Source organism: Lactuca sativa, chromosome 5 (assembly GCF_002870075.4).
Source record: "Lactuca sativa cultivar Salinas chromosome 5, Lsat_Salinas_v11, whole genome shotgun sequence".
Classification (NCBI taxonomy): domain Eukaryota; kingdom Viridiplantae; phylum Streptophyta; class Magnoliopsida; order Asterales; family Asteraceae; genus Lactuca; species Lactuca sativa.
In genome coordinates this window covers 344,911,404-344,983,492 of record NC_056627.2, presented here as the reverse complement: position 1 = coordinate 344,983,492, position 72,089 = coordinate 344,911,404, and positions in this window count along the sequence as shown.

Here is a 72,089-nt window from a genome sequence, read left to right as displayed (position 1 = left end):
AATATAATCTACAATTAACAATCTACATAATTTTCAGGGTCCGAACCCTGGTTTTGCATACAAATTTACCCGGGGCCACCTTCGGGTCTTACATACAATGTCAAGGGCCACCCATTGGTCTTCCAATAATACATAAGCCAACAGGCAGACATTGGTGCCTTCGACCCATAGTACAGTGATGAGACTCAACTCAGTCCAAGATAACCGAACACTCGAGTCGCTGCTACCAAAATCGTCGCACTAACATCATCAAATAACATTCCATCAACAATTGATTCTCGACCCAATCAAAAATTTTAGTCCGATGAACAAACCTTTCAGGGTAAAAGTCCATTTTTACCCCTTTCCTTACTTTGCCAAAATCCCTAGCCCAATCCAAGCATCATAAGCCCAAATCCCTTAAATGGCACCACAAGGCCCAATAAGGCCCGCTATCTAAATTAGGCCTAAAACCCATCATGGGCCTAATCCAAGAAGGCTCAATATCCTAAAAAGCCCAAAATATCCATTTGTCAAATCTAGTCAAACTTTTGGTCAATGGTCAGTGGTCAAACGGTCAACAAATCAAAAAGGCCCAGACAAACTGCGTACGCCCTACGTACTCAGTTGGTACGCCCAGCATACATCGAGTTGACCTAGTACGCCCCGCGTACGTACACTGCTCACAATCCACTTAGAAAATGTCTTAATCCCTTAAGCCAAAGCGTCCAATACTCAGAACTTGTTCCAAATCATGCCTTAATCCATAAAGTTGTTGGCTTTGAACTTTTGCATATATCAATGGGTGTAACATCCCGAATTCTAGGTATAATATTTATACATTTATTTTGAGTTGTTTGAGCAACATGACGAGTTGGATGCTCCAACTCGTCGAGTAGAGGCGAATTGACCACGTGGGTTTTATGACCAACTCGACGAGTCGGAGAGACTAACTCGGTGAGTTGGCACTGTGAGAGGAAACCCTAATTCTTCGGGGTTGGTTCCTATTTAAAGGACCTTAAGCCCTCATTTCTGCCTCACCAACCACCTTACTCCCCTCTGTGAAACCCTAATCGCCTATATTGAGCTAAGAGAGAGAGAGAGAGAGAGAGAGCTAATCTTTGAGCATTTAGCGCACTTTTTGAAGAGAATAGTGGAGTATCAAAGCAAGGATCGAGAAGATACTGTTGGATCTAGTGTTAATTTGTCTTGAGCTTCTGTTGAAAGTAAAAAGTCCCCACCTTGCTCATTAGTTTGGTTAGATCTCATTTTATGGAGTTTTAGGGCTTACTCCATCTTTACTTGAGGCTTTGAGTGTGTTGAGCTTATCAAGTGATTGAGACTTCATATTTGGACCTTGTGAGGTCCCTAGAGCCCAAAGGTCCTAGCTTTATCCAGCTAATAGAAGAGCTTTCATGATTAAGACCCTAAATGGAACTTGTTTTGGCATTTCAAGCCCTAAGTTCCATGCATGGACGTAAAGCTTGCAGCTTTACGTGGTATATCAGCCTTGGGAGGCTAGATTTAGAGTTTAGGGTTGTAAATCTGCATTAAAACGTCTGAAAGAGAAAACAGACTTAAGGGACTCGCCGAGTTGATGAGCCAACTCGACGAGTCGGCTAGGGTTTTCGCGACTTTTCTGAAGGAACAAGGGGACTCGATGAGTCACATAGATGCACTCGACGAGTCGGGTCAGCATGGACTGTTGACTTGAGTGTTGACTTCAGTTAACTTTAAGGTTTGGTCAAGACAGGGTGTACGAAGACCATGGAGGGGTAGAATGGTCTTTTACCCATTCCAAGAGTTAGAGAGAGAGAGAATATCCTTTGGTTATTTAGAGTTGTGAATGGAATGTTAATTAGAGATAATTATCATATGTGTTAGGCAGAGGCTAGACCGGTGATTCGTTTACGAGGTTTATTTGCTTGCTTACGAGGTGAGTCTTCTCACTATACTTACCTAAAATGGTAATCTTTGAGTGACCGGAGGGTCTTAGGTGCTTATATTGAGTATTGTGATATCCTGCATTATGTCTTTGTGATTTATGTTGTGTATTATTCTGAGCTTATTGAGTTAGGACCGGAGGGTCCACCCGAGTTGTGGGACCGGAGGGTTCCACTGAGACACATTGACCGGAGGGTCTTATTTAATTATGGCCATGAGAGGCTAATGCGATGTGTGTGGTATTTTGGGGAACTCACTAAGCTTCGTGCTTACCGTGTTATGTGTTATGTGTTATGTGTTTCAGGTACTTAGGATCACGGGAAGGCACCGGCTTGATTGTACACACGAGGCGGAGTTATGTTTTGAGGATCTTGGATTTTGTTTAAACAATTATTTAACATGTGTTTTTAATACATTGTCATTTTGGGATTTGTGAACTATGTTTATCAGAATTATGTGGTTTTTAAAAATGAAAAACTTGTATGAAAATTTATGATGTTACAAGTTGGTATTAGAGCCTTGGTTTGAGGGATTCGGATATACCTTCGGGTGTGTCTGGACTCAAACTGAGGATTTGAGAAAAAATTTCAAAAGAAATTATTTTTCTAAACAGGAGTAAGAGTTTTAAGAGAAAAACAAGTTGGAGCAGTGTGTACAATCAGTCAGGGCTCGAACAGTGATTTCCCAAAATACCCTTACTTATTTATGTTATGAGATATTTATGAGATGTTAAGGATGCATGCTAGAGGATAGGCTAGGTATTTCAAATTTAGGGCTAGAGTTACCTTATTTCTGATGCCTTATCCTAGGAGTTGTTGCTATCTGTTGTTTGCCTTATCCTAGGAGTTGTTGCTATCTGTTGTTTGCCTTGAGTATTGTTGAGTAGGAGTATCTAGCAGGAATCACTTAGAAAGAGTTATGAGTCAAGTGATAATCTTGGGGAGGTACCTAGATGAGCATGTGAGGGATCTACTGAGAGAGTAGTCTGTTATTCATGAGAGATAGAGTATGCGTGAATTGGGATCCTAGGAAGAGGACTTGGGGTGACTACAGGTTGGTGTGGAAGGTAGTGTTGGGCCCGTACTACTGAAAGCACCGAATCTGTATGCAACCCAAGTAAGAATCCTTAGGGTACTAAGGAGCATGTAGGGGCGGGAAATCGAGTGTGAGTATGCTCGAGCGAGTCTCTAATGATTTTTGTGTTGTGTTTCAGAGACATCATGGTGGGTACGCAGCACATCCCCGAGGGCGGTAGTGCCAGTGACGAGGAGATCCGTCGAATCGTTCATGATGAGGTGGCCACAGCTATTCGAGAGGCGATACCGGAGATGTTTGATTGTGACATTTGATGAGCGTTATGCAGTTGTTACTGAGGCTGCTGCTGCTGTAGACACCGCAGCCGTAGCCGTTGCTAGGCCATAGGGTGGTGACTCGTTATTGTTCTGGGAGTTTAGTAACACGAAACCACCAGAGTTTGATGGGACACAAGATCTGATTGCTGCTGTGAGATGGATCTCCAATATCGAGGGGTGTTTTTACACGTGTTCATTCCCCGGGCACTTGATAGTTCGGTTTGCGCTGAAGCAGCTTCGCTTGGGAGAGAATGACTGGTGGAAGTTTGTGACAGCTAGGTTTACTCATACAAACCATGTTGCAGTGACGTGGGAGACGTTCACACAGTTGTTCTGAGATAAGTATGTTCCCCAGGTGGAGAGGGAATGGTTGGCCCAAGAGTTTCTGTCTCTCAAGCAGAAGAAAGAAATCGTGACTGAGATTTTGAGGATGTTCCATGAGAGGGCGTTGTATTGCCCTGAGCACATGTCTAATGAGCAGGCACATGTGAGTTGTTATCTGAGTATACTGAGGAGGGATATACGGGAGTTTGTGGCGAACTTGTCTTACCGGACATTGGCTGAGCTTCAGACGAATGCCGGGAGGAGGGAGATTGAGCTTGAGTTTCAGACCAGAGAGGAGGAGGAGTCCCGAGGTAGAGACAGGAGACCGATACAGTCGCAGATGGCAATGAAGCGGGCAAATCCCGCTGATGCGAGAGCTGGGGGCCTAAAGGGCCGCACTTGTGGCAAGTGCGGCAAGTGTCATGAGGGATCATGTTGGGTAGGGATTTGCTACAAATGTGGCAAAGAGGAGCACATGGCGAAGGATTTCCCCAAGGGGTTTGCAGTTTGCTTTCATTGCAACAAGATCGACCATCAGAAGGCCGAGTGCCCTCAGCTCATTCTGGGATCATCACAGGGTTCCACTCATGTTGCTTTGCGTGCTACTGATAGTCGGTCGGTGAAGGCCGAGGCTCCGAGGGCTCCAGAGAGAGTTTTTCAGCTAACAGCGGAGGAGGTCCGCGCCACACCTAATGTCGAGGCTGGTACATATTTCCTTATTTATATTATTTTGAGATTTGTTGTGCTTATTATGTGCTGTATATAGGTACTTTTCTTGTGAGTTATGTACCTACTTTGGTGTTATTTGACTCGGGTGCGAGTCAATCCTTCGTGTCTTTAGCTTTTAGTCATCACATTAGTATTTGACATGAGGCGTTGAGTCGACCTCTGAGGGTTTCAATAGCCGATGAGCATGTGGTTTTTGCTACTGATGTATTTCGAGGATGTGTACTAGAGATTTTTGGTGTTGAGTTCCCGATAGACCTGGTACCGATCGCGATGGGTGATGTTTGTGTCATAGTGGGAATGGATTGGTTGAGTCGATTTGGAGTTGTGATCGACTGTGAGCGTCAGATGGTGACCATACGGTACCCTAGTGGGGGAGTGCTTACAGTGTATGGCGGGGGTACCAGATCTGGATCAGCCTTCTGCTCTGCTACTATGGCGACACAGGGTCTACAACAGGGCTGTATAGGCCTTTTGGCGTACGTTATGGATACGCGGGTTGCTACAGAAAGGTCAAGTTCTATCTCTGAGGTTCCGATAATGTGCGAGTTTCCAGATGTTTTTCACGAGGAGTTGTCGGGTGTGCCTCCCGAGAGGCAGGCGGAGTTACGGATTAATTTGGTTCCGGGTGCGGCGCCTATTACCAATGCACCTTATTGCCATGCGCCTCCAAATATGCATAAGTTATCCTCACAACTCTAGGAGCTGCTGGGGAAGGGTTTCATCAGACCGAGTAGCTCGCCATGGGGACCACCTATCCATTTTCTTAAGAAGAAGGATGGTTCACACCGGATGTGCATCGATTACCGGGAGTTGAACAAGCTAATGGTCAAGAACCGTTATCCGCTACCGAGGATCGACGATTTATTCTATCAGTTGCAGGGAGCATGTTGGTTCTCCAAGATTGATTTGAGATCTGGATATCATCAGATGAGAGTTTGCGAGGAGGATATCAAGAAGACGGCCTTCAGAACTCCTTATGGGCATTACGAGTTTGTGGTGATGCCTTTCGGGTTCTCCAACGCACCAACAGCGTTCATGGATCTCATGAACAGGGTGTGTAGGCCCATGTTGGATTGATCGGTGATCGTGTTCATCGACGATATTCTGGTGTACTCGAGGTCCAGAGAGCAGCACGAGGAGCATCTGCGAGAGATTCTTGGAGTATTGAGGGTTGAGAGGCTTTATGCCAAATTCTCCAAGTGTGATTTCTGGTTATGAGAGGTCCAGTTCCTGGGATATCTCGTTAATCAGAATGGGATATTGGTCGATCCGGCCAAGATTGAGGCAGTTATGAGATGGGAGGTGCCAAGATCCCCGTCCGAGATTAGGAGTTTTCTGGGTTTGGCCGGCTGCTATCAGAGATTTATCAGATATTTCTCGAAGATTGTTGTTCCTCTTACCAGATTGACCTCGAAGGGTGTTACTTTTTCCTGGGGGCCCGGGCAGCAGGCCTCATTTGATACTCTCCGCCAGAGATTATGCGAAGCTCCAGTGTTATCCCTTTCCGAGGGAGTGGAGGACTTTGTATTTTACTGTGATGCATTTATATCAAGGTTGGGTGCGGTGTTGATGCAGAGGGGGCATATGATATCATATGCATCGAGGTAATTGAAGCCTCATGAGATGAGGTATCCCACCCACGATTTGGAGCTGGGGGCGGTGGTGTTCGCCCTCAAGATCAGGCGCCACTATCTGTATGGAGTTTGGTGCACCATATACACGGACCATAAGAGTCTGAAGTACCTCATGGATCAGCCCAACCTAAATATGAGACATATGAGGTGGTTGGATGTAGTGAAAGACTACGACTGCGAGATCTTATATCACCCAAACAACGCTAATATGGTAGCCGATGCCTTGAGCCGTAGAGCAAAGAGTGCTCCAATTCGAGACGTGTGTATGAGGATGACAGTGATAACTTCGGTACAAGATACCATCCGAGAAGCTCAGGTGGAGGATGTGAGGCCAGAGAACCTCAAGAGGGAGCGAGTGATCGGACAGGTTTCCGAGTTTGAGACGGATAGTCGGGGGCTTATGACTTTCCGTGGGCGGATTTTGGTGCCTATACAGGTGTAGCTGAGCGCATACTGATGGGGGAGGCACATAGATCAATATTCTCGATCCATCCGGGAATCACTAAGATGTATTTGGATATGAAGAGAGATTATTGGCGGCCCTGTATGAAGAGGGATGTGGCATGGGTAGTCGAGAGGTGCTTGACCTGTCTTCGGGTTAAGGCAGAGCACCAGCGTCCACATGGCCTGTTATAGCCTCTAGAGATTCCCCAGTGGAAGCGGGAGCAGATTTCCATGGATTTTATCACCAAATTACTGATAATCGTGCGAGGTGTCGACGCGATATGGGTGATTGTTGACCGGTTGACAAAGAGTGCTCACTTCCTTGCTATCAGTGAGAGCTCTTCTACAGAGAGATTGGCCGAGATTTATGTGAGAGAGGTGGTAGAACGACATGGAGTGCCGACATCAATAGTGTCAAATCGGGATGTGCGTTTTACTTCCAGATTCTGGAAGAGGTTTCATGAGGAGTTGAATACTCGATTGCACTTCAGTACCACATACCACCCATAGACTGATAAGCAGAGTGAGCGGACAGAGGAAGTTGGGACACCTATTTGTCCTTGGCTGAGTTTTCTTATAACAACAACCACCATTCCAGTATTAGTATGCCTCCCTTTAAGATCTTATATGGGAGGAGGTGTCAGACTCTCATCTGTTGGGGAGAGGTAGGGCAGAGAGTGATTGGTAACACTGAGATAGTGCTCAAGACGACTGAGTAGATTCAGCAGATCGGATAGAGGCTACTGACAGCTCAGAGTCACCAGAACAGTTACGCAGAACGGCGATGATCCGAGCTTGAGTTCCAAGTTGGAGATTTTGACCTCCTAAAGGTATCCACATGGAAAGGGTGACCAGATTAAGAAAACAGGGAAAGTTGGGTCCCAGATATATTGGTCTTTTTAGAGTGGCTTCCAGAGTGGGGAAGGTAGCTTATCGGTTGGAGCTACTTGCAAAGTTGATCCAAATTCATAACACCTTCCACATGTCTCAGTTGAGGAAGTGTGTAGTCGATGAGACGACGGTGGTGCCCTTAGAGGACATTCAGGTTGATGCTAGTTTGAATTACATTGAGAAACCGATATCAATTTTGGATAGTAAATTTAATATTTAAGACCCTGAGGAACAAGGTGGTGCGACTGGTTAAGGTGCAGTGGGAGCACCGCATGGGATCCAACTGGACTTGGGAGTCGGAGTCCAAGATGCGCGAGCAGTACCCAGAGTTGTTTCCGGAGCATGACTTCGAGGGTAAAGTCTGATTCTAGTAGGGGGAATAGTAACATCCCGACTCCCAATTCTTCGGGGTTGGGTCCTATTTAAAGGACCTTAAGCCCTCATTTCCGCCTCACCAGCCACCATACTCCCCTGTGTGAAACCCTAATCGCCTATATTGAGCTAAAAGAAAAGAGAGAGAGAGAGAGAGAGAGAGAGAGAGTTAATATTTGGACATTTTAGTGCACTTTTTGAAAAGAAGAGTGGAGAATCAAAGCAAGGATCGAGAAGACACTGTTAGATCGGGTGTTAATTCGTCTTAAGCTTCTGTTGAAGGTAAAAAGTCTCCACCTTGCTCATTAGTTTGGTTAGATCTCATTTTAAGGAGTTTTAGGGCCTATTCCATCTTTCCTTGAGGCTTTGAATGTGTTAAGCTTATCAAGTGATTGAGACTTCATATCTGGACCTTGTGAGGTCCCTAGAGCCCAAAGATCCCAACTTTATCCAACTAATAGAAGAACTTTCATGATTAAGACCCTAAATGGAAGTTCTTTTGGCATTTCAAGCCCTAAGTGCCATACATGGACGTAAAGCTTGCAGCTTTACGTGGTATATCAGCCTTGAGAGGCTAGATCTTAAGCTTGGGTTTGTAAGTCTACCTTAAAACATCTGAATGAGAAAAGAGACTTAAGGTACTCGCCGATTTGATGAGCCAACCCGACGAGTCGGCTAGGGTTTTCCCCAATGATTCTGGACATGAGTAACTCGGTGAGTTGATGAGACAACACGACGAGTTAAGATGGGTTTTCGTGACTTCTCTGAAGGAACGAGGGGACTCGACGAGTCACATAGATGCACTCGACGATTCGGGTCAACATGAACTGTTTACTCAAGTGTTGACTTTAGGGTTTGGTCAAGACAGGGTGTACAGAGACCATGGAGGGGTAGAATGGTCTTTTACCCATTCTAAGAGTTAGAGAGAGATAGAGAATAGCCCTTGGTTATTTAGAGTTGTGAGTGGAGTGTTAATTAGAGATAATTATCATATGTGTTAGGCGGAGGCTATATCGGTGACTTGTGTACGAGGTTTATTTGCTTGCTTACGAGGTGAGTCTTCTCACTATTCTTACCTAGAGTGGTAATCTTTGTGTGACCGGAGGGTCTTAGGTGCTTATATTGAGTATTGTGATATCCTGCATTATGTATTTGTGATATATGTTGTGTATTATTCTAAGCTGACTGAGTTAGGACCGGTGGGTTCCACTGAGACACATTGACCGGAGGGTCTTATTTAAGTATGGCCATGAGAGGCTAATAAGATGTGTGTGGTATTTTGGGGAACTCACTAAGCTTCGTGCTTAGCGTGTTATGTGTTATGTGTTTCAGGTACTTCTTAGGATCACGGGAAGGCACTAGATTGATTGTACACACGAGGCGGAGTTATGTTTTAAGGATCCTGGATTTTGTTTAAACAATTATTTAACATGTGTTTTTAATACATTGTCATTTTGGGATTTGTGAACTATGTTTATGAGAATTATGTGATTTTTAAAAATGAAAATTTTGTATTAAAATTTATGGCGTTACAATGGGTCCCAAATCAAATTTCTTACTTTACAACTTCAACAAAGAGGCTAATACACATGCATGGTTGATATCAACTATCAAGATTACATTTTTATGCATTTGGGACACCTAAAACGTCCAGATCTAGTGTCCAAACTCTTGGGGCAAGTTCAACCTCATAAAGACAAACCAATGGGACCAAACAAGATCCACCCAAAAGAGATGATAAGATTAAAGCTTTTTACCTTCAATAGGTTGTAAAAGATGAGTAACTTTTGGATGTCCAAGCTCCATTCCAAGTAATGATTCCTTAACAAGCTACAATCTCTTCAAAATGCACAAAAACACTCCAAGGTTCCTCGCAGGAGTTATGTTTTGAGGATCCTGGATTTTGTTTAAACAATTATTTAACATGTGTTTTTAATACATTGTCATTTTGGGATTTGTGAACTTTGTTTATGAGAATTATGTGATTTTTAAAAATGAAAATTTTGTATTAAAATTTACGGCGTTACAATGGGTCCCAAATCAAATTTCTTACTTTACAACTTCAACAAAGAGGCTAATACACATGCATGGTTGATATCAACTATCAAGATTACAATTTTATGCATTTGGGACACCTAAAATGTCCAAATCTAGTGTCCAAACTCTTGGGGCAATTTCAACCTCATAAAGACAAACCAATGGGACCAAAATGTGCCATAAACCACCCCAAACAAGATCCACCCAAAAGAGATGACAAGATTAAAGCTTTTTACCTTCAATAGGTTGCAAAAGATGAGTAACTTTTGGATGTCCAAGCTCCACTCCAAGTAATGATTCCTCAACAAGCTACAATCTCTTCAAAATGCACAAAAACACTCCAAGATTCCTCGCAATAGCTTAAGAACTCCAAAATGATGGCTAAGGGTCAAAATTAGGGTTTAGGAGGCATGGAGGCTGATGAGAGGAAATGTTTACAGAATAAAAGAAGCTTAAATAGGGTCAAGACCCTAAAATTAGGGTTTCCTAGTTGAAGGGAGTACACTCTGCGTACCCCTTAGTACACCCGACGTACTCAAAAGGAAGTCGTGATCCATTCACCCACTATGCCCCCGCGTACATAACGATTACCCCCCGCATAGTCATCAAAGCTCTAAACAATTCAATTTCAAACGGCCGTAACTCCTTCGTTCTAAGTCCATTTTTGATGTTCTTTATATCCAAGGAAAAGGTAACGAGAAGCTCTACACTTCTATCAACTCATCATCGCCTTAAGTCTTCCCAAACAAAACCCAAAATTCATAAAAGCTCGAACTGAAAAATTACAATTATACCCTTGGGTTCCGAAACACAACCTAACTCTTATATCACCTAATTAATAATACCCATATCCAAAAAGGGATAATTCTCATCCTCCCCAAGGCCCTAAACCTTATGATAACCGGTAATCGGGCCACAACCCTGAATAATGAAACGATTTGAAATAGGGTGTTATATATATATATATATATGTATATATATATATTACATTTTAAACCATATAAATAATTAAAACCTACATTTTTATATAAATACAAAGTTGTTGTTGATAGGTTTTGAGCACTACAACATTCCTACGGTGTACATGCAACCCTAATGCTTTGGATCTAGGTTTTTCTCAAATTATACATGTAAATTATTATCCAAAGCATGAACCCTAATCTAGCATACAATTTTCAAAATTGATGACTTAAACATAGTTAGAAGAATACCTTTTCTTATAGCTTGTTGATCTTGACCTTCAAGAGCTTAGTGCCTCATTTGTTGCACCTCTAATGGAATAACAAACACCACTATCAATTGGATGAACACATGAGAGATGATGGAGGCTTAGAATTTTCTGCTAGGGTTTCTTCTAAGGATCAAGTGTCCGAAACCCTATGCCAAGGGGTCTTTATATAGTTGTGATGCTAGGGTTTTTAGATTGAAACCCTAATTCTCTGCTTAGGCCTTAAGCAATCTATGGAACCTTTCTATAAGGCCCTTTGGACAAATTCTTCTATGGGATTCCCATAGAATTCGTCCACCCCTTCCATTAGGAGTCCACAACCCAACTTGCAACTAACAGTTAATTGCAATATCAGTCCCCATACATTTAATCAGTCTCTTTTGACCGCTAAATTAATTCCAAATTAATTTCTCAACAGTACTAATTAAATAATATGAATTCTCAATTAATATATTATTCTTATAATATATTAATAAATCATTTATCAACCTCTTTCTTATAATTTATCCTGTCAAGTTGCTATGTTGAAGGCAACCCAAAAGGACCATGCTACTATCGGGTCAAGTACATACCAATTATAGTTATGGGCTTAGACACCTAATCCAACAGTTTTTACATTTTAAGGGTAATGTTATGCATTAGTTATACCATGAGAACCAAACTAACCATAATCTTCGAATAATATGTAGAAAATTTACGGGTTGCACACCTCACATATGTGCCTTGATCGACTACAAGCCTCAAAACTTCAAAACTCATTTTAAAGTTGTGTATTTAATATAAAATACGGATTTATATAACTAGTACATATTTATACATAAAATTATGGTTTGAATGTAAAAAAACATTATATTTATACAAAAATATGGTTTTTAACTAAAAAAAATGTATCTATGCGGTTTAAAATGTATTAAAAAAATATTTATACGGTTTCAAAGTGCTCCAAATCGATCTCGCATCTGCAGCTTCATGGAAATCATATCCCTCAGGGTCTGACACCAAGCCACGCTCACTAACTCACTTGCCAATGGCTAAGCTGCAGCAACTGGAGCATCCTCTGTCCCCAAACTGGGTCACAAACTCTTCCCTGAAGCTTCTTAGATTCTCCAAGACTCTCACCGATTCGAGTATGAATCTTGTGCTTTCAGTAGTACGGGCCCAATACTACCTTCCACACCTATCCATACTTTCTTCAGCAATCCTACCAGATCCTCCAAGTCACTTCCTCAACTAGTACACCCAAGTCTAATTGAGCCTCACTACTAACACACTGAAATATATCCTAGGTTTCCCTAGGTTCCCGAAGTCACCCAGTCCTCATCTGCTGAAAGATTCCCAGTAATGTCAACTAGCTACCTCATGAATATAGCCACATGCAATAGAGATCAAATAATCCTTCAAGTAACAAACTCATCCCTATAACGGTTAGACTAAAACGAGAGTTGCGCAATAGTGTTAAATCTATCACTCTGAGATTATCCAGCCTGTGCCACATGTGACTTGGCATATTCACTTAATAGCTAACTCACATTATTAAGAGTCCCACAAATCACAAAGCAAGCAGCATTCAGACAATCGAAAATCTAACCATCATATTCCAATCTAATCATTTTATCCTCTAATCAGGAATCTGTACATGCAATTGAAAGGCTCATACAATCAGGCATAACCTAAACAGGCTATCCTATCACTGACTGATCAGTACTAGCATGGAAGTCTACAAGCACATATAATAGGCATATATGACATCCTCCTAGATCCTTAGCCCTAATCTAGCATGCAGTTCCGTGACAACCCGACGTTATTCCGTCGCCGTAACACGTTCCGTCCGTAAAACCCGACTTTAGCAATTCGTTCCGATTTCGTTTTTGGGCTAAGTTATTTAAATTTATATGTTTATTATAATCTCATGAGTGTCCAATCTCCTTAGAAACTCATGTAAACGGCCCAAATTATTTATTTGAAAATTTTTAGAATCGGTTCCGCTGGGTTACGACAACTTAATCGGGTGCGACCAAAAGCCTCGTTTAACGTCGGTATCGGGTACAATTCCACCGTGTCCCAAACCCGAACTATATATAAAGTTGATTAAGCCTCATTTGAAGCTTTTTCACTCTCTCTCTAACCTCTCTCCTCAAATCCAATCTAAGGGTCCAAAATCATCAAATTAAGGCTCCAAATCATCAAGGTAACTACCCTAACTCATAGATTAGCATCCTTAGCCTTCAATTTCGTGTTCAAATCGTGAATTAGGACCATAAACATGTGTTTAAAGCCCTGGAACATTCTTGGGCCGTGAACACATATAAATGGGGTTTTTGAGCCTTCAAACCCTTCCAAACCACCTTTGGAGCTTAGATATGGATTATAGACTTAATGGAATGGACTTAGAACACCTTAAACTCATTATTAGAGGAGTAAACATGAGTTTACTGCCCAAGAACATGCTTGGGCCATAAACACCCATTCATGGGTAGTAAACTCCTTTTAAGGTGTTAAATTGCCACTTACACATCTCTTAAGCCTTGAACTAAAATCTAGAAGCAACCACAAACGAATTAGAAGCCTTAAACTTGATGAAAACAACTCCCTTAGGAGTTCATGACCGTAAACCCCCCAAGAATGGGTTCCTGGGCCGTAAACTCCTAAAACATTGTCAAATGGTGCCCTAAATTCACCCCTTGGCTTGTAAAAATGAGTTGAATCACATGTGATTAATCTAGGATCCCCAAAACACTTTGTGAATGGGTACATAAGATTTTACGGCTGTAAACTCATAGTTTACTGCCGTAAACTCCTCAAATGGTCCTTTAAATGCCCAAACCACTTTCCAATGCCTTAGAACCCAAACTAGCATCACCCCTCAATTGATACAAGGCCATTTAGCACCCTAGAACACCCAACCATGAGTTTACGGCCGTAAACTCATGGGGAGTGGGTCATTAGGGCCGAAAACTCTCTTGAGAGTTTACTCTTGAAGAGTAAACTCCATATCCAAGCTATATGTGTCCATAGATGCCACCCGGGTCCCTCCAAACACTTGTAATGAAGTGTTTTCGCGACTAGAAGTGTATGTCCTCAACTAATTAGTAGTTCAAGTCATAATTAAATAAAAATGTGTATCTTCTCATATTACATAGGAATCTTGTGCGTTTGCAAGCCCCGAACTGACGTTTAGGATCCAAACCGACGCATTCCTCAACCGGTGAGTTCATACCCCTACCCTTTTTATGTGTTTTTCAAATGTTTTCAGGGGGGAATACAAGAAAAAGTACAAGGAAATCTTGTACTTAAACTTATTATTTTCGGTTAAAATGTTTCATTTTATGTATGCCTTTAATATCGAAAATCGTATTAACCAATGGTTCGAATTGCAGAGTAAACTGTTAGACTAAGTGTAGATTCCTTTAAAAAGTGTTATAATATATGTTACATATTATATAGTGCAAAGAAATCATACTAATCATAAACTAAGATTAATACTAAATAAAATACGCCCTCGGATAGTAGCAGAATGAATACGAAAGTATAACTAGTAACAAAACGAATACGAAAGTACCGTTAGGACAAAACGAATACGAAAGTACCGTTAGGACAGAACGAATACGAAACGAATAGGATAGAACGAATACAAAAGAAGCATTAGGATAGAACGAATACGAATACGAAATAACGCCTTTGGATGACACCAAGACTTCGGAAATACAGTTAGTGTACGCCTTGAGTGTCACCAGAGTTTCAAAAATAATTTGAAAGTACGCCTCTGGACATCGACTGAGTTTCGAAAACATACGCCTTTGGATGTCGACAGAGTTTCGGAGATACTTCCAATGTACTCTTTTGGAAATCACCAGAACATTGAATATACGTTTAATGTACGTTTCTGAGTGTATCCAAATATTTGAAAATACAACTAAGTATAGTAGATAATCGACATTCGAGTGTAGGATAACTAAGATATCAGAATACCTAACTAATACTATAAGTATGGTAGATACTAGTACATCGAAATCCGAACTAAGAACTATCCGCAACATTCAGGAAAAATATGGGATTTTCCCGGGATAACATAACAACTCGTAAACGAATGGCGTAACGAATGGAAAACTAAACTAATAGGAAAATATGGGATTTTCCTAGGATAACATAACTACTCATAATCGAATCGTGTAACGAATAATAACTAAACTGTTTTTATATAAGAAAACATGGGATTTTCTTGAATAACGTCTTTTTCAGAAAACCAAAGGAAATTCATTATTTTCAAAACTAAACCGCTTATGAACTCACCAACTTTATGCTGATTTTCAAACTGCTTGTATTCTCAGGTCAGCATTAGACAGGTACACCGCCATCTTTTGCAGAAGACGGAGCGTTTAGAAGACTCGTCTTTGCTTTTGTTCATATGATATATGTGTATAACACTTGTATAAATTTACTTTCAAACAAATGTAAATGATTCTATGTAATGTAATGTTTTGTATTTACTGTGCTTACTATGTACATTGGTTATGATATTCAACATGAAGTCACCTCCGCCCCGGAACGTTTCCGCCCTGGGTTTCGGGGTGTGACAGGTTCTCATAAGCATATCATATCATAACATCTCATAACATGTTTGGATATCTTGGGGAAGACTTACTTGAGCTCGACTGATTGCACGCATCACACACCTTGTTCTTTTCAAAGTTCCTTTCTCTTTTCAAACTTCTTTTATAAAATGATTTTACTTTTGAAAATTTTCATACCAACTCCTTATTTTGAGTTCAGACACACCCGAGAGTGTGCCTAAATCCCTCAAACCAAGGCTCTGATACCAACTTGTAACATCCCAAAAATACAGGCCAAAAATTTCATTTTTAAATACGTCATTATAAAACCAACAGTGTAATAAAACATCTGTAATATCATGTCATGTCAAAACCAAAGTAGAAATAATCAAACGTGTTATCATAAAACAATATGAGAGTGTAATCCTCAAAGATCTCATGTGCGGAAAACCATAGTGTGATGCGCTGCGATCAAGCCGGCTCCTTTCCTTCAAACATGAAGTACCTGAAACCAAAACTGAAAACCGTAAGCACAGAGCTTAGTGAGTTCCCCCATCATACCACATACCATACAATCACAAAGCATACATACTGTCGGGCAATTCTGGGGTGCCTGACCTACCCGGTACGACCATTCTGGGGTGCCGACCTACCCGTGTCAAGCCATTCTGGGGCGCTGACCTACCCGTCGGTCCTAACAACCGACCCGCGGGGACTATTCCACCCCTTACTGCTACTATCACATATATCATAACAAAAACATACTATCAGACATATCTGTGGTGTCCGAACTAACCTTCGGTCCTAACAACCGAACTTCGGGACTATTCCCCTCCTACTACCACTATCACATATAACATATCATGCCAGCATATAAACATATCATCACATACTGTCAGACATATCTGGGGTGTCTGACCTACCCTTCGGTCCTAACAACCGAACTCTACTACTATCACATATAACATATCATGCCATCATATAACATATCAGGTAGTAGCAAACCTAGATGATATCACAAAGACAATCATCTAACATACAACTCCTACTGGTGGGCCGGCATTGTGGCCGTAGACCCACCGCTACTGGAAGGTAACTCACCTCACACTACTGAAGTCCCGAAGATACAATCCCAAACTTGCTGAAGTCCCGCAGACTCGACCCCAACTGTTGGATGACAGATTCCCGAACTATCAACACCAAAATAACACCTAATTAATAATTGGGTCCCACTACATAACAATAAGTACATTCTTTGGTTAATTACTACATTACCCCTATCCTGGCTTATTCAAGCCCAAGGCCCAATCCATAGGCCCAAAGTCAATTAGGAATCAAAGCCCAACACATGGCCCAATTTTCTAATTTGGGCCTAGGCCTATACATGGTCTCATTCTAAGGCCCAACATCATATAATCATTAAGGCCCAAACTATGGCCCATCTATGGCCCAATTTTCCAAATTGGGCCCCAACCCCTTACATGGGCCTTACCCTAGGCCCATTAAATTACTCTAGACTATTTGCTTGATCTTGGATAGCCCGTTTAATAACCCAATCATCAAGGCCCAATAATTCACCAAGTAGTCCCTACCTTTATAATTATTACAAAACCAATCCGGAACTTACATTTTTAACCCCCAACTTCTGAATTGTGCCAATTAACTCCTCAAAGCCAACACCCTACATATATAATTATTTATTTTAGGGCTACCATTCATTTATTATTTTGTTTATTTATTTAATAAATAAACCGGGTGTTACAATAAAGGTAAATTTATGAAATATAAATAAATTAAATATTTTACTAAAGTAACATAAAAAAAAAGAAATATAGATATTAATTTTTTTTTTAAAATGAAGTTGTTAAAATGGTGTTAGATTTGAAAATTAAAATAAAGTTTCAAAAAAATAGATAATGTTATGGAAATACCTATGACTTTAGACAAAATAACAAAATTACAAATTTGGTTATGGTATATCAAAAATTAGGACTTTGGACTAAATATTTTGGAGTCACACAGCTGGTCTAAAATAAGTTTTTTGTTGTGTTTTTCATCAATTTCATAATTCATTATGTTTGAAATGACATTTTTGCTATTTCTTTTTTTTTCTTTTTATTTACTTTACTATTTACCTTATTAAAATAAAAAAATAAATAAATAAACCTAACCCTAATAACCCACCCAAAACCCCACCCCTTATTCTTCACCTCTTTCATCGTCTTCTTCTTCCCCCAAACCAAAACCTCACTTCATCTTCCCCTTCAAACCCGACACCTTTTCGCATATTCCTTGATGGAATTGATATAACACATAAATTGAATTTGGAAGCTTATAATTTTATCCATAGTGATGCACTTCTTAAATATGGAAAACAAAGAACGGAAATAACAAATTACAGATAGTGAATGCTAAAACTAAGACCTCGAAGATGATTAGGCTTATTCAAAGAAAGACTTAGAAAAAACGAAAATTTTTAAACGTGCTAATTGAAGTGATCGACTTTATTCTTCCAACATCCTTCCCCAAACTAAGCTTGTAGTAGCAACTCAGTTTGCTTCTTGAACACCAAGTAAAATTATAGAGCTTGACAAATGCCTCCAATTTCCATGGTTTGGTCATGATATCTGCAATTTGATCTTCTGTTCTGCAATAAATGACCTTAACATCCCCATTCTTAACCAACTCACGTAAGTAGTGGAATATCACCTTGATGTGTTTGGTCCTTCCATGAAACACTAGATTTCTTGACAACTTGATTAAGAAGGTTGAAGGGTTTTAGATGTAACAAAAATGATATTTTTGGCTGAAAACATAAAATCCTAAGTTCGCATACACCCAAAAGGATCTATGTTCTCACTATGATATGCAAACAACAATTTGAATTCAATAACGCTAATGTACATTGCTATTTTCGATTTAAGAAAAGGGATATTAGAAAACATACCTTTTAGTTTATTATTGTAAATAAACTTGAATTCCTTCCTTGTAGTACTTTAGAAAGCCAGAACTAGAAATCTCGTGCTTATGATGGCTCATACCCAAACCCTAGCAATTGGAGGCTATTGAAGAGAGAGGAGGGAATTTTTGGAGTTCCTTAGAGAGGGATGATCTCCGAAAATATGAGACCAATGAGGGTTTATATAGGTGACTAGAGGGGATTGGATAAGGCAACTTTCCTTAGATAAGCCTTATCCCTCTTGCTTTCCCACAAAGTTTCCTTAGAGCCCCATAAAAGCTCTAGAAACTATCTAGATTAAATCTAGAATTCGTCCAATCCTAAAGGAGGTTCTAGAATTGGTCAATGCTTAATATTTTGAGCATTGTCACCTTTAGTCCTTCCACTTTTAACTATTCTAATTGATCCCAAAATTAATTACAATTAATTTCTGATTAATTTATAATTAAACAGTGTAATTTCAAATTAATATATTTTTCTCAAAACATATTAATAAATTATTTATTTTTATTTATAATTAATTTATTAATCATATAGTAAATTAATAAATCGGTATCTTTCTCCAAATAACATTTAAGTCTCTTATTAGGTTTGAGGGCAAACCAAAAGGACTGTGCTAATAATTTAAGTTTATAATGATTTAGTTAATGGATTAGACACCTAATCCAATAGTCTCCCACTTGGATAATTCTATAACTAAATTACAAATTCCAAATTAAACAACAAAGTGTGCTTTCCGAAGCAACTGTCGAACTCTGATCTAAACAGACATTGGTCCTTAGATAAGTGATCAAATATTCCTCCGTTCTACTAGATATCATACAGACATCAGACATGGATTAAAATCAATCTCATTGTCCAAGTTTTTACTTTTGGATTTCTGATTTTTGATGACGACATAAGACTTCAAATTGAACACATCAATTGAGTCGTAGCTGGGACCAGCACTATAAGTCAACACCAAATCACTGAGGGGCCTAAAGATATTTTTTTCCCGTTAGGGAAAATGAACGAATAAACTTTGACTATATTTTTGTATCCTTTACTCACCAAATCATACATGACACTGTGTTTTATAACATCATGTTACTGATGCGTTTTCACTGTTCAATGCACAATCGACATGTAAATTACAAATCATATATCTTCGTTTCAAGAATATAAGATATTATCGTCCCAAAATTACTAGGGATATAATCCATGAAGTAATTATCTGAGTATGGGTTTATCTAATACTTAAATCTCCAATTCTAAGTACTCATGAATGTTTTAGCAATACAATTGTGATGTCTAACACCCTTAGACAATCTACAATCCAATTTATGACAGTCTTTATTCACTACTTACTTCCCAAAGTATGAGTGACCATGGAATTTGAATAATAAAATTATTCTGGAAGTAAAACATGCAAAATGAAACACAAGAATAAATAATTGACAAAGGCAGTAAAAAAACTCATAAATAATCTTTATTATTTAATCACCAGAAGTCAATTAGATTTATTTTGTTACAAGTTTCAAACTAATCATTTAACTCATAAAATTAATATCATCTCTTAATCCAATGCTCCTAGCATGCTGATTGTGCTTAACCCCACTCCGAGCCTTTGTCAAAGGATTTATAGGATTCTCTTCCGATGATACCTTATTCACAATAAGGTGGCCTTCTTCTAATCTATATCTGATATAATGGTACTTTTTGTCGATATGCCTTGATTTGCCATGATCTCTCGGTTCTTTAGTCAAAGCAACTGCAACTTCGCTATCGCATAAAAGCTCCAGTCGTTCCTAAATGGTTGGGACTACTCCAAGATCTCTTATAAAGTTCTTCAACCAAGATGTTTCCTTTGGTACTTCACTTGCTGTTGTGTACTCTGATTCACAAATAGAATCAACCACCGTGTCTAACCTAGAACTTTCTGTTGGATAAGGTGTCTAAGTCTATAACCATATTTGGTATGTACTTGACTTGACCTGGCATGGTACATTTGGGTTGTATGGCATCATGCATTTAGATAGACTAAAAGAGAGAAATAACACTTGTGGTTTATTAATATATTATAAGTTCTAATATATTAATAGTATTATTTAATTAGTATTAATCAAGAATTAATTTGGAATTAATTAAGTGATCAAAAGATGACTAATTAAATATATGGGTTGATTATGTAAATCATCCATAACTTGTATAGTGGGCTAAAGGATCCATGGATTATCAAGTTGGGTTAAACCCATAGGATGATCCATGGATGCTCCATGGGAGTTACAAACCCATGGGTCAAGGAAATGAAGAGTCATGTCACATTAGGGTTTACATGGTGTAACCCTAGATGTGACACACTATATAAAGAACATGATGCACACCAAAATCAGTTACACTAAGCATAAAAGAGGGCAAGCCGATTTTTACAAGTGTTATACATTCTCTCAAAGTTATTCCAAAGCATTTGGTGTTGTGTGAAACATTTGAGGCATCACACTTGGGGTGCTAGGCTCTCAAGGTTTTCAAGGAATCAAATCAACTACAAGGTATGTAATTCTAGCCATCTTTTATGATAAAAGTTCCCCATGTATGCTAGATAGAATTATGAACCTTGGCAATCATATTTTGCATGTATTTTAGACAAAAAATAGATCCATGGTTTTCTAGGGTTGCATGTACACTTAAGAGTGTTAGAATGCTCATAACCCATCAGTGGTATTAGAGCCAGGTTGTTTGTTAATACTTGATGCAAAATTGTGTAAAAAATCGAATTTTTGAGCTGTTTGCACAGGGGGCTCGACGAGTCCATGGGAGGACTCGATGAGTCCAAGTGAAAATGCATCCAACTTGGCGAGTCAGTTGATGCACTCGAAGATTTGGCCAAGCAGAGTGCAAAATTCTGATTTTTGCTGCTGGAAATAGACTAGAAACATTACCCTAAACTGTTTTGGTGTTGTAAAACTTGTTTTAGATGGTGTAATGGTTGTTCTAATCCATTTACAATGGCTAATATCAAAATTACATGATTATATGTGTTCATATGTTCTTGAAATTTTGATATGAATATTCATGTTCTTATGAGTTCTTGATAGATCATAGGAATTACTTGTTTAATGCTAAATTCATGATCTTTATGTGTTTTAATGGAGTCCGTAACTTGTCCTCAAGTTATGGATAACCAAAAGTCTCTTTGTGTTAAAACCATTAAAAGAACACATAAGTTACAAAAATGAAGGGTCTTCATTTTAATAACTCATAAGTTATGAATTGAAGAGTTTTGTTAAGTTACAAAACTTGCCCTCAAGTTTTGGAACATGTAAAGTCATTTAATAAACTTTAGTTCCAACCCCTATATTTTTAAATGTTAAAAATCGACCCTTATACTTTATAATATTATAAGTTAATAATATATATATATATATATATATATATATATATATATATATATATATATGTATGTGTGTGTGCATAAGAGCAAGTCGTCTTACCATTAGTAGGCCTCATTCACGAAGTCGGTCTATAAGGGGGTATAAGGTTGCTGCCTATAAAATGGCAACTTAATGGGTGTCCACTCTCACCCACCGCTTCCTTGATCAGTGGAGAGCCGTTAGCCGAACGGGTAGGATAAGGACTTATAAATTCTCATTAAAATTATGATGAATATTATAAAGTAACTAAATGTTTTTTTTAATTCCCAATCTTAGTTACTTTGGGAAAATGTGAATAAGGTTCTAATCCATGAAATTACACTTTACACTTTGTTTAAGTCGTTAGTGGAGCATGTGTGGTTAACCGACACACTAACTTGAACTTAACAAGGTAGGTAAAGGGTGAATTAAGGTTTATTATAGGTCGGTGGAGCGTGTGTGGTTAACCGGCACATCGATTGAGTGATAAACTTTAAGGGTACCAAGTAATTTGCATGGTTACTTCACACCTTGTTTTGTGATCCTCGGTATCCCAGTCACAAAACTTGAAGGGCACAGTCGAGAGTGAAACATACCTTTAAAAAGTTCATTGAATCTCAAAAGAATCTAGGAATTTCTAAGAACCAATTAAAACCTAATAATTTATATTGCGTTTGTTGGTGGAAATTGGTGAATCGTCATTCACCTACCTTTCAAATATGTTATAGCTTAGATTACAACATACCTCTTCTAATTTATGATATATTGTGATTGGATCTTAGCCTTAATATTACATTTAGGTGTTTTATTAAGGACTATCTTTATATCTAAACTAAACTTGCTCTCTTCTGTTTCAGATGTCTTCCAACAACACTGCTTCTGGCTAAAACCCTACTGGCTCCTTTTCCCTCATGAACCTATGTGGTAGGGTCATCTTTGATGGTTCCAACTTTATGGATTGGATCCGGAACATCAGGATGGTGACTCGGTACGAGGACAAGGAATATGTCCTCGATAAGGAGCTAAAGGAGATCGATGATTCCACTGCTACTCCCCAGGAGATCGCTGACTTACGGACTCATGAAAGAGATGCCACCAAAGTGGCATGCATCATGAAGGCCACCATGACAGTTGAACTGTAGAAGTCCTATGAGGACTACTACCCTTTTAAGATGCACCAAGATATGATGGAAAGATACCATCAGAGTGCTCGTCAAGAGCGATATGAAATAATCTCCTCCATGATAACAACCAAGATGAAGGATGGAGAATCCTTCATGAGCCACATACAGAAAATGAAAAGGTATGTGGATCGTTTGCTGAAGCTTAATGTGAACTTCCCCGAGGAGCTAGCAGTAGATATTATTTTGCACTCCTTACCATCATGTTTTGATCAATTCTGCATGACATACCACATGAATAAGGAAGAAGTCACACTCAGCAAACTTCAAGGACTCCTAAAGATCGCAGAAACAAGTCTTAAAGGTATGTCGGTTGTTAACACTCCTACTCCTACTCCAAACTCCGCCCCTGTCTTGGCAATCGGGAAAGGTAGAGGGAAGAATAGGAAGAGCCCTTTGAATGGTACCAAGGGTAAGAACCTTGATGGTTCTTCTTCAAGTGGAACCAAGAAAGGTTTCGTCACTCCTTCTTCTGACCCAAAAGAGGCTGAATGCTTCTATTGTCATGAAAAGTCACATTGGAAGCGAAACTGCCCAAAGTACCAGCAAGATGTGAAGGATGTGAAAGTCAAACCCAACCATGCAGGTATTTACACTATTCTATCTAGTAACTCACCCTATTCTAACTCTTGGGTCCTTGATATCGGTTGTGGTATTCATATCTGTCCTGATTTGTAGGGACTAAGAAGAAGTGAGAATATGGAGCATGGAAAGATAAACTTGATCATGGGGAATAGGAAAGCTTCACCTGTCTCCAAGATTGGAGTTTATTCTTTTTTGCTAAGTAGTGGATTTACTTTAGATTTGAATAAATGTTGTTATTCACCAGAAATGGCAAGAAATATTATTTCCTTTCATGCTTTGTACAAACAAGGGTTTACCTTTTCTTTTGATAATGAAATTGGTGGAATAAATGCTTTCTTTAATAATGTTCTTTATTTTAAAGCATTACCTTGTGATGGTGTGTATGAAGCTGTGTCTGTTGTAGATAATCAAGGAAATAATGTATTGTGTATTGATTCTTCTGATAATAATAACTTGGATAAAGCATCATTATGGCATTGTCGTCTTGGACATGTGAGCAAGAAACGCATAGGCCAGCTCCAAAAGGATGGAGTCTTGGAGTCATTTGACCTAAAGTCAGATGATAGTTGTGAATCATGCTTACTTGGACAAATAACAAAGACACCCTTCACTAGTTCTTGTGCTAGGGGTGAAGATTTGTTGGATCTAGTGCACACAGATGTGTGTGGACCCTTCAAATATGTCACAAGGGATGCTAGTCATTATTATTTGACTTTTACTGATGATTATAGTAGATATGGATATGTCTATTTAATCAAGCATAAGTCAGAGACTTTTGAGAGGTTTAAAGATTTTAAACAGGAAGTCGAGAATCAATTGGGCAGGAACATTAAGATGCTTCGATCCGATCACGGAGGTGAGTATCTTAGTACAGACTTCCTCGACTATCTTAAGGAATGTGGGATTATCTCATAATTGACACCTCCCAGGACACCACAGTTGAATGGTGTGGCTGAGAGGCATAATTAAACCTTGTTGGATATGGTTCATTCCATGATGAGTCGAGCTTCGCTACCAATCTCATTTTGGGGGTATACCTTAGAGACTGCCGCCCATATCCTTAATCTAGTCCCTACAAAGAAAGTTGCCAAAACTCCTCATGAGATGTGGACTGGTAAAGTTCCCAAACTAGACCACATCAATATTTGGGGTTGCGAGGCTTTCGTGAGACGCGAGACTCATGATAAGCTCGAACCCCGAAGTGAGAGGTGTATTTTCATCAGCTACCCACATAAATCCTTTGGTTACCTCTTCTACAGACCTAGTGACATTGTGGTCTTTGTAGCAAGGAGGGGTGTCTTTCGAGAAAGAGAGTTCATAAGCCAAGGAAACAGTGGGAGGCAAATTGACCTTGAAGAAATTCAAGAGTCAAGTGGTCAAGGAACTTCAAATCCTAGCACTCAACCTGGGGAGGAAACTCCTGTTGAGCCAATTGACAAGTCTGTACCTCTGAGGCTTTCCACAAGGGTTAGGAATGCACCTGAACATTATTATGGTTTCCATATCACTACGGAAAGTGAGACACTTATCAGTGATGAGACATTAGTAAGTATGGATGAACCTAACAGCTATGCGGAAGCCATGGCAAGCCCCGAGTCTGCTAAGTGGAAAGAGGCAACAGACAGCAAGATACAGTCTATGTATGACAATCAAGTTTGGAACTTGGTTGACAATGTACCAGGTCGTAAGACATTTGGTTGTAAATGGATCTTCAAGAAGAAGACCGAAATGGATGGTAATGTACACACATATAAGGCGTGACTGGTTGCAAAGGGCTTTTCTCAAACTCTGGGAGTTGATTATGATGAGTACCACTTCTAGCCTTCCCCAATGAGCTCCTCTTCTCCTTTGCTACCTAGAAATGGCACCACCAAGCTTAGAATACTCACAAATGGCCTAAGAACGGTTGCACACTCTCTTTAGGGTTTCTTTCTGAGGGGTGGTGGCTGAGAAGTCGAGCCACACATTCCTTATATAGCCCTCCAAATGAATTAGGGTTTTTAGGTCTGCACGGTTACGCCCCGTGTAACCTTGGGTACACCCAGCGTACCTGAGGGTGAACTTGTCCAAATGAAGCGCACGAGTACGCGCAGCGTACCTCTTGTACGCCCAACGTACTCGCAAATCATGCAACCCTAAAAAGAGAACATAACAAAGATGAAGGGATAAATAGAAGGGTACCTGGTTTTTAGGCTGTTACAATTCTCCCCCACTAGAACCAGACTTCGTCCCCGAAGTCTCATACCAAAAACAACTCCGGATACTGATCCCGCATCTCAGCCTCGGGCTCCCATGTCAGCTCGGACCCTTTCCGATGTTGCCACTGCACTTGTACCAAGGGTACTTCCTTGTTCCTCAGAACCTTAACCCTTAGATCCCTGATCGCCACTGGCCTCTCTACATAATTCAGGCATGCATCCACCTGAATATCATCCAAAGGCACCACGGCTGACTCGTCGGCAATGCATTTCCTCAACTGAGAAACATGAAAGGTGTCGTGGATCTGTCCCAATTCAGCAGGTAGGTCCAACCGGTAGGCTACCCTGCCTACCCTAGCAATTACCCTGAAGGGTCCAATGTATCGGGGTCCCAACTTGCCCCTCTTCCTAAATCGTATCACTCCTTTCCAAGGAGAGACCTTTAGGAGCACAAGGTCACCAACCTGAAACTCGAGCTCGGACCGACGCCTGTCCGCATAACTCTTCTGGCGACTCTGCGCGGTCAACAATCTCTGCCTGACCTGTTGTATCTGTTCGGTCGTCTGGAGTATAATCTCTGTGCTACCCATTACACGTTGCCCCACCTCTCCCCAGCAGATGGGGGTGTGACACCTCCTCCCATACAACAGCTCAAAAGGTGGCATACCAATGCTCGAATGATGGCTGTTGTTGTACGAAAACTCTGTCAAGGGTAGATAGGTGTCCCAACTCCCTCCAAAATCCAAAACACATGCTCGGAGCATATCCTCAAGCGTCTGAATCGTCCGCTCGCTCTGTCCGTCCGTCTGTGGGTGGTATGCAGTGCTGAAATGCAGCCTAGTACCCAACTCCTAGTGGAACTTCTTCCAAAATCTGGAAGTAAATCGCACGTCTCGATATGAAACGATCGACAACGAAACCCCATGCAGCGATACCACCTCCCTCACATACAACTCTGCCAACCTCTCAGCAGAAGAGATCTCACTAATAGCAAGAAAATGAGCGCTCTTCGTCAACCTGTCCACAATCACCCAAATTGCATCTACTCCTCTCGTAGTCCTTGGCAATTTGGTGATAAAATCCATGGTAATCTGTTCCTACTTCCACTCGGGAATCTCCAACGGCTGCAGCTTACCATGGGGACGCTGGTGCTCGGCCTTAACTTGGCGACAAGTTAGGCACCTCTCAACGAACCAAGCAACATCCCTCTTCATACATGGCCACCAATACTCCTTCTTTAGGTCCAAATACATCTTGGTAGCCCCGGGATGGATCGAGAACTTCGATCGATGCGCCTCCTCCATCAAAATGGTACGCGTCCCGCCCACAAACAGTACCCAAATCAGACCCTGAAACATCATAAGCCCCCGACTATCGGTAACGAACTCCGACACCTGCCCAACGACCCGCTCCCGCTTTCGGTTCTCTGGTCTCGCAGCCTCAGCTTGGGCCCCTCGGATGGTGTCCAATACCGGAGTCATCACCGTCAACCTCATACAAATGTCTCGTATCGGGGCGCTCTCCGAACTACGGCTCAGAGCGTCGGCTACGACATTAGCCTTGCCCGGGTGGTACAGGATCTCACAATCATAATCCTTCACCACATCCAACCATCTCCTCTGGCGCATATTCAGGTTTAGCTGATCCATCAAGTACTTTAAGCTCTTGTGGTCAGTGTATATCGTACACCAAACCCCATACAGATAGTGACGCCAGATCTTGAGGGCAAACACTACAACCCCCAACTCCAAATCGTGGGTGGGATATCTCGTCTCATGAGGCTTCAACTGCCTCAATGCATACGCGATCACATGCCCTCTCTGCATCAACACCGCTCCCATCCCCAATATCGAAGCATCACAATACACCACGAAATCCTCCATCCTTTCCGGTAGTGCGAGTACAGGAGCTTCGCACAATCTCTGACGAAGGGTCTCAAAACGAGGTTTGCTGCTCCGGACCCCATGAGAAAGTAACACCCTTCCGGGTCAACTTGGTAAGTGGCACGGCGATCTTGGAGAAATCTCTGATAAATCTCCTATAGTAGCCTGCCAGCCCCAAGAAGCTCCTGATCTCCGTAGGTGACCTCGGCACCTCCCAACTCATCCTAGCCTCAATCTTGGCTGGGTCAACCAATATCCCGTTCTGGTTAACGAGATGCCCTAAAAATTGGACTTCCCGTAACCAGAAATCACACTTGGAGAATTTGGCAAAGAGCCTCTCCGATCTCAGAATTCTGAGGAGCTCCCTCAAATGTTCTGCATGCTGCTCTCTTGTCCTCGAATACACCAGGATGTCATCAATGAAAACAATCACCGAACGATCCAACATCGGCCTACACACCCTGTTCATGAGATCCATGAACGCCGCTGGTGCACTGGTGAGCCCGATTGGCATCACCACGAACTCGTAATGCCCGTAACGAGTCCTAAGCGTCGTCTTCTGGATATCCTCATCCCGAACTCTCATCTGGTGATATCCCGATCTCAAGTCAATCTTGGAGAACCAAGACGCCCCCTGCAACTGATCGAATAGATCGTCGATCCTCGGTAACGGATAACGGTTCTTGACCGTCAACTTGTTCAACTCCCGGTAATCAATGCACATCCGGTGTGAACCATCCTTTTTCTTAACAAAAAGGATCGGTGCTCCCTAGGGAGAGCTACTGGGATGGATGAACCCTTTCCCCAACAGCTCTTGCAGCTGTGAGGATAACTCCTGCATCTCTGGCGGTGCTAGCCGATACGGCTCCTTGGCGATAGGCGCAGCCCCGGGAACCAAATCGATACGAAACTCCACCTGCCTCTCGGGAGGCACACCCGGCAACTCCTCGGGAAACACGTCCGGGAACTCACGCACTATCGGCACCTCATCCACTGAACTTGGCCTCCCAGCGGCCTCTCGCACATCTGTCACATAGGCTACGAACCCCTTGCAGCCCTGCTGCAAACTCCGCCTCGCTCTAGCGGCCGAACAGAAAACCGAACCACCACGAGTCCCCTCGCCGTAAACCGTCAGCGCTCCCCCACTAGGATCTCGGATCGTCACCAATTGACGCTCGCAATCTATGACAGCCCCAAAACGGCTCAACCAATCCATTCCTACTATGACACAAACATCCCCCATAGCGATCGGAATCAAATCAATCGGGAAATCCACCCTGAAGATCTCCAGCATGCATCCACGTATCACCTCGGTAGCACATACCTCACGCTCATCTGCTATGGAAACCCGCAGAGGTCGACTCAACGCCTCCCTCGGAATACTAATGTGCCGACTAAAAGCCAAAGATATGAAAGACCGACTCGCACCCGAGTTGAATAAAACCAATGCAGGTACAGAACTCACAAGAAAAGTACCTACGCATAACATATAGCAATTACAATAGCATAAACTCAACATAAAATAGATAAAGATTACATACCCGCCACGACGTCAGGTGCTGCGCGGATCTCCTCCGCAGTCAGCTGGAAGGCTCTCCCCCTAGCCTTTGGTGCTTCGGCCTTCACTGGCCGGGTCTCAGCAGCTCGAACCGCAGGTGCAGATCCCTGTGCTGACCTCTGAAGCTGGGGGCACTCGGCCTTCCGATGGCCGGTCTGGTTGCAATGGAAGCAAACCGAGAACCCCTTCGGACAGTCCCTCGCAAAATGTCCTTCGTTCCCGCATTTGTAGCATACCCCATTCTTGCACGGCCCATCATGGCTCTTGCCGCACTTCCCACAAGTGCGGCCCCTCGAACTGCCCTTCCTCGAATCAGCGGGCTTTTCTCGCTTGGCGGCCGGCTGCGACTGCGCCGGTCGTCAATCACTGCTCTGCAACTCAGTCTCCTCCCTCGCCTGTGTCTCAAGCTCGATGTCCCTCTTCCTGGCATTTGCCTGGAGCTCGGAAAATGTCTGGTAAGTCGAGTTCGCCACGAACTCACGGATGTCCCTCCTCAAAATACTCAGATAATGGCTCATGCGAGCCTGCTCAGTGGACACCAACTCCGGGCAAAACAGCGCCCGCTCATGAAACATCCTCGTAATCACTGTCACCGACTCTGTCCCCTACTTGAGGGTCAGAAACTCCTGAGCTAAACGTTCCCTCTCCACCTGGGGAACATACTCGTCACGAAACATCGCAGTAAACCTATCCCAGGTCACTGCAGTCAGCTCAGCTGTAGAATAGCTCGCGGTCACGAATTTCCACCAGTCCTTCGCCCCCAAGCGAAGCTGGTTGAGTGCGAATCGTACACTCAAGTGCTCCGGACACGAGCACATATAGAAACACCCCTCCATGTTTGAGATCCACCTCATAGCGGCGATCGGGTCCTGTGTACCATCGAACTCTGGTGGTTTCGTGTTGCTGAACTCTCGGTACAACAACAAATCACCACCCTGGGGTCTTGTAGCAGCAACAGCTGCTGTGGTTGCAGCAACAGCAGCATCAGTCAAGGCAGCATAACGCTTGTCAAAATTCTCGATCAGTGTGGTCTTAATAGACCCAAACATCTCCGGAATCTCGGCTCTGATGGCAGCAGCCACCTCCTCATGATGATTCGACGGATCTCCTCGTCGCTCACCCCACTGCTCTCGGGGTTATGGCGTGTCCCGACCATGATCAACCTCTGAAACACAACATAAGAAATATCAGGGATACTCTCGAGTATTCTCACGCTCGATAACTCAAACATCCTCTCTCCTGGTACCCCCAAGGATTCTTACTTGGACTGCGCACCAATCCGGTGTTTTCAATAGTACGGTCCCAATACTATTGTCCACATCGAATCAATATACAATCCAAGTCCTCCTCCTAGGATCCCAAGTCGTAAATACTCTACTCTCGCTATGCCTTGGCTACCCTTAGTAGACCTATCATGAGCTCCTCACTGCTACCTATTCACTCTCAAAGTATCTCATAGCAGCAGTAATCTCCTAGGCTAAGGCATCACAAATCAGGCCACTCTAGTCCTTATAGGAATACCTATCCTCTCTATCATGCATAAAATAATATCTCATAACTCATAACATATAATGTAAGGGTATTTTGGGGATTCACCGTTCGGGCGCTGGCTGACCGTACACACCATCCACTCTGCTCGTTTCCAAAACTTCTTTTTTTTTTTTCTTTTTAGAAAATTTGTAGTTTTGGTCGTAAAATTTCTTAAATCCTCGGTTTGAGTTCAAATACGCCCGAAGGTGCATCCGAATCCCTCAAACCAAGGCTCTGATACCAACTTGTAAAAACGTAAAATTCCAATTCATTTTTTTTTATTTTTAAAACCACCAAGTGTATATCATATCATAATTTCAAATCCGAAACAACAGTGTTTTCAAAACAAATTCCCAAGATCTCTTAAATGTGAACTCCATCGGTGTGAGTGTGTACGAGTCAAGCCGTCGCCTTCCCACGGTCATCGCTGGTACCTGAGACATCAAACACAACAACTGTAAGCATAATGCTTAGTGAGTTCCCCAAAATACCACATACCACAAATACGCCACTCGAGGCTAAACCCGACCCTCTGGTCAAGATGTCTCAGCGGGACCCTCCAGTCCCGTAGATCGTCGGACCCTCTGGTCCAGTCATAGCTCATTGGGCCCTCTGGCCCGTTCTGACTCGTTGGACCCTCCGGTCCGGTCCATATAGTCATACAGCATACAAATAACACATAACATACAATCTCATAAATAGCACATAAGACCCTCTGGCCAAACCAGAATACCACTCAAGGTAACGTATAGTGAGAAGACTCACCTCGTGGAAAGTCTAAGATCTCGCGTACTCGCTATCTCCAAAACCCAATGACGACTCTACCTCGCCTAATCATAAAAAAAATATCATTTAATAATCAAGACTTCCACAACTAAACTTTAACCCTTATCATCATCATCCTCAGAGGGTAAAAGACCATTTTACCCCTCCTTGACCCAAAGTCCTCATGTTGACCAAAACCCTAAAAAGTCAACCCTACAAGTACGCGGGGCGTACTGCTTGATGTACGCGGGGCGTACATCGCCAACCCATGGATCGGGGTCTCCACCCAGTACGCTGCGCGTACTAGAAGTTACGCCCAGCGTAACCATCAGACTTTAGCATACATCATTTCTGGTCTTAATCGGTTAAGCCATTACTCCAACTTCTAGATCCGGCTCAGTTTATGCGTCTATACCCATAAAGTCGAGACCTTTAAGCCTTGGCATGGCTGTAAAGGCTCCAACACTTCATAACATCACTCTATTCCAACTCAAGGACCTAGATCTCATGTATGGTGCAATGTTCACGACCAAGATTGCATTTTTATGAGTCTACAACTCAAATAGACCAGAAATACGAAGGATCTAAGCTTATGGAGACCATTTGCTCAAAAGTCTCCACCTTTGGGACTAAAACCCTAGAAAATGGTACATGAAACATATTACAAGAACTATAGAACAAGATCCGAGCTTTTTACGTTGAAATGAAGCCTCAACCTTTGCTAAGCTCAGATCTACACTTGAGTACCACTTCTAGCCTTCCCCAATGAGCTCCTCTTCTCCTTTGCTACCTAGAAATGGCACCACCAAGCTTAGAATACTCACAAATGGCCTAAGAATGGTTGCACACTCTCTTTAGGGTTTCTTTCTGAGGGGTGGTGGCTGAGAAGTCGAGCCACACATTCCTTATATAGCCCTCCAAATGAATTAGGGTTTTTAGGTCTGGAACGGTTACGCCCCGCGTAACCTTGGGTACGCCCAGCGTAGCTGAGGGTGACGTGTCCAAATGAAGCGCACGAGTACGCGCAGCGTACCTCTTGTACGCCCAGCGTACTCGCAAATCATGCAACCCTGAAAAGAGAACATAACAAAGATGAAGGGATAAATAGAAGGGTACCTGGTTTTCAGGCTGTTACAATTCTCCCCCACTAGAACCAGACTTCGTCCCTGAAGTCTCATACCGAAAACAACTCTGGATACTGATCCCGCATCTCAGCCTCGGGCTCCCATGTCAGCTCGGACCCCTTCCGATGTTGCCACTGCACTTGTACCAAGGGTACTTCCTTGTTCCTCAGAACCTTAACCCTTCGATCCCTGATCGCCACTGGCCTCTCTACATAATTCAGGCATGCATCCACCTGAATATCATCCAAAGGCACCACGGCTGACTCGTCGGCAATGCATTTCCTCAACTGAGAAACATGAAAGGTGTCGTGGATCTGTCCCAATTCAGCAGGTAGGTCCAACCGGTAGGCTACCCTGCCTACCCTAGCAATTACCCTGAAGGGTCCAATGTATCGGGGTCCCAACTTGCCCCTCTTCCTGAATCGTATCACTCCTTTCCAAGGAGAGACCTTTAGGAGCACAAGGTCACCAACCTGAAACTCGAGCTCGGACCGACGCCTGTCCGCATAACTCTTCTGGCGACTCTGCGCGGTCAACAATCTCTGCCTGACCTGTTGTATCTGTTCGGTCGTCTGGAGTATAATCTCTGTGCTACCCATTACCCGTTGCCCCACCTCTCCCCAGCAGATGGGGGTGCGACACCTCCTCCCATACAACAGCTCAAAAGGTGGCATACCAATGCTCGAATGATGGTTGTTGTTGTACGAAAACTCTGTCAAGGGTAGATAGGTGTCCCAACTCCCTCCAAAATCCAAAACACATGCTCGGAGCATATCCTCAAGCGTCTGAATCGTCCGCTCGCTCTGTCCGTCCGTCTGCGGGTGGTATGTAGTGCTGAAATGCAGCCTAGTACCCAACTCCTCGTGGAACTTCTTCCAAAATCTGGAAGTAAATCGTACGTCTCGATATGAAACGATCGACAACGAAACCCCATGCAGCGATACCACCTCCCTCACATACAACTCTGCCAACCTCTCAGCAGAAGAGATCTCACTAATAGCAAGAAAATGAGCGCTCTTCGTCAACCTGTCCACAATCACCCAAATTGCATCGACTCCTCTCGCAGTCCTTGGCAATTTGGTGATAAAATCCATGGTAATCTGTTCCTACTTCCACTCGGGAATCTCCAACGGCTGCAGCTTACCATGCGGACGCTGGTGCTCGGCCTTAACTTGGCGACAAGTTAGGCACCTCTCGACGAACCAAGCAACATCCCTCTTCATACATGGCCACCAATACTCCTTCTTTAGGTCCAAATACATCTTGGTAGCCCCGGGATGGATCGAGAACTTCGATCGATGCGCCTCCTCCATCAAAATGGTACACGTTCCGCCCACAAACAGTACCCAAATCCGACCCTGAAACATCATAAGCCCCCGACTATCGGTAACGAACTCCGACACCTGCCCAACGACCCGCTCCCGCTTTCGGTTCTCTGGTCTCGCAGCCTCAGCCTGGGCCCCTCGGATGGTGTCCAATACCGGAGTCATCACCGTCAACCTCATACAAATGTCTCGTATCGGGGCGCTCTCCGACCTACGGCTCAGAGCGTCGGCTACGACATTAGCCTTGCCTGGGTGGTACAGGATCTCACAATCATAATCCTTCACCACATCCAACCATCTCCTCTGGCGCATATTCAGGTTTAGCTGATCCATCAAGTACTTTAAGCTCTTGTGGTCAGTGTATATCGTACACCAAACCCCATACAGATAGTGACGCCAGATCTTGAGGGCAAACACTACAACCCCCAACTCCAAATCGTGGGTGGGATATCTCGTCTCATGAGGCTTCAACTGCCTCAATGCATACGCGATCACATGCCCTCTCTGCATCAACACCGCTCCCATCCCCAATATCGAAGCATCACAATACACCACGAAATCCTCCATCCTTTCCGGTAGTGCGAGTACAGGAGCTTCGCACAATCTCTGACGAAGGGTCTCAAAACGAGGTTTGCTGCTCCGGACCCCATGAGAAAGTAACACCCTTCCGGGTCAACTTGGTAAGTGGCACGGCGATCTTGGAGAAATCTCTGATAAATCTCCTATAGTAGCCTGCCAGCCCCAAGAAGCTCCTGATCTCCGTAGGTGACCTCGGCACCTCCCAACTCATCCTAGCCTCAATCTTGGCTGGGTCAACCAATATCCCGTTCTGGTTAACGAGATGCCCTAAAAATTGGACTTCCCGTAACCAGAAATCGCACTTGGAGAATTTGGCAAAGAGCCTCTCCGATCTCAGAATTCCGAGGAGCTCCCTCAAATGTTCCGCATGCTGCTCTCTGGTCCTCGAATACACCAGGATGTCATCAATGAAAACAATCACCGAACGATCCAACATCGGCCTACACACCCTGTTCATGAGATCCATGAACGCCGCTGATGCACTGGTGAGCCCGCATACCTGAGGGTGAACACGTCCAAATGACGCGCATGAGTACGTGCAGCATACCTCTTGTTCGCCCAGCGTACTCGCAAATCATGCAACCCTAAAAAGAGAACATAACAAAGATGAAGGGATAAATAGAAGGGTACCTGGTTTTCGGGCTGTTACAATTAGAGACCTTGGAGTTGTACCAGCTATAAAGGAGCCAATGGAAATTTTCTAGGATAGTGAAAGTGCAGTTGCCTTAGCCAAGGAACCAAGGGATCACAGGAGATCCAGACACATAGACAGAAAATACCATTTCATCAGACATCGAATAGAAGAAGGACTCCTCGTGGCAAAGAGGGTATCATCCGATGAGAACCCAGCAGATCCCCTCACGGAGCAACTGATTCAGGTTAAGAATCTCCAGCATGCTCGAAGCATAGGGCTGAAAGATGATATTAGTTTTAGTAGTTAGATAATTTTGAAATTTGTAAAGTGTAATTGACATTTGATGATGAATAAAAGTTGTGTTTATTTATGAGTAAAGTGTTGCTATCTTTTGTCAATCGTTTACTATATTTCTTTTGCATGTTTTGACTTCCAGAATAATTATGTTTGGTATATCATATTATTCGAATTCTGCACAGGCGGTCATATGTTGGAAGTAGGTATGAATCAAGACTATCGTGAGTTGGTTGAAGAGGTCTAAGTTGTTGGACATGGCTACAACACTCATGAGTGCTCATAAGTTCTGAGCATTGGATTCAACCCACGCTCAATGGTATCACTTCATGGAATTTATCTCGAGTGATCGTGAGACGGTAACATCATATAAGTCTTCAAACCTAGAGATATGAGTTGTTGACTATGAGTTGGTTATACATTGATTATACGAAAACGCATTGGTAACTGGATGTTATAAAACATGCCTTTTTGTATGATTCAAGAAGTAGTAGAACAAGCATATGAGTCGAAGTTTATCTATTCCTTCTTGGATTAGAAGCGATATATGGGCCCCTCAGTGATTTTGTATTGACCCATGTACCGGGTCCGGTCAGAACAAAATTGATGTTCAATTAAGTTCTATGTCAAACAAATCAGAAATCGGGAAACAAACTGTTGGACAATAAGAAATACATTGTTCCATGTATTTGTCCGGCTGATATCTAGAACAGAGGATTATATGATCACTTATCTTAAATGGTGTATCATCATCTTCTTAGTTCCAAGAGACCTTGAAAGAGCTACGATTACTGATCGGTTCCTGAAGTCATACTTGCAGTTATAGTTATTCGACTTATCCAAGTGGGAGACTGTTAGATAAGGTGTCTAAGTCCATAACTATATTTGGTATGTACTTGACCCGAATCGGCATGGTCCATTTGGGTTGCATGACATCATGCATTTGGATAGACTAAATGAGAGAAATAACACTTATGGTTTATTAATATATTATAAGTTCTAATATATTAATAGTATTATTTAATTAGTATTGATCAAGAATTAATTTGGAATTAATTAAGTGATCAAAAGATGACTAATTAAATATATGGGTTGATTATGTAAATCATCCATAACTTATATAGTGGGCTAAAGGCTCCGAGGATTATCAAGTTGGGTTAAACCCATAGGATGCTCCATGGGAGTTACAAACCCATTGGTTATGGAAATGAAGAGTCATGTCACATTAGGGTTTACATGGTGTAACCCTATATGTGACACACTATATAAAGAACATGATGCACACCAAAATTGGTTACACTAAGCATAAGAGAGGGCAAGCCAATTTTTACAAGTGTTATACATTCTCTCAAAGTTATTCCAAAGCATTTGGTGTTGTGCGAAACATTTGAGGCATCACACTTGGGGTGCTAGGCTCTCAAGGTTTTCAAGGAATCAAATCAACTACAAGGTATGTAATTCTAGCCATCTTTTATGATAAAAGTTCCCCATGTATGCTAGATAGGATTATGAACCTTGGAAATCATATTTTGCATGTATTTTAGACAAACATAGATCCAAGGTTTTCTAGGGTTGCATGTACACTTGGGAGTGTTAGAATGCTCATAACCCATCACTTTCCAAGTAACTGCTCCTCCATTTAATGTAAACACACAACCAGATTGAGAACGAAAGTTGTCTATATCTGTTTAAATAATGGTGTCACTATACCCAGTCACTCTCAACGTATCAATGCCACAAAGGACTAGAACCATGTCCTTTGACCTCCACAAATACTTGAGAATGTTCTTAACTGATGTCCAATGAGCTCTTCCATGATTTCCCTAATAGCAACTGACTATGCTTAAAGCAAAGGACACGTCAGGTTGAGTACATGTCATAGCGTACATGATCGATCCTACAGCCGAAGCACAAGGGATTCGACTCATATAAGCTATCACTTCATATGTAATAGGGCTTTGAGTCTTACCCAATTTGGAATTTCTCTGAATAGGTAGCTATCCTTTATTGGAATTTTACATGCTAAACTATTGTGGCACCTTGTCCAAATATGTACTTTAACTAAGTCCAATTACTCTGTTCTTTATATCTCTCAAAATTCTTATCCCAAGAATATAGGCTGCCTCTCCTAGATCCTTTGCAGTGAAACACTTTCCAATCTAAGATTTTACTTCTTTCAAGGTTGGAATGTCGTTTCCCATGAGTAGTATGTCATCAACATACAATATTAGAAAAGTCACTATACTCCCACTAGCTTTGACATACACACATGACTCATTTTCACTTCTAGAAAACCAAACTCTTTGACTTTTTCATGAAAGCAAAGATTCCAGCTGTGAGATGTCTGTTTCAATCCATAGATGTATTTCTCAAGCTTACACACTCTATTGGGAAACTTTGCATCAACAAAATCCTATGGATGACTCATGTAAACATCTTTAGCCAACTTCCCATTAAGGAAAGCGTTTTTGATTTACATTTGCCAAATTTCAAAATCATGAAAGGAAACTATGGCGAGCATTTTCCTCATAGATTTAATCTTAGCTCTGGTAAGAATGTCTCATCATAGTCAACCCCTTGGGTTTGAGTAAAGCCCTTCCCAACCAGTCGTGCTTTGAAAGTGTGCACATTTCCATCCATGTCATTCTTCTTCTTGAAGATCCATTTGTAACCAACTATCTTTGTAACATCCATAAATTTCACGCCAAATTTAAACTTTTCCAATCATAATTAGAACCCAAATAGTGTTAGTTTACAAATTTTTTTCAAATTATTATTCATCAGAGTGTCCCAACAACAGATCATAAGGATGAGGAGCGGTACAGTCACGCCTTCGCCTTGCCACGATCTCCTGAAGTACCTAAAACAATAGCAGAAAACTGTAAGCCCAAGGGCTTAGTGAGCTACCACCAAAATACCAATACCATACTGAAATACCAAAACAGTAACAATCAACCAACCACATGCATACTGGGCCATCGGCCTGACTGGACCGCCCCACAGGGCCTACAGTCTAACTAAATCTATAACGATCCTTCGGCATGACGGGACCGCCACATGGCCTACAGTCTCCCCGAACCGCTCATAGGGTATGTTGGCCTTCAGCACAAAGCAGGACCGCCTCAACCCAAATCAACGAGCAACTAATCATGTTCACATAACTAACATATACTGGCATACATAAGTATCAAACATATCTATCTCATGATCATAAATCATAGCAATCTCTCATAGCTAAAGCATCGACCTAGCAGGCCACTAACATACCAATCCCTAAGGATCATAGAATCATAACATACTGTCTATCCTGATTCCGATCTATCAGATCATGACCATATATATCATAACGATAACAACTAAAAGGGCCGACCTTGGTGCCTTAGACCCTTTTGATATAGTGAGGATAACTCACCTCGCAGATGTCAACTTGGTAGATAATCCCAACTCTCGGATCACTTGCCAAAGACTCCACCACCTATTACCATAGTTCAAATATACCCATAAGTCATCAACTTCACAAGGTACTCCATAAACCAACTAGTCAACCCCTGGTCAAAGTCAAAGTCCTCAGTCAAGGTCAACAGTCCATGTTGACCTTAACTCGCCAAGTACCCTCAGCTACTTGCCGAGTTCCTTGAAGTTCTTTCCCACTCGCCGAGTCACTGGGGTGATTCGTCGAGTTCCTACGATTTCCGATCGAAACCCTAAGGCCACCCGTCGAGTTTCCTTCTTGCAACACGACGGATACAAACGCATTCATAACTTGGGGAAAACTCATCCGACTCCCCGAGTTGTTCATGCAACTCGTCGAGTCTATGGCAATCTTCATCGGACTCGCCGAGTTGTTCATCCAACTTGTCGAGTTCAATGGCCATCTTCATATGACTCGCCGAGTCAATCTTGCGACTCGCCGAGTTCCTTCAGTCCTTAAGCCATACATACTCATTTAAGCCATGAAATGGCTCCAAATTACAGATCCAAGCTTCTAAGGCATGCGTTTCACGTAAATTTTGCAGACTTTACGTGCATGCATGACTAAAAAGACTCTTAATGCCAAATCTAATCTCTTAATGGGTTTCATGCACAAGGAGGGCCCCATCCACGACCAAAACAGAAACTTTATGATTCTAGAACTTGAGAAGGGTCCATATATGAGGTTACAACTTCAGATCTAGCCCATAGCTCACCAATTAACTCCAAAAATCCATAAAACCCTAAAACTACACCACAAAGAGATCTAGGAGAAAAGGGGAGTAAATATTGCAACTTGATACCTCCAAAAGAAGCTAGCTGAGGTAGGTTTTGATTCCTACACTTTCCTTGCTTCAACTCCTTTGTTCTTCAAGCTTTTCCCTCATATCCAACCTTCTTTCCAAGGCTTAAAACACACCAAAAAGAGTACCACATGAATTAGGGTTTCATTGAGCTCTCAAAGACTATAAAGAGGCCAAAGGGGGGTTAGGCCTCCTTAAATAGGGTGCAAAACCCCGAGATTTAGGGTTTCCTCTGCCAACTCCTACTCATCGAGTCCCTCCTTGGACTCGACGAGTAGGTCACTAAACACGCGATCCCACCCCGTTGCTACTCAATGAGTAGGGCAACCAACTCGTCGCGTAGGACTTACAACCAAAGAACATTTTATTTAAATTCATACCTGAGAATCGGGGCGTTACAATCTTTTGACCAGGTTCTTGATCAACCAAATTCCAAACTTAGTTGTCATACATGGACTTGATCTCGATGTTCATTTCCTATTTCCATTTTAGTTGCCTTAGGGCCTGCCATTGATTCCTTGTAGTTAGCTGGCTCATCCAAATTTACCAGTGTTTGATCACTGATAAACATATCACCATCTGACGTTATATGGAAACCATAGAGCATAGGTGGCATGATAACTCTACTATAACGTCTAAGAGGTAACGAATTGTCAACGGTTTCAACAGGAGTCTCATCCTCTGGTTGACCGCTAGTACATCTAAGGTTCCTTCATTAGTTAACTCTTGAATCTCTTCAAGGTCAATTGTACTCCCACTGTCCTATTTGCATATGAGATCTCTCTCGTGAAAGACTCCTCTTCATGCTACAAAGACCACTTTTTCACTAGGCCTATAGAACAAGTATCCAAAGGACTTTTGTGGGTAGCCAATGAAAATACACCTCTCACTTCTGGCTTCTAGCTTGTTATGAGTCTCTTGTCAAACAAAAGCTCCACAAGCCTAGACTTTGATATGTGCTAATGAGGGGACTTTCCCTATCGACATATCATGAGGTGTTTTGGTAAATTTCTAGTAGGAGCAAGATTGAATATGGGCAACTGTCTCTAAGGCATACCCCTAGAAGGAAATGGGAAGAGTGGCTCGAATCAACATGGAATAAACCATGTCCAACAAGGTCTGATTGCGCCTCTCAGCCACACCATTAAGTTGTGGTGTCCTAGGAGGAGTTAATTATGAAACTATTTCACATTCCTTGAGGTAGTTATGGAACTCAATACTAAGACACTCTCTTCCTCTATCAGAACGGAGCATCATTATCTTCCTGCCTAATAGATTCTCGACTTCATGTTTAAACTCTTTGAACTTTTCAAAGGTTTCCGATTTATATTTGATCAAGTAGATGTAACCATATCTATTATAATCATCCATAAATATTACATAAAACCAATTAGCATATCTTGTGGTGGAGATGAAGGGCCCACACACATCTGTGTGTATGAGGGCCAACAAACTTTCACCTCTTTCACAATATCCAGTGAAAGGTGATTTTGTCATCTTGACCAAAAGATAAGTTTTTCATTCATCATTTGGCCTTAGATCAAATGATTCCAAAACTCCATCCTTTTGGAGTTGGGCGATGCGCTTCTTGTTAATGTGCCCACAACGATAATGCCACAAACATGCCTTGTCTAAACCATTAGACGAATCAGGGTGAAATACACTATTACCTGAGCTATCAACACAAGTTACAATTTCATACACACCATTACAAGGTAAAGCTTCAAATATAAAAACACCATTTTTATAAACCAGAATTGAACCATTCAAATTATTAAACGATTCGCGAAAACCATGTCTAAACAATGCATGAAATGAAATAATGTTTTGTATCATTTCAGACGAATAGCAACAATTAATCAAATTTAAACTAACATCACTACTAAGCACTAGATGATAAGTTCCAATATTAGTAATAGGAGAAGATCCCTATTTCCCAAGATAAGATTTATCCTCCCATGCTCCACCTCTTTACTTTCTTTTAGCCATCGTAATTCAGAACAAATGTGAAAACCACGTCTTGTATCAAGGACCCAAGTGTAACATCCCGATTCCCATGTGTGAGAATTTTATATAAAAGGGAAATTTTTCCTTGTAACTCGTCGAGTTGATGGCCTCAACTCGACGTGTTGAAAGTCTATGGGTCACAGATCTTTTTGTACTAACTCGACGATTTGGTGGCCGAATATGAAACCCTAATTTTTAGGGTGTTGCACCCTATTTAAAAGCCTTAAGTCCCATTGTTGGCATCCCTAATCGCCCCCTCTGTCCAGAAACCCTGGCCTCATGTTTTCTCTCCCATTTTTTAGTGTGTGAGCTTAAAAAGTGTTTCCTTGGTGTTCTCTTGAAGAAGCTTGAAGTTGGTGGTGCATAGCTTGAAGGAGGGAGCTTTAGATCCAGAATCTTCTAGAGTTTAACTACTCTTTTGAGGTAAAAATTCAAAAACCTGCTCATCTATAGCTTAGATCTCTTCTTTGGAAGTTTATTATCATTTTTGGTTCGTTTTTGGGTTTGTTCTTTGTTTGAGCATGTCTTGAATTATGGCCTCCTTGGGCTTAAATTTTATAACTTTATCTAGATCTTGGCTTCCTACATGTTCTAAGTCCCCTAATAAGCCTTCTTTGAGTGTTTTAGCCTCTTGGTGTTATGCATGGACGTAAAGTTAGCAACTTTACGTGGTTTTTCAGCTCTTGGGTTCCAGATCTACATTCTTGAGCGTTAGAAGGGATGAAAAATGACTGAATAAGTTAAGCTAGGAAAACTCGACGAGTTGGATCGGGTTTCCTAAACCTCTTCCACAGCCTCTTCCACTTCTAGGGCTGCCTCAAAAACCTCCTCTACCTTAATATGGTGAATCATGATCGTTTCCTGTTACTTTGAGAACTTGCTCTTCCTCCATACCAATTGTCATACGTTACTCATGAACCAGTAGACTACTTTGCAGTTCATCTAAAGTAAGAGTGTCTAAGTTGTTTGATTCTTTAATTAAGCACACCACGTAGTTAAACTTTATGGTCATTGATCTGAGAATCTTTTCTGTGATCGAGTTATCTTGCATATTTTCCCCACACACCTTCATCTTTTTGACAATTATAAGAGTTCAAGCAAAGTAACTTGATAGAACCCATTTTTATAACGAACGGTGGATGCGGAAGAAATAAATCTTGATATTTAACGTGTGAAAATATATAACCATGAAGAACATTCGATGAGTAATTTTTTAGATGAGAAAAGATAAGAAAAGATAAGAAAAGAAAGAGAGATAAAAGATATTATTCATGAAGATCATGGTGGGAGAGAGAAACTCTCCCTAGGCGGGGAAAACCCACCAAATCTCTCTCTCTCTAAGATTACATGGTAAGAAAAGTGCACTACCAAGAAATGACCATCTCTCCCTTTATATAGGAGGGAGAGATAAATACACCAACAATACAATAAAGGAAAAAATATAACCTAACTACCACTCATTATTTGTAGAGCATTTCCATGCTCCAAGCTCCAACATAACTGTTGACCGTCTCCTCTTCCTTCATGTGCAGAGTTTCATAATCCTTGCGTAAAGCTTGGAGTTGAGCCCACTTTACTCCAGTTGATCCTTGGAATTTTTGTCTCAAGCTATCCTAGATTTCTTTGCTTATATCGGTGCTGATGATGGTGTCGAGGATATTTCTGCTGATTGCTTGGTATAGAAAATTTTTTAGCTTCAAAACTTTCAACTTCTGATCATTGAGAGTCTTTTGTTGTGCCTCTGTTAGAACCCTTTCTGTTGGTAGAGTGATCCCGTGCTCTATAAGATCCCAATACTCCTTTGAACGGATGAAGCTCTCCATTAACTTCGCCAAATGATCATAGTGCCCTTCGAAATTTGGTATGGCTGGTACCACGAACCCTTGGCCGCCGTTTACTTCTACCATTTGATCTCTTTCTCTTGATACAAATCTCTATATGTTAATCTCACACACCAAGCTTGTTAGACGAGGCTCTGATACCAATTGATGCAATTGATATTACACAGAAATTGAATTTGGAAGCTGATAATTTTATTCATAGCGATTCACTTCTTAAATAGGGAAAACAAAGAACAAAAATAACAAATTACAGATAGTGAATGCTAAAACTACGGCCTCAAAGAGGACTGGGCTTATTTAAAGAAAGACCTAGAAAAAGGAAAAATTTTAAACGTGCTAATTGAAGTGATCCACTTTATTCTTCCAACATTCCTAAATACCCAAAGCTCCAAATCACTTCCAAGTCCATTGACATCTCCAAAGAAGACGAATCCATCTTAGATCCACGAACAAAACTAATAGAGACCACATAAGAATTTGAAAAATGTAGACTAAAAGAGAAATTTGTAGTCCTAAACATCGGAATTTATGAATGTCGTTGTATGGATACTTGTACAACGAAGCCAACAGAGATTCGCCATACCCGATTGCACCTGGTTTGTCGTTCGATAAATTGTCGGATGATTGGAGGTGTTCGACGTTCTCATAGAGTAAGTGTGTGTAGATTGTGTGGTTCACTCAAAATCATCAGTTTGGTTTAGGAGTAACACGCCCATCTCCGCGGTTCAAAAGAGTTGAAACTGAATTGGGGAAAATTCATGGATAAATCCAAAAGAGTAGAATATAGATCAGGGAAAAGGCATGGTTGCAAAGATAAAGTTGATGCCTTCTGCATACATTGGAACATGTCGATGTTGGACTTTCAGGTGGGTGTTGGAGGTATTTTGGTGGTGAAGCTCAAGCGCTGATAATGGGAAGAGGATGAAGGTGTTTTGTGGTGGAGCTCCACTAAATCAACTCTCCATTACATCATCTTCTTGTTCCTTTACATGGGCCTTCTACTTCGAATTCTCCTTTTTTGCCGATGGAGGCTATCTTGGGTTGGAAGGTTGGTTCCATTAGAAGTGGATATATGGTTTAAAGGAAATGTTCCTTTTGGGAGAAAAACGTTTGAAGGGTAAGGGTGGACTGGAACTAAGATTTTTTTTTTTTTAATTATAATAAAATAATTATTTAACATAACTAAAATTTAAAAAAAAAAAAAAAAAACTAGTAAAGGCAATATAATCTTTTCAAATCTGTTAGGGACGAAAATTGTAACAAAACAATAACTCAGGGATGGTTCGAGTGCAGAAAAATGTTAGGGACCAAACATGTAATTTTGACCAAACTATATGGACAATTTTAGTAATTTACTCTTTATGTTTTTTAATTGTTGTAATAAAAATGAAATGAAAAAAGAAAAATAAAAGGGTAAATATGTCATTTCAAATATATTCAAAGAGTTTTAGACCAAACACGAAATAAATTTTTTATTTTGAACCATTGATGTAACTCCAATTTTTTTTGACCAAATTCCTAATTTTTAACAAAATACGAAGATCAAATTTGCAATTTTGTCAAATAAAATTTAAATCCGCTAAAATGATGTTTGATTTAAAAATCAAAAAAAATTCAAAACAGAAAAAACTGATAATGTAACGATATTTGTGTAACTTCAATATGTTAGTCTAATTACGTCTTTACATAAAATTTAAAATTTAAAGCTGTTAAAAACTTATGTTTGATATGAAAATAAAAATAGAGTTTCAAAACAAAAAGAGTTTAAAGCATATAAAATAAAAAAAAAAAAAAAAAAAAAAAAAAAACATAACGTAACGATTTTGATATCACCTTGGCGTGTAAGGCTGTAGGGTGTGTGGAGTGTGGTTCCAAACCGCAATGCTGCCATGTGGACAGCAAACACCGCCCCTAGGGTGTGGTTTCCTGCGGCCAAAACGACAGTGTGGTAGTTCATAGCCGCACTCCCTTTTCTCTTTCCCCTCTCTCTCTCTCTCTCAACCAATCATCTTATTTCTTTTTTTATTCTTTTCTCTCTCCTAACCTTTTTCTCACTCCCACATTGCGGTTTCAAATTGATGAAATACGAAAAAAATCCGAGTTGGCGTCTAAGTGGCATAGGAAGGAGTACGCTTTCAATGACACCACTCCCTCCAGCCTAATGTCAATGCCCATTTTCAAACTAGCGGATCTATGAACAAAGGAATGGGGAAAGTGCCTCCAATAGTTAGGAAAAATTTTATATAAGGCTATTGGTTCAGTTCTTTTTCTTTAATAGGTAAGCCCCAGTCAAATTTGCATTTAAGGCGGTGTATCTGGAGTTTTGGACTATGAGTTTTTGACCAAAATAAAGTTATTAAGAAATATATTTACAAATCTAGTGTATTTTAAAAAATATTTATCAAACTAGTTTTTTTTTTCATTTTCTTTTATTTTTTAATTTTTTTTAATGCTTTTTTATTTAAAAAAACATCTGTTTTTTTTTTTTTTTAACTTTTTCTTTCTTTCAAGACAAAATTGTAAAAATTGTCCATGTGGTTAAGGTCCAAACATTTGTAAAGTTGATTTTGTCATTTCAACAAATTTTATTGTGGTTTTGATCTCTCTTCCGTTAACTTTAACAGCATGGTTGTTAACTTTTTTTAAAATAACTATTTTATCCTTATAGACCATTTCTACAACCAAACTACAATGACCATTTCTACATATATTCTTTTTATTATTATTCAATTAGTATATATTAATAAATGTTATTTTTAATATATACTATTTATATATTAATAAATATTTTAATTAGATTATTAATTTCTTTTAATTAAATCTTTTTAGTATTTTTGTTATCAGATATTTTAATTGGATTATTATATATGAATAAATATTATTTTTAATATATAATAATTATATATTAATAAATATTATTATATTGGATTATTAATTTATTTTAGTTAATTTTGTTTATTGGAGTAATTCTTTTTATTGGATTATTATATATTAATAAATATTATATTTAATTTATAATACTTATATCCTAATAAATATAACATTATCATATTATTAATTTCTTTTAGTTAATTTTTTAACTCCTTTTTTTATTATTTGTTTCTTATTGAAATATTATTTTTAATTTATTGTTTTTTATAAGAAAAATATTATTTTGTTGGATTATTAGTTTATTAGTTTATTTTTAAGATATTATTAATTCTTTTTAATTTTATCAGTTCCACCACAAGTCGTTAGAATACGCAAAAGCATTGCCTCTCATCATCGAAAATCGTCGAGATCACCAAAAAACATCTTCATCGGAAGTCGGGTAGAAACTTACTAACTTTTTCCATCCAATGATGACGGCAGTCACCTGCGATAACACCACTACCATCACCCGATTTCCACCACCACTTTTAATGTATATAGGAGTTTGTTGCGCATTGTGTGGGATATGGAGGATTCCAACGGATTGTGAAGAGGTTGTCGTAGCTGGCTACCGGGGTGTTGGGTGGAAAAAGTTAATAAGGTTTATGTCGGACCTCCGATAAAGGGTTTTGGCAATGAACCCGACGATTTTCGTTGATGCTCAGGCGATGTTTTTGCGTATTCCGATAACTTTGTGGTGGAACTAGTAAAATTAAAAAGAATTAATACTATATATTAAAAATAGGCCTGAGAATTCTCGACACGATCCGCGACACGACACGAAATAAATGAGTTTGGGTTAATGTAACGACCAAAATTTCAAAACAATTAAAACTTTTCAAAAACCACTCATTTTCATAACGTTGTTACAAAAAGGTTTTCAATATATTATTTAACAGAGTATTTTTCCCAGGTTCAAATCATAAAACATCAACGCGGGGAACGGTACGATCACGCCTTTACCTTGCCACAGACTCCTGAGAACTTGAAACATAAAACCACAACTGTAAGCCCGAAAGCTTAGTGAGATACCCCCAAAGATACCAACCACAATTACGCCCTTCCAGGCAACGACCTTTCGGTCCAAAACATATCGCCTTCCGGCCCATAACATATTGCCTTCCGGCCCATAACATATTGCCTTCCGGCCCATAACACATCGCCTTCCGGCCCATGACACATCGCCTTCCGGCCCATAACATAACAACATACATAACATAACATAACATAGAACAACCTTACATATCGGGTCAAACCCCAGACCAAGCAACTGTGCACATAACATATAATCATTCAACAGATCACAGTCAGCGAATCGATCAACAGATCACATAACATATCATTACCCTAACCAAGATACAGGACTAACCGGTCATTAGCATAGCATCACCCTACGAATCAGTCAACATACTAATTACACTCATACGCCTTTCCAGGCCATGACCTTCCGGTCCACAGAACAATGCCTTCCGGCCCACAACATATAATGCCTTCCGGCCCATAACGTAATGCCTTCCGGCCCATATTCCGCAATATCATAACAACAAACACTACTCGGATTTCCACCCGATAAAGGGTCGGCCTTGGTGCCGTAAACCCCGTTGATATAGTGAGGATAACTCACCTCGACACTGCCGACTGAATAGATAACTCAAGCTGCTCCGATCACTGATACGACCTCCACCTCTGGACAACCACCAATGCACTGAACTCAAACAATAATCAACAATTACCAAAATACCCCTGGAAACCACTGGTCAACCCTTGGTCAAAGACAAGGTCAAAGTCAACCCCTGACTGGCCCTACTCGCCGAGTCGACCCGAAGACTCGCCGAGTTCCCATACTCAGAACTTCACTCAATCTGCGACCTAACTCGTCGAGTCACCCCGAGACTCGCCGAGTCCCACAACTTCTGAGTCCTCTCGCACACAACTCACCGAGTCATCCCTTGACTCACCGATTCTCGACTCAACCAGAGAATATCGGAACTCTTCGACAAGACTTGCCGAGTCCAAGAACAGACTCGCCGAGTCTATGGCTATCTTCAACCTACTCGCCGAGTTGTTCATACAACTCACCGAGTTCCAGGTCATCTTCATCCAACTCGCCGAGTTGTTCTTCCAACTCGCCGAGTCCCAGCTCGTCTTCAAGCAACTCGTCGAGTACACCCATGTGACTCGCCGAGTACCATCGGTCTGAATCTATACAGAAGCACTCCATGCCATGCAATTACTCCAAAACATAGATCTAGCCTCCTACAACTCATCCATCACGTAAAGTGGCAAACTTTACGTGAATCCATAGAGATCTAGGCCATTTGCACATTAGGCTAGGGTTTGGGACATGAAAGCTTCACTAAACACTCCAACACAGGGACTTTCATGCTCTCTGATTCTTCTATACTCCAGATCTGAGGTAGCAACCTCAGATCTAACCTCTAGACTTCCAATTACATCCATAGGCAAGATCCCACAAACCCCAAAATGAAGAAACAACATAACAATAGCCCAAGAACGAGATATTACCTCCAATGGACGCCCCAACTGCAATGTAACTCGAATCCAAGCAAAGCCCCTTGCTCCAAGCCTTCAATCTCTCAAAATTCCTTCAATAATCATCTCCTTCAAGCTCCCAATTGAGATATGATCACTCACACACGAAGGCTAAGGGTTTATGGACTTGGAGATGAATAAGGAGGCTGAGAGTGGGCTGTTATGTTCTTTATATAGGGCTCAACCCCGGGAATTAGGGTTTTCTCCACTCAGCGCCTACTCGCCGAGTCCTCCTTACCGACTCGCCGAGTCGGCTACCTAACACGCGACCCAGTCGCGACTCTACTCGCCGAGTCCATCCATGGACTCGCCGAGTCACTCTTCCACAACTTACTCTTTTAGCCCTTTAACTCTACTCTTGATATTTCGGGATGTTACAATTCTCCCCCACTTATATTAGGCTTCGCCCTCGAAGCCTACAGCAACTCAATTCCAAGGATACTCCCACAACGCTCCACCTGGCCTTAACCGGACCAGATCCCTCAACGCATACCTATCGAAACTCGAACACTCTTTCCCCTCCTTCACGGTGTCCTGACCACCGTCTCGAACCGGGCACCGACTGTACCCCTGATTATCATTCTTAATAACCTTGAATTATCCAAGATGCAACTCTGCTCTAAATCTCAACAATCACTCGAACCATAAGGGTTAGAAAACCAAGAACCATCGAATCCCCGATCCAAATCCCACTCTATCCATTCCGGAACGACTGAGAGACCCATTCTCAATCTCAGAGCAACTCTCACGAGTTCTCCCCTTGCAACCGCATACTTATGCTGAACTAGCTCTAACACCCTCAGGTTGGGAAAACCTGATACACTGATAATACCTTCAAACATCCCCCAGGATGAACCATTCATATACAACCCATACCCTGATCAGAATCACACTAAGAGTTCAAGACTCTCTATCTCCCTGCATCCCTTCCGAGCCTCTTGGCTCTACACTTGAGGATTTCCTTCCGCGACCTCAGTAGACATCCCAAACCGGATGAGCTTCTAATCCACTGCCGCAAACACGCTGCTCAATAACCATACTCGAATCGCTCTAATCATAACTCTGCTCTGCCGCTTTCACTTCCGTGAACTTGCACTCCTTCTCGGAGTTACACACCTCTTACCTCTCCCTCTCCCGTTACCAAGGAATCCACCTGGCCACGATGTCACTCCGACAAATGCCACGGCGCTCGCCCGACGCTACACCACCCTTAGTGTGTCCGCTATCCATCCAACACACTTACTCTGACTCTCCTCGCAGGGACTCTCAAGCCCATGCACTACCTCAACTAAACAAGATTACTACCCGGGGCCAGACCTTCCAAGGCAATCACACTGCAACAAACACAATACGAAATCTCAAACTGATCCAACAAAACCAACAGAGTCTCCAGCATGACTGGACCGACTCACATAACACATATTAGCCACTCAAAGCTATATCTCTGTGGGTCCGTACACCCAAACTCTGTGAACCCTCAGGTTCTAACTCTGGGAACCTTCCGGTTCCAACTCTATAAATATGCACATCATAAATCCCATAGAATTAATGCAGTACAACACATCACGTACATAAAGCATACAAATACTCTGATCACATAACCCCGGTTACCTACTCAAACTTGATCCCGGCCTGTTTCCAGGCCTCCACAATCAAATGCCCTAGGTCTGCATCCCGCCCCGCATGCCCGACACTCGCTCCTATCAGCCTATACTCTGGGCTGACAGAACACTACAGAATCCCAACAGCTAAGCACCCTCAATTACTCATCGATCTCCCGGAGAATTCTCCAATTCTCCCCCACTTAAAGCACTAACTAACAACCACCGGTCGCCATTAACGACCTTCCAGAATAACCCCGCGCAAAGAGAACACTTACACACTGACTGCTTCCCACAAGCATAAGCAACCCTCGGCAAAACACATCTCCTCACTGATCAATCCGCTCAAAAAGAATCCGATCTCCAATTATCCACTCCACGACTGCAGATGCTACCCGACATTCAACCCAATGCCGCATCTCCACTAATAACCCTCACGAATGATAACCAACGGAATTCCCAAAACATTAACCCATAACCAAAACTACAACTCGAAAAATGACGAATACCGTATCGAAAACCACACAAAGATACCAGCACAAAACACCAAACTATAACCATACCAAACCTTCAGGGAACAACGGATACCAAAACGAAAACCCGAAACACCAATCCATACCATGCCAAACCCGCGAAACAACGAATACCGCATCGAAATCCACACAAAGATACCAGTAAAAAACAATACGCCACAATAATCGCAAGATAACAAGACATCAAGAAAGAAACATACCCGCAGCTGCCTCTGGCACTGCTCCGACCTCCTCCGCCGCAAGCTGATAAACACGACCCTGAGTCCTTGGGGGCTCCGCTCCATCCTGTCCTCCTCCTGAACTCCTCAAAGTGGCCGGTGCTGGAGCCTGCACCGGTCCTGCAGAAAGCTGTGGACAGTTGACCCTCATATGTCCAACCTGACGACAATGATAGCAAATCCTCGAATCCCGAATTGGCACTGACTGCCGACAATCCCGCGCATAGTGCCCCTCCTTTCCGCACTTGTGGCATGCACCACCGGACCAACAAACTCCGGTATTACCCCTCCCACACTTACCACAAGTGTGGCCGCTCAGATCCTCCACTCTAACATCAACGGTCCTGGACCGTTTCGGCGCCAGCTGCGACTGCATCGGAGCCTGCCTCAGCTCACGCAACTGCAACTCAACCTCTACCTCACGCCGCCTGGCGGCCTCCTGCAACTCCATCAAGGTCTCGCACCTTTGCGCAGACACGAACTGTCTGATATCCCCCTTGAGCATACTCAGATATCGGGACATCTGAGCCTGCTCCGAAGCGAACTCAGGGCAAAACATCGCCCTCTCGGAACTGATCCCATGATACCGCGGCCCTTTGCGCATCTGAATATGACCCCGTGGTCAATCTCCACCAATCCTTCGCCCCGAGCCTCAACAGGTTCAGAGCACACCTCACCCTCTGATCAGCAGGGCATAAACACGTGAAGAAACACCCCTCCACGTCTGATAACCATCTCATAGCAACAATCAGGTCCTGAACTCCATCGAACGTGGGAGGCTTCGTATAATAGAAGTCCCGATACTGAAAACCCCGACTAGCTCCTCCCCCTGCCGCTGCTACAGCCGCTGTAGCCGCGGCGGCAGCCGTCTCCGCGAGAGCCGCATAGCGCTCATCAAAATACTCAACCATGGCGGTCTTGATCGACCCAAACAGTTCCGGCAACTCAGCCCGGAACAATGCAGCAACCTCTTCATGCAGGATCTCGCGAATCCTCGCATCCAACTCGCTCGTGCTCATCTGATCGATAACCTCAGACGTCACCGATCCACCCGGAACTCTCTCTCCAGCTCCCGATCCTGATCCGGATCCACTCTCATCATGTATCGGAATCTCCATACTGAAAAACACCATACCAAATCTCAGACTTATCCCACAAACCTGGGATCCAACTCTCTCAACCCAACCCTAGAGATCATGGTTTCCCTGATACGCGTATGGGTCCTGTGCTTTCAGTAGTACGGGCCCATACTACCTTCCACACCTACCCATATTTGTATGAAGTACTACCACAATACCCTAGAGAACATGCATAACAACTATCAACCCTCACCACTAGAGGAACACTGAGAATCTCCCATAAGGGACCCTAGGCTACAGGCATCACAAATCAGGCAACATTATCATGAAATCCTGAAGATCCCTAGCCTAACTCTAGCATGCTGTTCTATCAAAGCTCAATAAAACAAGTATCATGAATGGTAAATTTGGGGTTACTTACTGGCTCCAGCTGATCGTACCTCCGCGTCCCCCTTTTACTTAATTTGAAAACCATTTTAATTTCTCTTTTAAAACTTTCCTCGATTTGAGACTGGAGTTACACGAGTGTTCCTCCAATTCACTCAAACCAAGGCTCTGATACCAACTTGTAACGACCAAAATTTCAAAACAATTAAAACTTTTCAAAAACCACTCATTTTCATAACGTTGTTAAAAAAAGGTTTTCAATACATTATTTAACAGAGTATTTTTCCCAGGTTCAAATCATAAAATATCAACGCGGGGAACGGTACGATCACGCCTTTGCCTTGCCACAGACTCCTGAGAACCTGAAACATAAAACCACAACTGTAAGCCCGAAAGCTTAGTGAGATACCCCCAAAGATACCAACCACAATTACGCCCTTCCAGGCCATGATTCCGGCCCATAACATATTGCCTTCCGGCCCATAACACATCGCCTTCCGGCCCATGACGCATCGCCTTCCGGCCCATAACATAACAACATACATAACATAACATAACATAGAACAGCCTTACATATCGGGTCAAACCCCAGACCAAGCAACTGTGCACATAACATATAATCATTCAACAGATCACAGTCAGCGAATCGATCAACAGATCACATAACATATCATTACCCTAACCAAGATACCGGACTAACCGGTCACTAGCATAGCATCACCCTACGAATCAGTCAACATACTAATTACACTCATACGCCTTTCCAGGCCATGACCTTCCGGTCCACATAACAATGCCTTCCGGCCCACAACATATAATGCCTTCCGGCCCATAACGTAATGCCTTCCGGCCCATATTTCGCAATATCATAACAACAAACACTACTCGGATTTCCATCCGATAAAGGGTCGGCCTTGGTGCCGTAAACCCCGTTGATATAGTGAGGATAACTCACCTCGAAACTGCCGACTGAACAGATAACTCAAGCTGCTCCGATCACTGATACGACCTCCACCTCTGGACAGCCACCAATGCACTGAACTCAAACAATAATCAACAATTACCAAAATACCCCTGGAAACCACTGGTCAACCCTTGGTCAAAGACAAGGTCAAATTCAACCCCTGACTGACCCTACTCGCCGAGTCAACCCGATGACTCGCCGAGTTCCCATACTCAGAACTTCACTCAATCCGCGACCTAACACGCCGAGTCACCCCGAGACTCGCCGAGTCCCACAACTTCTGAGTCCTCTCGCACACAACTCACCAAGTTATCCCTTGACTCACCGATTCTCGACTCAACCAGAGAATATTGGAACTCTTTGACAAGACTCGCCGAGTCCAAGAACAAACTCGCCGAGTCTATGGCTATCTTCAACCTACTCGCCGAGTTGTTCATACAACTCACCGAGTTCCAGGTCATCTTCATCCGACTCGCCGAGTTGTTCTTCCAACTCGCCGAGTCCCAGCTCGTCTTCAAGCAACTCGTCGAGTACACCCATGTGACTCGCCGAGTACCATCGGTCTGAATCTATACAGAAGCACTCCAGGCCATGCAATTACTCCAAAACATAGATCTAGCCTCCTACAACTCATCCATCACGTAAAGTGGCAAACTTTACGTGAATCCATAGAGATCTAGGCCATTTGCACATTGGGCTAGGGTTTGGGACATGAAAGCTTCACTAAACACTCCAACACAGGGACTTTCATGCTCTCTGATTCTTCTCTACTCCAGATCTGAGGTAGCAACCTCAGATCTAACCTCTAGACTTCCAATTACATCCATAGGCAAGATCCCACAAACCCCAAAATGAAGAAACAACATAACAATAGCCCAAGAACGAGATATTACCTCCAATGGACGCCCCAACTGCAATGTAACTCGAATCCAAGCAAAGCCCCTTGCTCCAAGCCTTCAATCTCTCAAAATTCCTTCAATAATCATCTCCTTCAAGCTCCCAATTGAGATATGATCACTCACACACGAAGGCTAAGGGTTTCTGGACTTGGAGATGAATAAGGAGGCTGAGAGTGGGCTGTTATGTTCTTTATATAGGGCTCAACCCCGGGAATTAGGGTTTTCTCCACTCAACGCCTACTCGCCGAGTCCTCTTTACCGACTAGCCGAGTCGGCTACCTAACACGTGACCCAGTCGCGACTCTACTCGCCGAGTCCATCCATGGACTCGCCGAGTCACTCTTCCACAACTTACTCTTTTAGCCCTTCAACTCTACTCTTGATATTTCGGGATGTTACAGTTAAGTTTTTCAACCTGCAAACCTGCTACCCCGTTTATTAAACATGTCATATATGAGTTTTTCAAAAAATATATGGGTTGACTCACCGGCCCGTTTTGAATTTTAATAAAAAAATTTATATACGTTTTTAAATGTATTAAGACTTAAGTATTATATAATTTATACACTAGGATAAGATGTCATTGACCAGTTGACATGTGCAACACATTTATCCTTTGGCGTTTGTATTAATTTTTTAGTTTGAACATGTTTCTATGAACGTTTTTAATTTTCATTTGGATGTTTAATAGTTAAGTGTCTAAAATTCGGATATGTTTGCATCAAGAATATATTCATGTTTAATTATCAATTTTATTTATGAAATCTGACCCATGAACCACAAACCCAAATCTGACCCATGAACCCGCCAACTTGTGAACCTGTATAAAAAAGTGGGTTGATGAGTCATATATAGTTAAATGGGTCGTGTTTGAGTTGGTGTATTTTGTCCCGCCAACCCGAACACGACACGATTGCCAAACCTAATTAAAAAATATACTAATAAACTGATAATCCAATAAAATAATATTTCTTATATAAAAAATAATAAATTAAAATTTATATTTCAATAAAAAATAAATAATCCAAAACAAGGAGTTAAAATAATTTACTAAAAGAAATTAATAATTTGATAATGCTATATTTATTAGGATATAAATATAATAAATTAAATATAATATTTATCAATATATAATAATCCAATAAAAAGAATTATTTCAATAAACAAAATTAAATAAATTAAATTAATAATCCAATATAATAATATTTATTAATATATAAATATTATATATTAAAAACAATATTTATTCAAATATAATAATCCAATTAAAGTATGTGATAACAAAATAATATTTCAAATATATAATAATTTAATAAAAATAAAAAAGATATATGTAGAAATGGTCATTGTAGTTTGGCTGTAGAAATAGTCTATGAGGATAAAATAATTATTTTAAAAAAGTTAACAATCATTTTGTTAAAGTTAGTAGAAGAAAGACCAAAACCAAAATAAACTTATTGAAAAAGATCAAATTTATAACTTTTCAAAAGTTTGGATAGGGACCATTGTTGCATGTCTTATTTCAATCTATTTCTTTTAAATAACAATCTTTTTATCATTTTTACTTCATTTTTTTTACCTTTTTTTATTGTTCTTTTAATAACAATTTTTTATTTTAAATATCCATTTTTCTTATTCAAACAATTTTCTAACATCAAATTTTAATCATTATAAATTAAAACCACCATTACACATACAATATATTCTAAAATGCAAAAAATCCATCATTATACATACAATTAAAAACGATGGTTAAATATCATTCTTTTTTAAACGTGATTATACCGATGAATTTTAGGACCAAAAGACAAATAACAGAACGTTAGTTTATATTGTTAAAATAGAATGATATGTTTATGTTTGTGTAATGTTGTTAAAAGAATAACATTTGAATGAAAAATACAATGAATTTGGATATGATTGCCTTGTAAATATCATGATTATATTTTCAAATTAGATGATTTGTATGACTAAAAAAGATGTTTCGTATGTGATCATAAAAATTGTTATTAAAAAGGTAAAAAAAATGAAGTAAAAATGATAAAAAAGAAAAATTGTTATTTAAAAATATAGCAAAAAGTTGAAAACTTTTTGGACTATTGGGGCATCTTCTTAATGGATAAGCAAAAGATAAAATGGTCAAATATGTCAAACTCATTATATAACAATTGACTTTTTATTCTAATTTAATTTGCACAAATGAATTATTATTATTATTATTATTATTATTATTATTATTATTATTAGTTAATTATTTCACATCATTTATAAAAATGAAAAGCCTACAAAGAATGTTGCACACTTTGCCAAAATTAACTGATTAAAGATTAAAAACTATGTTTTTAACGATATTTTGGTTAAGATCAATGTACTCAATCATTTAAAAATTATCTATATAAATACCTCTATAATATAAATATTACACAATTAGTTTTATATTATATTGTTTTTGTGTTTTATCATGGTCATGGAGAAACGTTACGTTGCATTAGATAGACTATGTCGTGATTCATATAATATTTATAAAAAAACATAAAAAAACATGTTATTTGTAAAACGTAAATTATTATGACAGACCCGATTATTTTGATTATTTTGACCAAATCGATTATATAGTCGTTGTTTAGTGTACCCAACAAAAAAAATTATGGGTCCTCCAGATAAAAATTATTTTGATTATTTTGACAAAGGGCTAAAATTTAAAGATGTTAAAATGATTTCTGATTTAAAAATAAAAATAAAGTTTCAAAACAAAAAAAAAACAAATAATATATTGAATTTCGTGTCACCTCGGCATTGTCACGTTAATACTCATTTCCAACTCAGGATGACAACTGGTATGGGCGGATGCATGATTTCATGGTAGGGGTTGCACAGGAAAGTTAGGGGTTGCACGATAGTAGAAAAAATAAAAATTTTTAGAAATTTCAAAAAATTTTCCACTACGGCCGGAAAAGTTAGTGGTTGCCGGTGCCACCCCAGAACCCCCCCTAAATCCACCCCTGACAACTAGGTAGCCGGAAATATCCCGATTAAATGATCAACATCGAACGAAATAAAAATACAATGTTCGATTTATAAAAAATTAGAAAATTAAAAAAACAAAATGATAATATAATTATTTTTATTCCATTTGTAGTTATAATAAAAACTCTAAAACTAACAAGAAAAAAACAATTTAGATATAATTTATCTGACATTATAACCTAAAGGTTGAAGGGTTAAAGTTCATAGGATTCGAATTTATATTAACTTTTTGCACAATGTATATCTGAATCCTTGACAAATAATCCGTCTCAGTATATATTTCAAACAAGAGCACTCATAAAAAAAACATGTATGGGTAGCGTAGTTTTGACAAGTTCGTTGATTATCACATTTTAGGTATGCCATTTGATAGTTTAGATTGCTTCTCCTATTATTGTTAGAATATATCTGGAAGCATTAAATGTATAAGATTGAAATAGTATACCTAATAATACATTTTGTTTTAACAAACTAATGGAGCTAATAAAAAAATGTAAAGCATATACATACGATATTCCTACCTAAACGTAGACGAACACCTTTGTTTCGTCTTCATTTAAAAAAAGAAAAAATAACAACATAATTTGTAATTCTTTTTATGAACCACATATGGCATATGACATATTTTGGCATGAAAAATCAACAAACTAACATTTTGTTCATACTGATTTAGAAATTTAATATACGAAGGGAAAAAAAAGATGAACAATGATTCAAAAAGCCGGCAAAACTGTCTAACCGTGATACGCTTGACAACAAAATCTAGTGAACAAGAGAACAAACTATCAACTTTTATGTTGTACCTAATTTTATTATTTTATTTAGGTAATGCAGGATCTTGAATTCTTAAAATCTGAAAAATTAATAAGATTGAATTTTTAAGAAGATTTGAATTATTAAGATTTTTTAAATTATAGATCTAAATGTTGTTTGGTTGGATCTTCTAAATTACATATCTAAATGATATTTCTTTATATGTTTTTTTTTGAATTTAATGTTTTTATTTATAAAATAAATGAATGAACTAGAATATATATATATATATATATATATATATATATATATATATATATATATATATATATATATATATATATATATATATATATATATATATATATATATATATATGAGAACAATTAAGAACAAGAGAACAAATTTGGGCCATTAATTTTTTTTTGGCCGCAAAACCCTCCCGCGCGTAACTGCGCGATGGAGAAACGTAATATTCATGTGTGAATGTTAACCACGGCCACTAAGCCATATATTTATTTTTGCAGCAAAAGCCTTCAGCATACGGATGCAATAAAGGAATGTAATATTCATATGTGAGTAATTATATTCATATATAAATTAGTACATGTATATTCTCAAGTGATTATTCATATATGAATATTATCTGTTCTGTAGTCCCGGTACGCTGGGGTGTTTAAACGACATATTTCCAGTATGCGATAATATACTTACCTTTATATTCACATATGAATATGACGTTCCTCATTCGCATCGGTTCGTTGGAAGGTTTTGCGGCAAAAAAAAAAACGTGGTAGTGTACGCGAGAGAGTTTTGCGACAACACTTTCCAACCCAGTGGTGATGATTATAATGTGAAGAAAATAAGTTAGTACCAAACGGTATTGATAATTAAGTTTTTATCCCAACTATAATTGATATGGTATACATTTTTAAGAAAATACTGGATGCCTTATTAGTTTTATCCTGAAAATTCATAATTAACATTAGATAATGATAATCATAATTTATGAATAAATCAACTTGTTAATATATTTCATTTTTAGAACTATCTAATATTCACACATAACATGTTCTTTTTTTGTCGTTGAAAAAATAATTGAATATTTTAAAAAAAAATCCATAATATAACGTAAATTGGGAATCAAGTTTACAAATAACAAATTAACAAACAAACGACTTCTACCTCGATCGACAAACTAAACTTTTGAAGCATTAATTCTTACTTCATGATATTAATAATTTTATAATGCGACAAAATTAGTAGATATCGTGGGCGACAAAGAAAGCGTCGACAATGAAATCACTGTGGGAAAAGTAGCACCCCAAATTAACTGAAGCAAAAAACTTAACATAATTGAGGTGACCGGTGTGCATCCTCCATGAGTAGAACGGTTGTACACTGGTATGTCGACTAGGGTTTTTTTTAGCAGAGATCGGTTGGCATTTTATGAACGTATAATTGTTTTGTTCCCTATTTTTTTAGAAATTAAACGAATGTAGTACGTTGCTTAGTAATATGTTTTTTTTTTGAACGACAAATCTAACTTGTCTTATACTATTTATAACACTTATGTTCAGGACAAAACTTAAACCTTAGACCTGAAGAAAGAAGACAATATCTGATACCGTTAAATTTAAAAACCCTTTGGTTAATTATCTAAAATATATAAGTCCTTGTCCAACACAAATAATTTTAACTAAAAATTATTTAAGAGCTAATGACAATGACTTATAAATTTTTAAATAAATATGTTTTTTCAACAAATATATTTAGTTAAAAGTATATAAGTCATTGTTATTAACTCTAAAATAATTTTATTTTCCAAACTGAATTAAAATATTGATGTAAACATTATTTTTATCGGGAATAATGTGATAACATAAACAACTACTAAAATTAATGTTTAAATATTATAATAATTAATGGTCGAAAATGATGATAGACAAAAAAACTCTAGATATATCTTATTACCTTATAATATAATATAATTTTATTCCTATAGTAAATTAAATAAGAAAAAATTATGAAAACTGTTAAAAAGTTTTACACTAATTATTGACTAATTATTGAGAGTCAATGAATAAGAAATTTTATTTAGTATTGTAAAAATAGTATTAATGATTAATTTAATCTATTAAATAATAATAAGATACAAGTTCAGTGGTAAAAATATTTTTTAGAGTTATTGTCTATGGTGATCTCAAATCGTAACATCAGTTTTTAAAAAATTTGAATGTATTTAAAATTTTTATTAATTTTATATAATAATGAATCAACAATTATAGAAGTCGTAGATATTGTTAAAAACTTATTTTAATATTAAACCTCTTCAAATTTCATCTATTTATTTTTAACATTAAATTTTTACAACTCAAAAGACTTTTCTAACTTATAACATTGAATGATTATTATTAATAATATTTGTTAATATAAACTTTATATCTTATAAATGACAAAAATGATAATTTAATATGTAAATGAATGAGAGTGATTATAATATACATCAACATTAAGTATGTAAGTTCATATATCGTATTTAAGCTGTGATTTTATAGAACATTATAATATGTGTCAAGTTGTGTACTCATTAAAATATATTAATTTTCAATAACAAATAGTATAACTTTTAATAACACAAAAAACACTAAAACATATATTATAAAATTTGTATTCAAAAAATATATTAAACACTTATAAAACGTATAAAAACAAATCATCAAATTCTTAAAAATAAATGATAATAAAAAAGGTCATTGGTGTTTAATTTACCTTTACTCTGTGTATTACCTTTCTTTCGGAGATAACCTTGTCTCTTGGTCATTTAAACCATGTGGTGCAATGTCTCATTCTAGCATTGAGGCCGAATACCAAGGGTGGCCAATGTAGTGTCGTTTACATGTCTTTCATTTTTTTTTTCAACATCAATGCACGAAAACATACACAAATCAACATCCACTTTGTTTAGGATTTTGTTGCAACTGGTCGTGTACATGTCCTTTGTTCCATCTTCGGCTCAATATACCGATATTTTCACAAACACACTCCATTTCCATTGTTTCATGGGCTCCAATCCAGTTTGAACGTGCAAAATTGTATTTTCAATAAAACTGTGGGGGTGATATTAGAGGATAATGTATGTGTAATTGTATTAGGCTCATGCATTGTATTCGGCCCAAGGCCCTTATTTCTTGTATATATATTTTTCTCATATCTTGTATATATATATTTCTCATTGATTAATGAGAAAGATACCAATTAACATTCCTGAAAATATATACAACTAGTGTATTGATTATCACCAATTTTGGCCAATAGTAAAAGCACCGCTGACGTGAATGTAAAAGAACTCTTAACAAAATAGAGATATTTGGGTTAAAACTTGAATCAGTCTCGCAAAAGGTTTATGATGCATATGTGCGATGCAGTTAAAGTTAAAATATGATTGGAGTTTTTTAAACGTTTTGGAAACTTCGTTGGTCTAACAAGTCATTTTTTCGATACGGTAATAAGCCACGTCATCTGTTTCTCTTATTTGACTTTCAGGAAAGTGTAACTTAGTTGGACTTTTTAGACAAAATGTTAAGTTTGTTGAGTTTTTTTGAACAGACAAAACATGATTGGAGTTTTTTGAACGGTATGAAAACTTAGTTGGGCTCATAAATTATTTTTCCTTCTCATATCAATCAGAGCACACCATTCCTCTTGTATATTAAGATAACAGTTTATCGAAGATGATGAATAATTATATTAATGGAATATCTTGTAATAGCCGCAAAATAGAAAAAATGGATACACGCGAATCAGTGCCACATGTTTTTATTGTAACTACCAATGAGCAAAAAATATATTTTAATTTAAAAATTACAAAAATAATCTTGTATTTATTAAAAACATGTACTTTGTTACAAATACTATAAGATTTATGTTATGTTTGATTATTAAAATGTCACAATTACATTTTGATATTCGATCATTTATAGCATGTGAATGAGTAGTTTGTCACACCCAATGTTCAAAAAAGCTCGATTTCATTATGGCGCGTCATGACTTCAAGACTTGTATTTGCCGCCAAACTTTCATAAAAAGTTGCTTTAAGTCAAATATGTATATAAAAATGAATAATAATAGAAAAAATATATAAAATTATTAATTATATACAAAATTGTATCCTTAAGTCACGCTTTACAAATGACGTAGCTCGTTACGACTCAAAAAAACTTGAGGCTTGATATTGCCGTCTAGTCACACCTTACGTTATGTAGAACCTTGGTCACACCTTACGTTATTTAGAACCTTAGTCACACATGACCATCAGTTGCGGATGCAGTGGGGGGATTGCCTGATGTCCTTTCCCTACCAATGTTTTGATAAACTCAATTATATTGAAGATAAAATGAATATGAATCAAATATTTAGCCCATAGTTTGTTAAAAATGTCCATCCCCTCCTTCCTCTCTCTCTCTCTCTCTCTCTCTCTCTATATATATATATATATATATATATATATATATATATATATATATATATATATTAATTTGTAGGGTGTTTGTGAGATTTTTTAATGTTCATTTGCTTTCACCATGAGTAAACTACAAAAGACTAAATTTAACTCTATTTTTACCAATTATTTTCATATCTATTTTGTTGAATATTACATTTTATATCCTTTAGCTTTGCAACAACTTATAATTCATATCATCATACTTAGGTTCACATGCACTTGAACTTAATATATAGGTTATTTATTAAAAAACAATTGTTATAGTGGAAAAACAATGAGTGCAATAGCATATAAGAGATAATCAAAATTGAACCCTACGTAATCACACCACATCCATCACATTTATTTTTATTTTAATTACTGATTTATAACCTATCAATTAATCAAATTTTGTTCATAGCCCCTCCTAATTATTTAATAACTTTTGATTGTCAAAGCCCTCTTATTTTAAAATCATGTCTCTGCTAATCATTAAAGTGATACTTATTGATCTCTTTGGTCATTAAGAATTTTTTGAAGAGACATAGTTATTCATTTAACTTTATACTTAATTCTATTTAAGTATTTTTATTTTTCAAATTGAAAACTATTATTATTATTAATTTAGATTAAAACACATTTTACACCCATCACCATCCCCTTATGTCCTTCAAGAATACGTGTTCTACATTTTGAGTTGACAATCATTGAATCTTAAACATATTCAATGAAGACTATTCCCTGAATTTCTATAAGAATTGTTCCATGATTTTGGGACATGGGTTTAATATGGAAACTGATATGTGAATTAACCTAGGGTTTGTCGCAGGTTTCAGTTTTAATTGGTTTACAGGTAGTTTTCGCTCCAGGTTTGTTGTGGATTTAAAAATATATTAGGGGTGGTTTGGGTTTTGGTTCATAGAGATCGCAATGAAAACACATTTGATTAAAAACGATGACGATGGAAGGATATTCAAATCGGTCATACTCGGACACGTTATTATGACTTGTTTGCATTTGGCCAATACTTCAATTTTGATTAATGGACTGTTGTGTTGTAACTGAAAAGATGCATGAGGCAAAGAGATCATTTTTCTCATTTCCTTTTTATTTTGGCTATAGAAAAGCTTCAAGTCTCTTTGGAGGATGGGTCGTGGTCGGTAACGAAGACATTGGTTTGTCTTAAATTTTTACGTAGATGATGGTTTAATTTTTGGGAATTTGGAGTTGGAATTGCTTTATTTGAACTTGGCAGACACACCCATGTTTCTTCCTATTAAGTATATTGACATCTCGTTTGGTTATATGGGGAGGATTAAAGGTTGGAATGTTATTATGGATCATATTTAGAGGAAGTTATCACTACGGAAAATTAAAAAAAATGATCTATATTGGTGCAGGCTAGGGATGAGATTTAAAACCGGAATCAGACCTGAACCGGAACCGTTAGAAACAAAATATATAGATACAGTTCAAGGTTTAAATAATGACTTTATCCAGGTTCCTGGTAATCTGGTTTTGGGTCCATTGGGTCCAGCTAAACAGGGTTTAACAACCAGAACCGATGTTAGGAACCGGAACCATTTTTACGGGCCGGACCCGATTTCTATGAAAAGTTTAAAATATGCATATCTCATTTGTTTCATGTCGGATTGACATGATGTTTTTTCCAACATGTACTTTAGAGTTTGTACATGATTTTAGACTATAAATTTGTAATTTTTAGTTTTATATTCATTGACTTATAGTCCCCTAAAATCGAAATATCAAAGCCGAAATTTTTTAGTTTTTCAACTTTTTTGCATTGTGTCAAAATTTTAAAACCTGCGTAGCAAATTCGCTTGAAGTCGGATTGACATAAGATTTTTTTTCCAAATTGTAGCTTAGAGCTTGTGCATTATTTTAGACTATAATGTTGTCATTTTTGGTTTCATATTCAATAAATTACAGTCCCCTGAAGTCATGATATCAAAGCTGAATATTTTCAACTTTTCAGCTATTTATTTTTATACTTCGTATTCTGTGAAAATGTTAAAACATGCATACCTCATTCACTCAAAGTCGGATTGATATACAGTTTTTTCCAGAAGGTAGTTAGAGTTTTTACATGATTTTAGACTATAATTTTGTCAATTTTGAGTTTATATCAATGACTTACAGTCCACCAAAATCAATATATCAAAGCTAAAAGTTTTTAGTTTTTAGATTTTTTTGTATTCTGTGAAAATTTAAAACATGCATATTTAATTCGTATGGAGTTGGATTGCCATGCGGTTTTTCCTAATTTGTACACGAGTTTAGGCTATTATTTTGTCATTTTTGGCTTAATATTCAATGAATTACAATCCCTCGAAGTTGGGATATCAAAGTTGAAAATTTTTAACTTTTCAACTATTTGTTTTTATACTTTGTATTCCGTGAAAAAGTTAAAAATATGTATCTCATTCGTTTAGAGTCGGATTGACCTAAAGTTTTTTCCATAGTGTAGTTTAAACTTTTTACATAATTTTATACTATAATTTTGTCAATTTTGAGTTCATATTCAATGAATTACAGTCCCCCATAGTCGGTATATCAATATTAAAATTTTCAAAGTTCAACCCACTAAGTAGCAAATAATTACCAAACAATTCCGATTTTTTGAGTTTTTCGGTTCCAAACCCACTTTACCCGGTTCCACCCTACCCACTTTGATGTTTCCGATTTTTTCGGTTCTAGACCCACTTTACCAGGTACCGTACTCGGAATCGGTTCCTATATATCGGTCCGATTTCCGCTCCTACAAAATCTCGTTAACTGGTTCCGGATTTTCGAGGACTAGGTCCATCCAAGTCGGGTTAGGTCTCACTTTCATCCCTAGTGCAAGCTTAAACTTATTAAAGGTATTTTGGGTAGCCTTGGGATTTCCTTTATGTCTACATTCAAAATTCCTGAAATTGTGATCCAAATGTTGGAATCGCTTCATATTAATTTCTTTTTGTGTTGATTTTCATGAAAGAAAGATGTTGTGGGTCAAATTGCATTTAATCTTAGGACATCCGATATACCCACCACTAACCATTATAGTGGTGGGTGACACATCATCAACACTAACTACCACTAAAATGTTGAGATACTCACCACTATATCCCTCGTATTTTTATATTATTAAAATAATTTTTTTTTATTAATTAAATTATAAAGAGAGGTGGAGAAAGATAGAGAGAGATCGAGAGATAAACAAATTGATTAGGTATTGTGGTTCATGCTCCCCATCACAATTGACCATGAAAATTGTCTACCATTAACCACCAATAACACCTTGTGATGATGTTTACATTTGTCGTTATGGCCACATAGACCACGAGAGGTCTCGTGATGACCATACCAGATGGTCTTATACTATCTCCATTCACAACTCCACCTAACCCAGTTATCTATTTAAAAATTATTATCTCTCTCATTAAATACACAACCCAATTATATCAAAATTTTATCACTTGTTAGCAATCCAATCCAACCTAATTTTAAATTAAAAAATTACATAAAAATTATATCAATATTCATCTCATTTTGTAGAGAAAAATAAATCATGTATTTTAAAATATTTTATTTTATTTTTTAATAAAGATAAAATATATACATTTCAAAATTACTTTTGGTTTATAAAAGTTAATTGACTAAACTGCACAAATGGTCCCTGTGGTTAGCTGAAAATTGTCACTTTGGTCCAAAAAGGTTTGGACTAGCACCAGTGGTCCAAAACTTTCATTTTATTGCAAGTTTGGTCCGTTTTGTTTTGACTTTTTCTAAAATGACGAGTTTTTCCTTAGTATATTCAATTTTTTAAAATTAGAATAAGCGAAAAAGAATTTAAAAAAAATTGTGTTGTGTTATCTTCCCCTCCCCCTCTCTCTACTTTAAACACACGCAAATCCTTGTTTTTCCGGCACCGACGAGGACTTCTCCGGTGCCACCCATTTTGCTGCCTTCTTTGAATGTCACCACCACCACCTGTCTATATCACCAATACATGTCAAAATCACCACCACCACAGTTAAACACCATCATAACCATCAATTTTTCGGCAAAGACTAAAAATACCCTCTCCGATCTAAAAACACTCATCTTCAGCCCCTCATCGTCACCGGAGTCGTCACCCTCTTTCTCTGGTCGTGTAAGATCACTACGACCCTTCGTCACAGTCGTCAGAGTCGTCGATCTAGAAACCCTTCGATCTGAAACCCTTCGACGGAGTCGTCACCAACACCACTAGTCAACACCACCACCACTGTTGAACATCTTTGAAAACCCTTCGATCTCGAAAACCATCCGATTTGAAAGCCTTCGTCACCCAAAGAATAACTGATGGAGAAGAACCAAGATCTGAAAGATGTATGGTTTTCTGAGGAAGATAGAGAATGAGAGAGAAAGATGGATTTTCCTTTGAGGGTTTTCACATTTCTTTTAGGGTTTCATGACAGCAGTTACAACACTTGTGGTCGAGGGTTTCTTAGTTGGGAAGATGACGATGGTGCTAACAACCGCTAGATCTGGGTAGATACGTCAACGATATCAATTTCCATACACCGGAGTTGTTGAAGACATTCTCGTGCCATATGTCAGATTCGTCGGAGTCACCCATGTCTTTCTCTGTTTGTTTTCTCCGGTGGTAGCCTTTTGTTCCCCGATGGTTATTTCAAGTCAAGACTTGGCTTTGTGTGGAAAAAACGATGGATTTGAGAGAGAGAGAGAGAGAGAGAGAGAGAGAGAGAGAGAGAGAGAGAATAGAAAGAGAGAGATTAGTGTAAGAATTTTTTTCTCCGGTGGTTATTTCAAAAAGTAATTGTATGTTTTTGTTTTTTTTTTTAATTATTGTAATATAAAAGAAATAAAAAAAGTAAGTATCAGGGGCAAATTCGTCATTATAAAAAAGTTAAAACCAAAATGTACCAAAGTCGCAACAAAATGAAAAGTTTGGACCTTTGGTGCTAGTCCAAACCTTTTTGGACCAAAGTGACAATTTTCAGCTAACCATAGAGATCGTTTGTGCAGTTTTGTCAAGTTAATTTAATTCCATCTTTGAGAGATGGACACGTGGCAATGAAAAGTTTAAGAAATTGGTGAGCTTGGAACGTAGGCATGAGCGGATCGTGATTTCTTCAATTTTTCTTTTATTTTTAAATATTTTATTGATGAGCCTTACCATCTAGCTCACCAATGGGATAGCCTTAGACGATAAAAACAAAGGTGGTTTGTTTGTTGGTAGTTTAAGGGTTTTCAATCAAACGTTTTTTGTAAAAATAGTGTTCGGCGTTTTTTTTAATGAGTATAATCTCCTTTGGTTTAAAGTCACTCTATTCATGGGATTGGTGGTGGCTTTACTTCTCATGGTGATATGTAGAAGAGGCGAAGATAGTAGGCATGTAGTCTAAAATTATTGGCTTGATAATTCATTATTCTCACTTGTGCAAAAAGGTAGGAGATCACTCCCTAACAAGCTTTTGGAAGGATATACGGATCAGAAATTCTTCTTTATGTCAAATATATCTTAGACTTTTTCAACTTGAAACAAAATCGTCTCGTTAGTGACAGATGATCTAACCAAGGTTGGATTTGGAATTGGCACAAAGTAGTGGGGGAATGTTAGGAACTCTTAAAACTCATAAATTTGTTGTTGGCCCTTGCTCAGTTTGTCCCATCTCAAAAAAGTGAATAAGTGGGTATGAGATTTAGATCCATCCGATGAGGTCTCATTAAGTACTATGCGACACTATATTGAATATGATACTTTAGATTCACCCCCATATTCTACACCATGGACTAGAGCTGTTCCTATAAATGACATACAACACAAAACAGCAAATCTTGCATTATATATATATATATATATATATATATATATATATATATATATATATATATATATATATATATATATATATATATATATATATATATATATATATATATATATATATATATATATATATATATATATATATATATATATATATATATATATATATATATATATATATATTATGCTTCAAATTGAATATTGCAATTTCTAAAACAAACTTACTCTACTTGGTAATATTTTAATTAAATTCGTTTTTTACTGATTGATAGTTGCAACATGGGGTGTTAATTTTGGTGTCATCACTTATCAACTTTCAATTAAATTATTTGGCTAATGAGGTAATGAATGACTATTTGTGTATTTACTATTCTTTCGATGTTCATTATTTCACATTCACCAAAATACCAAGAACCAATAAATTTCCACTAGCAGCTTCCTTTAATCGACCCTCGTTAAGTTTCCAACATATCATATCATTGCGAGAAAAAAAAATCTGTTTCATTTCAGACAAAAAAAAATCATTTTTTAATTATAGCATGTTTAACAAAAATAAACTTATTTGTTAAAAGCATAAAAGTAAATTATTTTAACTTACGATTTTTTTGGAAACGCCGGCAGAAAATTTTGTTAAAGAAAAAACAAGGGCCACAAGACCACGCGAAAACAAAACAAAAAACATCAAGCTAAAACCAGCACCAATTACATGACATTAAATGGATAGCAACACCAATCAACCCAATTACATTTTCTAAATTTATCTCTATGTTTAACCCATCCAAAGACAATCGAGATAATATTACCCACCACTTTAGAAGGAGAGTTACGGATCATCAAAAAAAAGTTGATCATTCCTGTTCTTTCAAATACACCAAAACTAACCATAAAGAATGGAAAGCAAGATCTTCATTGTTTTTGGGCAACGAGCGCAACTGACAGCAAAGATCAAGACATCAAGAATTGTAGAGAAACCAGCAACAAGAATTGGAATGTTACATCACCTAAAAATCCACCATAGAACCTCATTCACGAACGTGCAGTCCAAAAGCAAATGATCAGTAGACTCTGTATCAGAAGAGCACATTTGACACATCGTAGAAGCAACACAAACTCCCCTCCTAGAAAGAGCCAAGGAGGAGGGGATACGGTCCAAACTGGCACGCCAAACAAAGCAAATGGCATGTTGGTGATTTTAGTGTCACCATGTCATTTTATGTATCTGGGAATTAACATGTGAGCTAAGGGTCTTCTTATTTTCTACTCTAACATATGTACGGGGTTGGTGCGGAGTGCACACATGTATAAGATCGAATTTGAAGCTGTTTCGATGACTAGTCGGGGGTCCGAGGGCAGCGCCCCTGGGTCCGGGGTTTCCAAATGGGCAACCCCCTTTGGCGGGGTCTAGGGACAACGCCCCAAAACCTCCCCGAATTTTACATATGGGAACATAGTGGAAAATTCAATTTCTTGAGGGTGATTATGGTAAAACTAACGAAACTCGTTAGTTTTGGTAACCCTAAATCCTCATTAAATCCGGATTATCCTGACTTGCTTTAAAAGCAACTAATGACGGCCCAACCCTAATAAAACCCTAATCTCGTTTAATATATAAACCCTAAATCCTCATTAGCTCTCATTTTCATCAAACTCTCATAGAATCTCTCTAGCAAATTGGTTTACGATTTATGTTCCTAGAATCGTAAGTGTTTGTTTGGATTATCCTATACTGAATTTCGTGCAACCCATACATAAGGTAGAAATATCAGTTTGGAAAGTGTTCTCACGATCCAAGTTGGTATCCATATCTGCACCACAAACCCTACTTTTCCTACATGACATTGATGGGAACTAAATGCAAGTCGTAATCTTCGAATCGATGACTATCCGGAAGTCATGAACATAGAATATGCCGTCCCCGAAAAGCTTAAACACCCACGAGTTAGGAGAAGACGAAAGAGAAAAATCATTCAAGAGATCACCAAGATTGGTCAGCTCAAGCAGATCTCTAGGGAGGCAAGGTTTCCTCCTCCAAGCCTAAGAAATCCCACTCGAAGACAGTCTCTCATAAATAAAACAATATCTTCTTTTGTCCAGTGCAAAAAGATTTGGGAAACGAGAAGCAAGAGTACCATCCCCGATCTAATTATCAGTCTAGAACAAGGTCTCATTACCGGAGCCAATTTTACAAGAGGAAAGAGAGGAAAAAATCAATCCCCAGCTCATGAAGAGAGTCCAAAATCGAAACCAGATTACACCAAATACCGGGCATGGAGCGCTTGGAGAGATTATTAATAGGTTTGCGGGCTATGTTGTGGATACCACAAATAACCCGATGCCACCAGGCGTTGGATTCAGTCTTTAACATCCAAATCCATTTATAGAGCATCGAAATATTGAGGCTTTTAAAAGATCAGACTCCAAGACCACCTGAATCCCTGGCAATAAGAACATGATTCCATGCTACCCAACATATTGTATGTGACATCCCCAAAATCTCGGCCAGAAAAGACCGGTTTCATTTATGCCTTTTAAACATTTTCAGAGTAAATTCTTTTGATTTTAAAGAGTTGCGAAATTTGTTCCCAAAAACAAAACATGATAAAATAGATTTTTATCAAAACATTTCATAAAGAAATATAATTTCATTTCATAATAAAAAATCGGGATGTCATGTTCCGATACATACCATAAAGCATAAACGATAACATTACAAGTCATTCAACAAATATATACATATACAAACTTGTAAACAAAACAACTTGATGATTCATCCATCTTATGCCCTTGCGCCACTTCCTGTAATACAAATAAACTGAGTAGGTCAGGCTTGGAAGCCTGGTGAGCATATAGGGTTTCAACCCGCAATAAATAATTATATTTAGTTTCATCAACCAACAATAACCTGATTACCCATTCCCATTATCCTCACTTTACGTCTCTAAAACAACATCTATCTCAAGGGACCTAATCTAGGATTTTCATCGGGACGGACATTACTGCTAAGGGGTTTCCTCAACAGTAGATGTCCCAAAGGCAACCATGAGGGGGATAGAGTACACCGGTGAACACATCGTTTACAACACCTACAGGTTATGAGCCTGCTAGCATTCCACAGGACTGTCTAGAAAGAGTCTGTGGTCGTTATCCGTAATCCGCTGAATAACTAGATCAACAACAACAACATCGAGGCCTCACATCTGTTTATCACACATCAACTATCTACCCATATTCTA